Genomic DNA, 72,089 nt, shown 5'->3' with positions numbered 1-72,089 from the left:
TATTAGAACTGATGTTGAATTCTGCAATGTTGTAGGGTACAAGATCAAACTATAAATTGTATTTCTATATACTTGCAATGAACAATCAGATAATGAAATTAAGAAAATAAATGCATTTACAATAGCATCAAAAGGAATAAGATGCTTAGGAGTAAATTTAACAAAGAAAGTACAAAATGAATACTATGAAACCTAAAAACATTAGCAAAATAAAGTTATAAATAAATTGGAAAATATCCCAATTTCATGGATCAGAATACTTACTGTTGACATAGCATAGCTTCCCAACATAATCTGAAGAACCAACACAACACTTGTCATAATCCCTGCTGATTTCTTTATCAAAATTGGGGAGTTGGCTCATAAATTTATGGGATATTGCAGGGAAGCAGAATAGCCAAACCATTTTTGAAAAGAAAAACAAATTGGTTGGAATAACATTTCCTGATTTCAAAACTTTCTACTAAACAATAGTCATCAAGATAATGTGGTACTAGGGCCGGCTCCGTGGCTTAGCGGTTAGGTGCGCACGCTCTGCTGCTGGCGGCCTGGGTTCGGATCCCGGGCGCGCACCGACGCACTGCCTCTCTGGCCATGCTGAGGCCACGTCCCACATACAGCAACTAGAAGGATGTGCAGCTATGACACACAACTATCTACTGGGGCTTTGGGGGAAAAAAAATAAAATTATTAAAAAAAAAAGATAATGTGATACTGACACAAGTTTAGACGTACAAATCTGTGGAATAGAGTGACATTTGAGAAATAAACTCACACATCTCTGGTCAATTGATTTTGTAAAAAAGTGCCAGAAATGGAGAAAGGATGTTCATTTCATAAATTGATGCTGGGCCATGTGGATAGCCATATGAAAAGAAAGAGGTTGTACACTTATATCATACCACATACAGTAATTTACCAAGAAGAATCAAAGACCTAAATGTAAGAATAAAACTATAACACTCTTAATAAAATATAGGAAAAACTTCCAGACCTTGAATTTGGCAAAGAACTGTTAGATATAACACTAAGAGGAAAAATAGGACAAAATGGAAATTTAATCACTTTTGTGCCTCAAAGGACATCATCAAGAAAGTGAAAACAGAGGCTGGCCCCGTGGTGTAGTGGTTAAGTTCTGTGCACTCTGCTTCAGTGGCCCAGGTTCATGGGTTTGGACCCTGGTTGTGGACCTACACCACTCATCAGCCGTGCTGTGGCAGTGACCCACATACAAACTAAAGGATGATTGGCACAGATATTAGCTCAAGGCTAATATTCCTCAAGCAAAAAAAAAAAGGGGGAGGATTGGCAACAGATGTTAGCTCAGAGCGAGTCTTCCTCAGCAAAAACACAAAAAAAGAGAAAGAAAATGAAAACACCCTTTGGAACACTTCTGCACTATTGCTGGGAATAGAAAATCATATTCCAGTTATGAAAAATAATATGCTAATTCCTAAAATAGTACAAATTGAGTTACCATCTGATCTACCAGTTCTATTTCTGGGTAAGTACCCAAAAGATTTGAAAGCAGAGACTCAAACACATATGTCCACTCATGTTCATATTAGCATTATCTACAATAGCCGAAAAGTGGAAGTAACCCAAGTGCCCTTCTACAGTTGAGTGGATCAAAATTCGGCAATTGGCTTTGTTTATTTATTTTTTTGTGAGGAAGATCAGCCCTGAGCTAACATCCATGCCAATCCTCCCCTTTTTGCTGAGAAAGACCAGCCCTGGGCTAACATCTATTGCCAATCCTCCTCTTTTTTTTTCCCCAAAGCCCCAGAAAATAGTTTTATGTCACAGTTGCACATCCTTCTAGTTGCTGTATGTGGGACGCGGCCTCAGCATGGCCGGAGAATCTGTGCGTCGGTGCGCACCCAGGATCCGAACCCGGGCCGCCAGTAGCGGATCACGCACACTTAACTGCTAAGCCACGGGGCTGGCCCCTGCAATTGGCTTTTAATATCTCCACTGTCCAGACAGTGCCCATGATTTTCCCTAAAGACTAATGCCTAGGTATTATGGGGTCAATTTTGAAGTATAAAACAACTATTTGGAGTTACTACCTAGAAATTTGAGAGTCTGACCACCCTGCTCATACCCAAAATCTGGATGGTTAGGTAAGGACTTGTGCTTAGAATTCCTGCCATAAGTCCCCACTTTGCTTTTCCCAGGGCACCTTTTAAAATAACTACTGAGAGTTGAGCCCATGAAAAGTTAGTGACCTCTGCCCCAGCCACCTGATGAGTAATGAATGCTTGCTACTCTGCTCTCTCTCTCCTGCTGGCTCATGACCTGGGACAGAGGACTATCCATTCCCCAGCTCATTGTGCCTCCGCCCCATTTCTACAATCGGTAAGTAAAAAATCTTGTGACTTTACTTGTTTTGTGTTGGTGTATTGTGTTGGGTCTTCAATCAATATCCCCGTGGTTTTTCACTTCCACAAAATGGGAGCTCAGATGCTGAGGGACCCACCTACTGACTCCGTGTGGGGGACTGGTATCTTCTCATTCATCAGGTCATAATTTGCCTACACTGAATTTAATACACCAGCTCCAGTTTCTCAACACAGCATATTACACTGTGCACCCATTAAAGTGTACAATTCAATGGTTCAGTATATTCTCACGTAAAGTTTAGGTAAGTATTTGATGAAACACTTGGGTGAGATTAGGGAATCCTTGCACTTGTTTGGCCATCTTTTACCAATTAGTCTGAATTTGTCCAAAATTTTTAATATACATGGAGCAAGTGGTGCCCTTTATAGCATATACCCCTCCTTCCTTGGCCAATAAGTGATCTACAGCTAAACAGTTATGCAAAACCATCTGCACTATGTTTCACTAAGTACTGAATTTGGTGTAATAGCCCAATGTGTTCAGCCAGGTGGCTGACGGGCTGGTGTTTGCCTTAATAATGTGTTGTGAGCCCAGTGTGGCTGCACCTAGCCCCTTGCGGGTGAGGGATAGAAGCAGCCCTACTCCCAACATAACGGGGATGAATACCCCATGCCTTTGATATGAGGGGGCAGAAATAAAGATGAATTGGGGGGGGGGGGGCCGGCCCGCTGGCTTAGCGGTTAAGTGCACGCGCTCTGCTACTGGCGGCCCTGGTTCGGATCCCGGGCGCGCACAGATGCACCGCTTCTCCGGCCATGCTGAGGCCGCGTCCCCCATACAGCAACTAGAAGGATGTGCTACTATGAGATACAACTATCCACTGGGGCTTTGGGGAAGGAAAAAAAGGAGGAAGATTGGCAATAGATGTTAGCTCAGAGCCGGTCTTCCTCAGCAAAAAGAGGAGGATTAGCACGGATGTTAGCTCAGGGCTGATCTCCCTCACACACACACAAAAAGATGAATTGGAGGTCCTGTTTATTATTTTGTGAGAGTAGTCCTAGAGAGACTGTCAAAAGTTCGGAAATAACAGAAGTAAAACCAACGAATCACCAAAGTAGTAATTAATAAACGTTTATTGTGCACACATCAAAGACAGCTTGGAAACTGGGAGCACTCAAACTAAAACGTGGAAGAAGGCTGAGGGGTGCATTGCTATAAAGCAGCTTATAGAGAGAGACAGCAGGGACTGTTTATTCGTCATAGTGATTGGTTATATTAGAATTTTCTTGAATGGTAAAGAATTGGTCAATGATTATCTGATATCAACCTTGGGAAACAGTTTAAGTTTTCTTATGATATTCAGAGGCATGAGCAAGAAGGGACCCGGGTCAAGTTACTTTTGCAAAATGAGCTAAATTAAGCTTTCCTTGTTTGACTAAACTGGTTTTGTCTGCTCAGGGCATTTTCAAGGTTGGTCTCTGTTTTTCATTTTAACAAAACTAAAGTAAATTGGTGTGAACAAACAGGACTCCCTGGGGTCTGATGTTGGAGGTGGAGGGAGGGAGAAGTGCACACATGGAGAACCATGTATGTGTGATGGACCCAGGGCACTGGACCCCCAGTAGACACCAACTGCTTGATTGGGGAAGATGAAGTAGATGGGGGTTCCCCCAGATGGCAGGGCCTCAAGGACCAAGACCATGGGGATTGTGGTCCTGGGGTGGAGGTGTAGGTCATATTCATCCATGTGGTGCTGGTCCTGGGCAGATATGGGGGGTTATAAAGGACATGTTGGGGTTCCTGCCAGGTGCCACATACTGTTTTGCAAAGTGACCTGCCTGGTTGCACATGAGAACTGTATAGAGCAGCCAGGCAAGCCACAGGGGTGTGTGGGTGCCTTCTTATGGGCAAACGGGGCAGGGTAAATAAATCATCTGGGTGGGCCACTAACTTTGGAAAACGTCTTTGTTGAGCCTGGTAGCATGCCTAGCAATTGCAGGGGACCCCCAAATGAGCTCTGATTTCTAGCCATTGTATAAAAATATATAGACTATTGGAGGGCTTGAATGGGATGCCTGAGGAGCCCTGAGTGGTGACCGTGGGGCAGGGTCCTTTCAGGTAGTGTAGGGAGGTGACCCTGTGCCTGTGGTCCTCGAGGACATGGGGGGATGCTGTGGTGGTGGTAGCATCCGAAGCTGGGGAGGGTTCAGCAATTAATTTCACTAACTCCTGGGAAGACTCAGTATGGACCACAGTATAGTTTGTGGTGAAGGCAAGCAACTGACTGAAATGTTTCAAGGGGCCCCTGTAAAGTTGTAAGACTTGACACATATCTTGGCCTTTCAAAGCTCAAAGGTGTAGATGAGGGCAACCTGGCAGGCAGAGTACCTCCTCACCCTTGAGCAGCAAGCATTGTAGTGAGCAGGAGGGCCTTAGGGTAAACACATAGTCAATTCTGAAAATGCCACTACTTGGGTCATCAGCGAGGAATTTAGATAAACAAGCATTCAGTTCAGCAACCGAGTCCCAGGGAGTGCTCGCCATCATCAGCCGCCATGTCTTCCTTGGTGTCATCTCTGCTGTAGTGGAAAGTAGTTTATGCTGCATTCAGGATGGAGTTGTGTCCCACCATGTCATGTGCTGGGGATGGTCATCTCCAGCATTTTGCAGGTAGAGGGAGCCATCCCATGGGAGATAGCTCTCCCAAGTGGCCACCTAGGAGGGAAACTAAGGGGCCAAAGGACCTATCAGGTTTTTATAGATTTGGGATGCCCTGATTAAGGTTTGCTTTCACCATCAGGAGCATCCAATGGTATCAAAAATTGTCAGTAAATTTTGAGGGTTCTTAGTGTGTGCCTTGCAAACAATTGGGCAGTGCTCTCCTCTGAGCGTGGAGGTCTCCATCCATAAATAGTAAAGGTTGGAGGCACATGGGTAGCCTTGGTTTAAGGAAAATTTAGTCGTATGCTCCCAACTATTTAATGTTTGGCCCCCTATTACCAGAGATAGTATATATTGGTTGATCTGCATAAGCCTATCAGACATTAAGGTTAAAATTCAAGTATGTAATGCCCAGTGCCCAGAGGTCACAAATTTGGTGACCATTTGAACAGGGTTGGTGGTGTTTAAGCATTTGTGCTATTGGTTCCATTGTAGAGAGTTTGAATTCCTCAGCTAGTATACATACCTCATGGCATTTGCATACTTGTATTAAAAATATATAAACACCTGGGGCCGGCCTGGTGGCGTGGTCGTTAAGTTCACGAGCTCCACTTCGGCGGCCCAGGGTTCACAGGTTTGGATCCCGGGCACACACCCACACACTGCTTGTCAAGCCATGCTGTGGTGGCGTCCCATATAAAGTAGAGGAAGATGGGCATGGATGTTAGCTCAGGGTCAATCTTCCTCAGCAAGAAGAGGAGGATTGGCATTGGATGTTAGCTGAGGGCTAATCTTCCTCACCAAAAAAAATTATATATGTATGTATATGTATATATACATGTATATATATACATGTATATATGTATATATATATATAAACACCTGATATAATAATAAAAAGTCAAATAATTTAAAAATGTCAAAGGACGTGCACACATATTTTTCCCAGAGAGATAGATAAATTGCCAAGAGTATATGAAAAAATGCTGCACATCATTAGTCATCAAGGAAAAACAAATCGAGACCTCAATGAGATACCACTTCACAACCATTAGGATGGCTAGAATAAAAAATGAGATCATATCAAATCTTATTGAGGATATATGGATAAATTTCAACCCTCATACATGGGTAGTATGAATATAAAATGGTAAACAGTCTGGGAGTTCCTCAAAAATTAAACCTAGAATTACTGTATGATCCATCAATACCTTTCATAGGTATATGTCCAAGTAAAATGAAAATACCTGTTGGTACAAAACTTATACATGAATTTTATAGTAACATTATTTCTAATAGCCAAAAGGTGGAGACAATCCAAATGTCCATGAATGGATGACTAGATAAACACATGTTTTTTCCATCCAATGGAATATTATTTGGCCATAATAATAAGTGAAGTATTGATACATGCTCCAACATGGATGTAGCTTGAAAACATTATGCTAAGTGACTGAAATCAATCCCAAACACCATATATTTCATTATTCCATTCATAGGAAAGGCCCAAGTAGGGAGAGCCATAGAGACAGAAAGTACATTAGTGGTTGTCTAGGGCTGGGATGGGAGGAGGAAGATGAGAAGACTGGGAGTGATAGCTAAAGGGCAGAGGAGTTCCTTTTTGGGATGATTAAAATGTTCAAAAATTGATTGTGGTGATGATTTCACATTTCTACAAATACACTGAAAACCATTAAAATGTACAGTTTAATGAGGTGCACTGTACAGTACGTAAATTACATCTTAATAAATCTATTCAAAAACATTAAGAAATGCCTTAAGAGTTTTGCAATGCAAAAGCTTCTTAGGCATATGATTTCCCAGGTTAATCAACACATCCATCACCTCACAATGTTATCGTGTGTGTGTGGGTGTGTGCAGTGCGAGAATGCTTAAGATCTACTCTCTTAACAAATTACAATTATATAGTATATGTATAACAAATGATCATGTTGTAATTTTTCTTTTTGAGGAAGATTAGCCCTGTGCTAACATCCGTTGCCAATCTTCCTCTTTTTGCTGAGGAAGACCAGCCCTGGGCTAACATCCGTGGCCATCTTCCTCTACTTTATGTGGGACGCCTGCCACAGCATGGCTTGATAAGTGGTGCATTGGTCCACGCCTGGGATCTGAACCCATGAACCCCGGGCCACCAAAGCAGAGCACAGGAAGTTAACTGCTGAGCCACTGGGCCGGCCGTGATCATGTTGTAACTTTTAAATAAATTTTATTAGTCAATTCAATAAAGCTGGGGAGAAAGTTGTTGCTAACTGCATCCCATATTTACAAAATGATTTATTGTTTTTCTTATATCAGTGAAAATAGGGATTCAGTTACCTTAGGGACGTTATCCCATCACTGTAGAGTGTCTTCTGGGATGGATCCAGCAGACCCCACTCCTCCATGGTGAACTTCACAATCCCATCCTCAAAGGCCACTTTGTGTATATAGGAGGATGGGTAAGATGGACAAGCACTGGGGATTTATATTCAATTCATAAGAGGTTCACTTTTGACTCTGTGGTCTCGCAACATTTATTCTATGACTCGGTCATCAGAAGTATTACTCTGCCCATACTCACTTCCTCATAAATTTTACAGCATCGTGGAAACATGGGATGTAGTGGTATAGTTTTATTGTGATTACTTCAAGTCTTCATTGCTCTCTAATGTCAGGGTGCAGAATACCTCAGAGAAATGCTGTACCAATGAAAGAAATGCTTCTATTTTAAGCACATCATTCCTTGTGAGAAAACTCTATTTCCTTCTTAATACCACCATATGATGCAGTACCCCATGAAGCACAGCATCATGTTTGCTTGAAGTTTTAATGAAACTTCCAGTGAAGAAGTGGAAACTCTTTATTCTCTTCCCATCATGAAACGTTATGGGCAAGGAGACCTGTGGGATCTGACTTGTAACAAGATCCATCTGGCCATGTTGTCCTGAAGTACTCCAGGCCAAGTCAGATCCAGCTGGCTGAATGGAAATATTCCTGTGAGGAGTGTTATGAGAGGTTCGGGGGATTCGATCGGAGACTTTCCACTCCAAACAAATGGACTGAAGGTATATTTTGTTATATAGAGGATCGTAAAGGCGATAGTCTGCAAACAGATCTGAACAGGTCAAATATTAAGAAGGAAAAACATCAGCTCGATCGGAAAGGGAAACACCAGATGGGCTGAGATAGTGGAAGATTCGAATAGGTCATATAATAAGAGGGAAAAACATCAGATCGATCGGAAAGGGAAACACCAGATCGACTGAAGGGAAATGACACAAATCAACCGGAAAGAGAAACACCAGGTTGACCGAAAAGAGATCACATCAGATCTGTTACAACATCCACGCCCCACTGCCAGGAGAGTCCCTTCAATTGACACGGCTGGGTGCGAATCACATGTCCTGGGCAAGGTGTCCCTTCCACAGGTGGAACTCTCACCAGGCCTCGGTTTCCAGCAGTTTATATAAGCAGTTACAGAGTTGACAGAGCAAGCATTCAGTGTTCCCCTGCACAAATGGTTATCAGTGGCGTATGTGCACTGAGTCCCCTGGCTATCATCCCAGCCCAGTAGTTGTGTACGTGCATTGTTTACCCTGGTTATCATCCCAGCCCGGCACAGATGGCCAGTCTGTCCCAGGCTGCGGCACCCAAAGGGCCTTCAAATTTTTACACATTGCAACTATCTCCATGGGAGAAGGGCCAGTTCCCACCACGCAGAAAGCAGCTTTTATGTTTCTTTTTGTGCTGGTGGCTGTAGGTCAATGGAGTGGCCAAACATGGCTGCACTCATGTCAAGACAAGGAGTAGGAGTTATAATTTGTTTGTGTTATGTTTATCACAGACTCAGTTTTATCTTGTTTTCTCTGTCTCATTTCATGGAGGTAGGAAGTTATTCAGTTAGAGCTCAGGCTTGAGGAAGAAGGCATGACAACTTAGACCTCCACAAAATCAATATACTCATGAGCCTCAGGATTACTTCCCACCAATGCTTAGGACATACGGGCATGCATACTGGGATGCTAAGGTCACAGAAGAGCTTTTCCTGGCAGAATCATAAAACTGTAACCTAGCCCATGATGACCTTGAGGAACAGGTTAACACTTGGAATTTGCAAGGGCCTTCATCAAAATCCACAAGATTTCATGGTGAATTTGGATATGATTACAAAACACATAGAGTTCAATATTGCTTTCCTCCAAAAAAACATAAAATCCCCTTTCTCTAATTTCAGCAGCAAGTGATACCCTACCAACCACTCTAGAGGCTGACCCCCAACTTCTCTCATTTCTGAGTTCCCATGTGGGGCACAGCAGCATGACAGCCCATCCCAGGATAGGAATCCCTCAGTGGCATAATTCCCCTACATATTGGTTCCTGAAAGAGATCAGTAACCCATTGATGCTCATGTGCAGGGAGCTGAGAAAAGGCTCCCACCAGCAATTCTGATGGTACAATTGACCTATTCAGTAGAGCAACAGCAAAATAGGAACAGCTCTCTCATTGTGGGTCCAGGAAGTAAGATGAGCTGCCTGGGTCAGCCCTCATTTCTCTTTCTACATCAGATCTCTAGCACTTGCTCATAACAAGTCTTACTACCTGGTGTGCAGAAGAGTGAACATTAACAGGCTAGAGATTCCTTATCCTTAGAAATTCTTGCTCACAAAGTTTGTCCTTCACTGGTATCTGGGAAATGGGATTCTGGAAGTGACTCCACCAACCTTACAGGTAAGAGTGCCTCAGTGCCTAATGTATTTATGCAAACAATATGGTATATAGGAAACTCCTGTTGTGCTTTTGAGAGTCTGTAATTTTCTTACATGTTTGGCAGATGATGTCTTTATAACCAGCTCCCAGAACCACTCCGGGCTCTGAGTCTCTACTGAGCTTCCCTGGTGGACAATAATTCACACTTGTACTCATAGCTTGTTCCTTGGAGAACTGAGCCCAGCCTATGTGATTACACTGAGACAACATTTGGAAGCTTGCTCCTGGTTTCCTCCAAACAAAATTTAATTCGATACTAAACAAGACTAATAAAGGATATTTAATGATCCTCACAGAAGAATTTTAAAAGTTTTATTGAGAAATATCAAAGCAGAATGTAAAAAGTGGGAGGACTTCAAGTACTCTTAGATAAAACTCAGAGTCACCCAGATGTCCTCTCTCCCAAATGATATCTTTATAACATTCCAGAAAGCCCCAAAAGAGACTCTTTAGGAGCCAACAAAAACTCTTCCTCCAAACCTAAGATGAAAAATTGTCAAAAAGTGAACAAAGTCTTCTGAAGAACAAAGTCCTGGTCTACCTAACATCCATCAAGTATTTTTAAGCTATAGTGTTCCACATGACACAGTAGTAGCAGAGAGAAAAACAGACGAAGGGAAAGGAAAAGCGTCTTCTGTGGGTTGGGATTTAATATGGAGAGTTGGTCAAGGGCAGAGGGGGCATTGTAGAGCAGTGGCAAATGTCATGACACTAACACCCAGGGCAGGGACAAACTGCTGTCTAAGTGAGAAATGCCCTGTATTCCCCTCTATTCCATGGACAATAGCCAGTTCATTGTAGATTTAAATGTGAAAGATAAAACTGGGCCACCTTTAGAAGTCACAGGTAAATATTTTATTGGCACAAGAATAGGAGAACATTCTCATATGTGAAAAAGAGTAAGCCACAAAGCCAGAGACTGACAAATTCAAATATATTGAAATTAAGGTACGTAAAACGTAAACATCAAGGGGAAGAAAAATATCATCAATACATATAACATAAAAGAGTTACTTTCCAGAGTAAAAATGAAGAGACTTTCATTTTACTTTCCAGAGTAAAACTGGGAAAGAAGCAAAATATACTTAAGAGAAGATGGAAGATCACACACTTGGCCCTGCCTATCCATAGGTTTTGATTCACAGTTGGTTGATTCCACGGCTGCGAAAGCTGCAGATACGAAGGGCCAACTATATAGGAAATGTCTATTCACTTGGCAATGATGTAAACGGAAAATAAAATATCCAGTAGATCCCATTTCACAGTAATTAGAACAAAAATTAGTCAATTTAATAATCCCAAGTATTGAAGATCATTGTTAACAAATCAATAAATTATGCACGGATGGAGGCTCAAGTCATACACTCCATTGCTATTTCCTGTAAGTTTGAACTTGATCACTGTTTACAGCCCAGCAAGTTTTCAACAATGTCCACAGAATTTACTATGTATTTGCACTTGGAGACTCATATAAGGGTGGCATGTGCTAATAACAAATGATCTGGAAGATTTGTCAACAGAACGATAAAGCAGAATATTGCAAAATATGCAGCATGTTACCCATTCTATAAGTGTTACGTCACCTTGCAGAGGCAGGTGGACCCCCAGTCGAGACCTGGTTCAGGTGTCTACACTGATGACAACACACATGCCTAGAGGGTGTGAGAGGGTCTATTACTTCCGTAATGACACTGTCAGGGGAGGGCAGGGCAGGCCTCTCAGGCAGGTGGGAAATGCCTTGAGAGAGCAAGGAGAGGAGGCTGGCCTGGGTTCTTATTGAGGTGAGGGGGTGGGCTAGGCTGAGAGTTCAGGCACAGGGGCAGGGCCTTCTGTGGATTGAATCATTTGTGGGAACTAAAGGAACGAGCACCCAGGCTTTCTCATCACCGTGTGCAGATGTGGGCACAGGGAATGAAGGGGATGAAAGCTTAAAGCTGTCAGCAGTCAAACATCAAAAAAGGAGTCAGACTTCTGGTCTCTGGTCGGGCATGTGAGGAGCTCAGAAGCCAGCTTCCAGTCCTCAGAAGAGAACAGCCGAGAAACTTAAAATCAGTTCTTCCATCAGAAAAATGAGGTCACGGGGTAAACTGCTGTCCCCAAAATTAGACCAAAAAGTAGCTATTTTAGAATATGCCCAGAATATTCTGTTCTCAACAAGGCACGTCCTCAAAACAATCTATTTCACAAGAGCATAACTGACTAGGACTTTCCCAGAGCCTAACTGACCTGGGGGAGGGAAAGAGCCAACTTGAATCTCTTCTAGTCTTTTCTGCTCTCAAAGGTGGGGCACTTGTGAGGATGAGAGGGTACCTTTCCCTCTCCAGACATCAAGTATGTGGTGTCTGTTCCAACGCCACTTCTCCAACTCTACGTCACCAGATAGATTTGAATTGACCTATTAAGCATCCAACACCTACTACCCAGAGTTTGCATCAGACCCCACAGGTTAAGAGCTCAGTCCCACACACTGACCCTACTTCAGATGCCATCCACAAATGGGGTGTCTGGGCGACTGACATTCTACTCAGCCATCTACAAATTCACAGATTCCCTTGACACCCTGTCACTCTTGGTAATTTACTGAAATGATTCTGAGAACTTAGCAAAGCACTTTGCTTACTATTATGATAGATATAAAGGATACCACTCAGGAACAGTCAAAAGGTAGAGATGCATGGGGCAAAGTAGGGTGGTGGTATGGGTGAGGGGAGTGGAGGTGGAGGGGGCTGCAGAGATTCCACATCCTCTCTGGACACTCCATCCTCCCAGGACCTGGATGTGCTCACCAACCCAGAAGCTTTCTGAATTCTGTTTTAAGGGTTCTGATGGAGGTTTCATTACATGAGCATTCAAATCATTAGCCATTGGTGATTAACTAGTCTCCAACCCCTCTCCTTTCCACAGAGGCTGGGAGCTGGGACTGTTCCAAGTCTCTAATCAAGGCTTGGTGTTTCTGGTGTCTAACCTGAAGCCATCTAGGAGCTGGCCAAGAGTTGCCTCATTAAAACAAAAGACACTCTGTCACCCTTATCACTCAAGTAATTCCAAGGGCTTCCAGAGGTTTTTGCTAGGAACTGAGGACAAAGACCAAATATGTTTTTTATTGTATCACAGAAGGTCAAGTCCAGAGACACAGGCTCACAGAGACCCAATCAGTGGACTAGAGAACGCTTCCCCTCTGCCCACACCCACCTCTACATCAACTGGGCTCTTCTTTAATGTTAGTGGACTACACTGAAAGGACTAGATGCTTTCTGGTAACCTCAGGAGGAAGGCACGGATGTCACCTCTCCCCACTCCTAGTCAACCCTTTACTGAAATCTTAGCTAACGCAATTAGACGCACATAATAATAAGAGATATACAGATTAGGAAGCAAGAGATAAAAATATCTTTGTGGCATATGACAAGATTGTTTATGGAGAAAGTCTCAAAGAATTCCCAATAACAAAGAAAACCCCTTGAACTAATAAGAGAGTAGAGGAAGGAAGATGGGTAAAATGTTAATATACAAAAGTCAATTGTTTCCTGTAGATCCACACAAATATAGTGAACTCATCTTTGACAAAGGAGAAAGGCAATTCAGTGGGGAAACATAACTTTTTCAATAAATAATGTCAGAAAAACTGGCCATCCACATGCAAAAAAAAAAAAAAAGAATCTAGGCACAGGCTTTATACTTTTAATAAAAATTAACTCAAAATGGATCAATGATCTTAGTGTAAAATGTAAAACTGCAAGACTCCTAAAAGATAACACAGGAGAAAGAATAATATCCTGTTCTATGTGTATATCACATTTTGTTGATCCATTCATCTGTTGGTGGACACAGGTTGTTTCCACCTTTTGGCTACTGTGAATAACGCTCCTATGACCACAGGTATACAAATATCTGTTTGAGTCCATGTTTTTTATCCTTTTGGGTAAATACTCACAAATGGAATTGCTAAATCATATGGTAGGTCTATTTTAATTTTTTGATGAACCTCCATACTGTTTTCCATTGTGGCTGCCCAATTTATATTCCCACCAATGGTACACAAGGGTTCCTTTTTCTCACATCCTCGCCGACATCTGTTATTTCACACTTGTAAATCTTTATTAATTTTTAAATGATGTTTTGCAGTTTTCAGAGTATTTTCTACTTCTTTTATTAAATTTATACCTATTTTATTCTTTTTGATGCTGTCATGAATAGATTTGTTAAATTCATTATCAGATGGTTCATTGCAGTGTATAAAATACAATTTATTTTTATATTCATATCTTGTATCATACTAATTTGCTGTACTCGATGATCAGTTCTAATAGATTTTTTTAGTGGATTCCTTAGAGTTTTCTATTACAAGGTAAGTTGTATGCAAGTGGAGATAGTTTTACATCTTCCTACCCAGTCTGGATGCTTTTTATTTCCTTTTCTTGCAAAACAGTTCTGGCTAAAATCTCCAGTACATTGTCAAGTAGAAGTGGCAAGAGCGGACATTCTTGTTTTCTTCCTCATTTTTGGGAGAAAATATCCAGCCTTTCACCATTAAGTATAATATTTGCTGTAGGTGTCCCACACTTGCTCCTTATCAGGTTCAGGAAATTTCCTTCAAATCCTGGTTTGCTGAGTTTTTCTATCATGAAAGGCTGTTGGATTTTGTCAAGTATTTCCTCTGAGTCTATTGAGATGATCAGGTCATTTTTGCTTTTTATTCTATTAATATGATGTCTCACATTAATGGATTTTGAGAGGTTAACCCAACCCTGTATCCCTGGAATAAATCCCACCTGGTCATGGTATTTAATTCTTTTAAGTTTTGCTGGATTAGGTACTAGTATTAGTTGAGATGTTTTGGATCCATATTCACAAAGGAAATATGTCTGTAGGGTTTTTTTTGGTGATATTTTTTCTGATTTTGGTATAACACTGACTTCACAAATGAGTTTGAAGTGTTATGTTGATTCTGTTTTGGGAGAGACTTTAATTAAACCTTAATTGGATGTTTTGGAGGATCCTGCTGTGAAACCCTCTGGGCCTCAGCTTTTCTTTATGAGTAGTTTTTTTTTTTATTTGTTTGTTTTTTTCCCCCAAAGGCCCAGTAGATAGTTGTATGTCATACTGGCACATCCTTCTACTTGCTTTATGTGGGACGTGGCCTCGGCATGGCTGGAGAAGCGGTGCCTTGGTGCACGCCCGGGATCCGAACCCGGGCCGCCAGTAGCGGAGTGCGTGCACTTAACCGCTAAGCCACGGGGCTGGCCCTCTTTATGGGTAGTTTTTGTTTTTGTTTTTTAGGAAGATTGGCCCTGCACTAACATCTGTTGCCAATCTTCCTCTTTTTTTTTGTTTTTTCTTCCCAAAGCCCCAGTACATAGTTGTATGTTCTAGTTGCAGATCCTTCTAGTTCTTCTATGTGGGACACCCCCCGGCATGGCTTGACGAGCGGTGACTAGGTCCGTGCCCAGGACGCGAAATGGCGAACCAGGGGCCGCTGAAGCAGAACGCATGAATTCAACTGCTACACCACCGGTGGCCCCTATGGGTAGTTTTTTGTTTACTAATTCAACCACTTCACTTCTGATTATTCCATTCAGATTTTCTGCTTTTCCATAGTCACCTTTGGTAGTTTGTGTATTTCTAGAAATTTGTCCATTTCATCTAAATTATCTAATTTCTTTGCATGCAATTGTTCATTGAACTCCTTTATAATCCTCTTTGTTTCTATAATCTCAGTAGTAATATCCTCTTTCTCATTCTGCTTCTAGGAATTTGAGTTGGCTCTCTTTTTCTTCAGGTCAATCCAGCTAAATTGTCTATTCCTTCTCTGTTGTCAATCTTGCTGATCTTTTTATAAAAGCCACTTTTGGTTTCATCAATTTTCTTTACGGGTTTCCTATTCTCTCTTTTCTTCATCTCTGCTGTAATTTTTATTATTTCCTTGTCTCCTTACTTTTGGTTTGGTTTCTCATCCTTTCCAATGTATTAGATTAAATGTTAAGTTATTGATTTGAGATCTTTCTTCTTTGTTAGTTTAGGCATATATGGGTATATATTTTATCTGTATAGTGTTTTCGATGTAGCCCATAAACTTTGGTATATTGGGTCCTCATTTTTATTCATTAAAAATGGGTTGTATTTTCCCTATTGATTTCTTTGACCCATTGGTTATTTAGGAGTGTCTTGTTTAATTTCTTCCTAGTTGTGAGTTTCCTCAAATATCCCAATATACTGATTTCTGCTTTCGTTCCATTGTGGTCAGAGATCTTACTCTGTATTTTAATTTTACATTTTAAATTTCCAGGCATTTTAAATTTAATGAGGTTTTTTTTTTTTTATGGTGAGGATTTGATCTACCGTAGAAAAAGATCCATGTGTGGTTGAGAAGAATATGTATTCTGTTGTGTAAGAAGTTGCACACCACTAGCAGAAAGAGAAATTAAGAATACCATCCCATTTACAATTGCAACAAAAGGAATAAAATACCTAGGAATAAACTTAACCAAAGAGGTCAAAGATCTGTACACTGAAAACTATAAAACATTGCTGAAAGAAATTGAAGAAGACACAAAGAAATGAAAGATATTCCGTGCTCTTGGATTGGAAGAATTAACATAGTCAAGATGTCCATACTTCCTAAAGCCATCTATAGATTCAATGTAATCCCTATCAAAGTTCCAACAACATTTTTCACAGAAATAGAACAAAGAATCCTAAAATTTATATGGAACAACAAAAGACCCTGAATAGATAAAGGAATCTTGAGGAAAAAGAACAAAGCTGGAGGTATCACACTCCCTGATTTCAAAATATACTACAAAGCTATAGTAACGAAAACAGCATGGTACTGGCACAAAAACAGACACACAGATCAATGGAATAGAATTGAAAGCCAAGAAACAAACCCACACATCTATGGACAGGTAATCTTCGACAAAGGAGCCAAGAACATACAATGGAGAAAAGAAAATCTCTTCAACAAATGGTGTTGGGAAAACTGGACAGCCACATGCAAAAAAATGAAAATAGACCCTTACCTTATACCATACACAAAAAATAACTGAAAATGGATTAAAGACTTGAATGTAAGACCTGAAACTATGAAACTTCTAGAAGAAAACATAGGCAGTACACTCTTAGACATCGGTCTTAGCAACATATTTTCAAGCACCATGTCTGACCCGGCAAGAGAAACAATAGAAAAAATAAACAAATGGGACTACATCAAACTAAAAAGCTTCTGCACAGCAAAGGAAACCATCAACAAAATGAAAAGACAACCTAACAATTGGGAGAAGATATTTGCAAACCATACATCTGATAAGGGGTTAATCTCCAAAATATATAAAGAACTGATGCATCTCAACAACAAAAAAACTACCAACCCAATTAAAAAATGGGCAAAAGACCTGAACAGACATTTCTCCAAAGAAGATATACAGATGGCCAACAGACACATGAAAAGATGTTCAACACCATTAACTATCAGGGAAATGCAAATCAAAACTACAATGAGATATCACCTCACGCCCATCAGAATGGCTATAATTAACAAGACAGGAAACAACAAGTGTTGGAGAGGATGTGGAGAGAAGGGAACTCTCATACACTGCTGGTGGGAGTGCAAACTGGTGCAGCCACTGTGGAAGGCGGTATGGAGATTCCTCAAAAAATTAAGGATAGAATTACCATATGATCCAGTTATTCCACTGCTGGGTATTTATCCAAAGAACTTGAAAACACCAATGCGTAAAGATACATGCACCCCTGTGTTCGTTGCAGGTGTTATTCACAATAGCCAAGACTTAGAAGCAACCTAACTGCCCATCAAGGGACGAATGGATAAAGAAGATGTGGTATATATACACAATGGAATACTACTCAGCCATAAGAAACGATGAAATCCTGCCATTTGTGACAACATGGATGGACATTGAGGGTATTATGCAAAGTGAAATAAGTCAGAGGGAGAAGGTCAAATACTGTATGATCTCATTTAGTAGTAGATAATAACAACAACAAACAAACACATAGACACAGAGATTGGATTGGTGGTTACCAGAGGGGAAGGGGGGAGGGAGGAGGGGGAAAGGGATAATTTGGCACATGTGTGTGGTGATGGGTTGTAATTAGTATTTGGGTGGTGAACATGATGTAATCTATACAGAAATAGAAGTATAATGATGTACACCTGAAATTTATACAATGTTATAAACCAATGTTACTGCAATAAACAAAAAATTTAAAAGAAATAAAACAAAAAAAATGTTTGAAAACATAAAAAAAAAAGAACCATCTTTCAAGGTCATGGGAAAAATATCTGTCTCCGTAAATACAATAACTCCCAGTGCTTCTTGAGTGGAGCTTGTTGTTTGGCTTATAAGACTATATTGTAGGATATTCTTGAGTTTTTATGGGCTTCCCTCAGTGCAGGTGGATGCACCAAAACTCTAAGTATATTTTGGCCCTTGTTTTTGCCATGATGGAGATTAACAGGAATCACATGTTCTTACCAAAAACAACCTTAAGTTATCATGTCTATTGTGCTGACCACAGTGATTAAAGGACCTTTGAGAGCACCACGCTGTGACCTCAAGAGAGAGCCACGCTGTCCCTAATGTTACCTGTGAGAAGTAGAACAATTTATCAATTCATCAATGCAGGAAGCACATCCCCAGGTTCTGCCCAGATGGGGCCACTACTGGAACTGTACAATTCCCACAGGTGCAAATGAAAGTAGGGTGGGGAAGGGCAGTGATGAAATGTAGTTTCCTTAGCACCATGTTTCTGACAGTGTGTGAGAGTGGAGCCAGACTTATGCATCTTCCCAGGTGAGTGCACATTCTTAGGATGGTGTGTCCTTTTTTGAGGTGGAGATGAGGAGTTAGCACATAAAACAAAAAATACAGAGGCATTCCTGGTGGATTAAATCAGAGTGATTTCCAGGAAACCTGCTTCTAGACTTTTATTTTACAGATGGTTCTTAAAGGGAAGGTGAAAAACAGATAATGAAATGGAAATATCTTCTCCATCTCTCAATGCTTGATGCTGAGTATCCATGGACCTTTTCTTCCTACATTGGATGGGTGACTGATCAATGATGCTGCTGTCCAGCAGTATTCCCCTTGTATGATGAGTCCTGGTTGCAAACTGGGCCTTCCTTTTCTGTTTTCCTTGAGATCACTTGTGTTTCTTTGGCTCTCTGCCCCAGTTTCCATCCGTCAGATGGCCTTCAGGAATAGTTCTGTCCCTGGGTGTGGTGGATTTATTGCTGAAGTTCAAGGGGACTTAGGTGGGGCTGTTTGACACAGATGATATCAAAGGTAAGAATTTCCCCAGCCAATTGGGAGAGGAAATGATCAGATATGGTATGTGTGCATAGTGAATGGAGAGGTTGCCTCTCGGTGTGATTCCAACACTATCGGAATGAATGTTACTCTCTAGTATCATAGACTCACCAATCAGCAGAATGATTATTTTGATGAAACCCAGTTTTCTCATAAGTCACATTATAGGTGGATTAAATAGTATAACCACAAGAAACAGGTAGGTCATGACCATGGAGAGTGATTTAACCACGGTGAGAAAGAGTCTCTGCTTACATTTTTTATAGGATACAAAAATGTTAACATCAGAAATATTTTCTAAAGTTAACCATTCTGAAAACCCAGAAGTCAATTTTCTTCTAAAATGATGCTTTGTTTTTGCTCCCAATGCTCGTATTGTGAATCTGACTGAAGTGTTGGGAGGAGGCCCACCTAATGCATCCCTGGTGCTGTAACTGAACTCAATGGGTTCACCTCTTGGTGATTGTGAAGCCAAAAAGCACAAGTAAGTCAGAAGTAGGTGAAGAAAGGTTAATTAATTGCACAAGCGATGGAGAACACTGGAGTTCCCTCCCAAAGCATTGTTTCCCCGAACAAGGATTTGGGGAGTCCTTTTACTGTTAGGTCATAGTACAGTTCATGAATATTCGGTTAAGGAAAAGGCAGGAGATCAGGGTTTATTTCCTAACAGTCATGTTCCTTTCAGTCTCATTGGTAGAATGTACACATGCTACTACATACATCATATGATCCAGATATGGCTGCTCGGTCTCTCCCAGAGGAGGAGAATTTAATATATTAATAAAATTATTATGGCGACAGTTCACTTCACTTCACTAAGAGCAGTTTGAGGCGGCTAGAACTGGCTGCAGCTAGCTTGCTTGTGGGAACCTTCTGTGGTTGGGCTTTTCCTAAATCTTTCCCTCTGCAAACACTCAACAGATAATGTTAGCTTTTATCAGATCCTGGATACTCCTTTCTTTGCCTAGTTCCCTGGTCACAGTGTCTGTGACTGTGTACCTATTCTTCAAAACAAAGATCAAAAGGGAGAGACTAATTATTGCCTATGGTGAGGCGACTTTCTTTTTTGTGTGTTGGTAAAGAGAGATCACAGCTCCAGGAGTCGCCTCCCAACACTACCATTCAACGCAAATGTCCCTGCAGGGCACGAGTTCTGGCTGGCATTCTGCTCAGACACCTGAACTCAGGGGGCTGTCACTCAGACACAAGAGGGCGAGTCTTTTGAACTGTCCAATCAGAGGCGGCGCCGGGGCAGGTGGGTGGGACGAAGCTCCCCACCCATCCCGGAAGTTGTTGCTGGCTCCAGCCACGCTGGGGGTCGCGTCTCCCCGCCGTTAAAGGCTCTACGTGGCTCTGCCGCCTATTCTGTCGGGTTGTGACCTGTACCGATCGTGGGAGTCATAGGAAGGACGCAGGGGACCCGGGAGACTAGAAATGGTGAGTGTGCGGCCCCGGGTGAGGAGACGGGGAGGAGGGTCTGGTCGGAACCGGCCGTGGCGGGACCGGCCTCCCCGCGGTCACCTCCGAGTCTGCGGACCCGAGTCCGCGGGGGCGCCGCTCGGACCTCAGTCCCCTCCGGCCGCAGCGTGGGGGCGGGGCCGGCAGCCGGGACCCCGGGCGTCCTGTGGTCACTGCGCGCGGCGACTTGGGCCCCGGAGCCTCTCTGGGCAGCTCTGCGCCCGCAGCCCCGCGTGTCCCCAGATGGTGCGGTGACCACGGGGAGGGTCATCAGGGCCAGTCATGATTCAGTCTCTGGGGATCATGTGTCGCAGAAGCTGCGGTCTGTGGGGTCCCCAGTCCTTCTTTCTTCTCAGGTGGCACCCGTTTTCTTCTGAATTTTCCGTATATTTGGAGAGCACTGTCTCAAATCCACGACATTGTCCCCCCAGTCTAGGTCTTCCTAGGGCTGGCCACAAACGCCTAAATTTCCAAAATCTCGCCACATTCCGCAGTGCAAACTTCCTGCCTCCGACTCACAGCATTATTATCAACTGTTTGTCCTCCTGGTTGGATTGGAAACAGATTCAATATTTTAGCTGTTTATCATTTTCTCACAGTCAATGGGTGGCTGTTTGTAAAAGATTGATTTTATGGGTGTGGATACGACATGAAACACAATATAAAGTATTTCCAAAGAGGAAAGAAAGAGGTGAGTTTCAGGAAAAATGAAATATTCCAGTTTTACCTTGCATGTACGAAATTCTTCTTTCCCTTTTTTCCTCCCGTCGTGGGGAGTAAGGTCTGTTATTTTATTTTGGGTGACTTCAAATGGATTTCCTTATACTTGCAGATCTGAAGTGCTCAAGTAGGATTAATAGTTTATAAAACAATTTCCTGGGGCCGGCCCGGTGGCGGAAGCGGTTAAGTGCACGCGCTCCGCTGCAGCGGCCCAGGGTTCGCTGGTTCGGATCCCGGGCGCGCACCTACGCACCGCTTGTCAGGCCGTGCTGTGGTGGTGTCCCATATAAAGTGGAGGAAGATGGGCGTGGATGTTAGCCCAGGGCCAGTCTTCCTCAGCAAAAAGAGGAGGATTGGCATGGATGTTAGCCCAGGGCCGATCTTCCATACACAAAAAACCAAAAAAGCAGTTTCCTGTCATGGAAATAATACTATATTAACATCATTTTTTCCCCCAGAATGCAATACCTTCTTGTGGGGTTTCTTCTTGTGCCAGCAAAATGCGATACAATTGTCTTCCCTCATTTCCACATAAAGCCTGGTTTGAGTGTTTTAGCTGGATTGATCAAACACTGGGTATTTAAAATATCAGTAGTGGTCCAGAAAGTCTCCAGTGGGGACAGAGGTCTGAGAGCAGTGGATCTAAGCTAAGGCCCCCTTGGGCCTGCACAGGGAAGGACTTGAAGGCCCAGTTGTTCTTCCTGGGGAGCCTCCCCCTGCAGGTGTCCTACTGCTCACACCCCCCATGGAAGGAGCCTCTATACTGAGAGGAGCTGCAGAGCCCTGGAAAGCTCGGGGTGCACGTGCTCATGGGGGTGGGAAGTGATGCCCTTTCTGAGGTTGTAACTGTGGTTTCCTCGGGCCTGTTTCTAGACATAAGTTGGAGTTTTGCATCCACAGTGTAGATGCACTCAGAATGTAACTTGTTCACAGTGTAACTCAACTTTGAAAGTCAGAGTTCTGCGTCCCGGAGTAGGGTTCGTTAATTTGGAAGTTGATTTGTGTCAGAACTTTAATCTGAATCCAGCTGAGTTTTCCTCATTGTGAGAAGGGAAGCCTGAGAGAGGGAGCATATGCATTATTCCCTGGGGAGAGGAGGGCGTGTGGAGCTCCCAGAGTTCACTCCTGTGGCTGCTCAGGTGCCCCACCCCCCTTCACCAGGGACTGACCCACTCTAGAGGTTACATCTCAACCGGCAGTGTTTAGACCCTAAATTTTGGGAATATGGTCAACTTTCTGAGTGTGGGTTTTCCTTCTGAACTCTGGGCAAGCAGGCTGCTTCTGTGAGCTGATTCATAATATTTGTGTTTCTGTTCTTAGATTCCTTTATCAGTTGAAGATGGCAGCCCTTTGATTCTAGTTTCCATTAGCACTTGGGGTTTTCAGTTTGATTCCTAAGGCAGATGAATTCCTATTTTAATGGATGTGAGGAAAAAGCATTTGAATTTCTATTTTCAGTGCTATGAGGAAACAGGTCAAAGCTTATGCAACTCTTTGGAATTCCTAGTTTATTTAGGGCTTCATTGCAAACCCCTAATGTCTTATGATACATTACTCCTTCCTGAAAATATCCCCAGTGTGCAATATAGTGGAGGGACAAACTATCATGCCCCTTGCCCTTTTTGTTAGAAAGGGATTAGTGAATTTTGTATTGTCTGCAGTTTTATGTCCATTAGTGTTTAAAGGATTATATCTTGGCATGGTCTCCTAGTAGAAATGTTAAAATTAATTTTATAAAGCAGAAGTTAATTAAAAATAATGGCCAAGCATAAGAAAAAATAGTGTATATAAATTTCTCTCCTTATTTTAAATAAATAATGCATGGGAAGGTTTAAAAATTCCTAAGTAAGGAAACTAACTTAAGGAGACTCCCTGCCTGCACGTCCTGCCCCCCTCAAATGACCAGTTTTGATCACTGCTTCATCATCCTGTTAGTGGTTATGTAAAAACAAGCCAGTGAGAATGCCTATTTTTCTCACCCATGTTTGTTCTTGTAATGAGTGGCCAGAATCCACATATTTGGTGTTTGGCTTCTGAACACTTAAGCCTCACCCCTCCCTTTCCCCTAGGCCTTCTTGTCTGGACAGGCTGATGGGAAAGCCTGGAGGCTCCTGCACTGTGAGCTGCTGCTTGCTGGGCAGCTCCTCCTGTGAGCTGTGCTGCCCTGTGTGCATTGTTGACCCACCACGCCTGGGTTCTATGTACAGAGGACTCCAAGTTGACAGTTTTGATAATTCCTTGTCCTTTAGAAGCAGGGGTATGAGAATGGGGCCATCCTTACTGTGGTCTTGTGTCCTATGTCTTGGGCAGAATCTGTGTGTTTACAGCGAAGGTGAGACTAAGGCTGGGGTCGCCTTGACATTAGGGGATGTCTGGGGTTATGAGGATGATTATACTCTGTGAATGAGGTAAACCCATTAGATGGCCACTCCTTGAAGAGCAGTTATTTCAGAGAGAAAGAAAAACACAGGAAAATGCAGCCAGTAGGTGTTGAGATTCCAGAGAGCTCTCCAGGACCCCTGAGTAACTGCTGCTGCCCCTGTGTCTATTGCAACAAAGATCCTGACCCTCTGGGTTATAGTGGACAGAACACACAGTCTGAGTTTGGCCCAGCAAAGGGGTTAGTTCAAACCCAACTTAAGCCCGGGTTCCTTAAACTATGAAGCAACCAGTTGTCGTGGAGGAGGCCTCTAACCCTGACGGCAGTGATTTGTGGCTCTCTAGAGGAGGGCTTTATGTTGTCCATAGGCTTCTGATGCAAGAACCTGCCCTGGTCCCCACACTATATGCCATTACAGCTGCTATTATCATCTCATACTGAGATCTCTTGAAAATAGAATCTCTGAGAAGCACTGAGCATGTGACGCTCTACCAAGGCACCTGTTATGCCTTAGTGCTGGAAACAGCACCCTGCCAGCTCTGCCCACCTACTGACACTTGTGATGTGAAGGAGCCTAACCTTGGCCCTGAGCTTATGCCACCTGCAGGAGGGGTGTGACATTTCTTCCGTTCATTGAATGATGCTACAGTGATGAAGGAAGTCACCCCTCTCCCAGACTCCTTGGTTCCCTGGGGAGTTCCTTGGGATTAACTGAATGCACAGCTCTGGAGCGTGCATAGCCTTTAATGACGATACACATTCATACATGACGGAGCTCAGTGGAGAGTTGCTGCTCTTCATCCCTTAATTGGGACATCCCTGATGAAGAACCAAACCCAAGAGTCACCAGAGGTGACCAAACATCAGGCAGTCATCTTACTACTGGCCAAAAATTGGGCTCATCTGCATATGTTCAGAAACATCTGGATGATTGTTTAAGAGATGACCCTTTGTGGTAAAAGAACTCTGGGAACCTCTTGACTCAGAGATAATAAAAATAGAAACCAACATAAGGCTTGTCTCTACATCACTAGGTCTACAATACAAGGCCTCACCAGGACACTCATTATCCACCTTGGAGTTCTGACACTGCTGATAGTGACTGTGGCACCTCTCAGAATATACAGTGCCCTGCTCTCCAGCAAGGCATTCGGTGGAAGTTTCACCTCCCTTATGGGTCTCAGGCTCATAGAGCACCATACTGGCTTATTGAAATCAGTTGGATGAGAGATGTCTTGTTTCAGTCATCAGGGTGAATTGTAATGAGTCTGTATTCATCTATTTTTTGAAAGACTTCAGCTTTTTTAGAACAGTTTCGGGATTACAGAAAAATTGATCAAAATTCACATAGTTTCCACATAACCCTTCTCTCTGTATCTGCAGTTTGCACTATTTTTCACTTTTTCTATTACTGTGGTACATTTTTTACAATTTCCAACCCATATTGGTGCATGACCGTGCACAGTGTACAGTAGCATTGACTCTTTGTGCTATATAATGTATGAGTTTTGGTAAATGTATAAGATAGATCCATCATTTGTATATCATAGAGTGTGGTTTCACTTCCCTAAAAATCCTCAGTGCCTCACATATTGATTCATCCCTCCCTCCATCCCACAAGTTCTTCACAACCAAAGATCTTTCTACTGGCTCAGGCTGTTGTCTTTTCCAAAATGTCATGTACTTGGAATCATACACTGCATAGCTTTGTCACATTGGCTTCTTTACTTAGGAATATACTTTTAAGTTTCCTCCATGTGTTTTCATGGCTTGATATCTCATTTCTTTTTATCACTGAACAGTGTTTCATTGTATGGATACACCACTGATTGTTTATCTGTTCGACACTTGAAGGACATCGTGTTTAAACCTCTAAGTCTTGCCAATTATGAATAAAGCATTTATAAACATTCATATGTAGGTTTTATGTGAAGATAAGGTTTCAAGTTATTTGGAAAAATACCAAGGAACCTTATTGCTGGATCTTACTCTAAGTAGCAACAGTGTGTTTTGTTTTGAAAGAAACTTCCTGTCTTCCATTGTAAGTTACCAAATTCCATTTCCACCATCAATGAATGAGGATCACCTGTAGCTTCGCATCTTCGCGAGTATTTGGTGTTCCGAGTGTTTTGCATTTTACCCATTTAATAAGTGTTTAATGATACCTCATTGTTGTTTTATTTGCAATTTCCCAATGACATTTGATGTGAAGTATGTTTTTGTATGGCTTATTTCGCATCTGTATATCTTCTTCAATGAGCTTGTCTGTTCAGAACTTTTGCCCGTTTTCTCATTGGGTTTGTCTTCTGACTGTTGAGTTTTAAGAGTTCTTTGGATATTTCTGATACCACTTATTTATTAGACAAGTGTTTCACTAAGATTTTCTCTTACTCTCTAAGTTTTGTTTTTATTCTCTTAACACTCTCTTTCTCAGAGCAGGAGTTTTTCATTTTATATGAAGTAAAATTTTTGTGGGTTTTTTTGGTGGACCTTGGATTTTGGTTTTGTATCTAAAAATTCATCTCCAAACCTAAAGTCATCTAGATTTTCTCCTCTATTATCTTCTAGGAGTTTATTCCTTTTCATTTTACATTTAGATCTGTGATGTGTTTTGAGTTAAGTTTTTGAAAGTTGTATGGCCTGTGTCTACCTTCATTGTGTGTGTGTGTATTTGCATGTGGTTATCCATTATTTCCACCATTTGTTTAAAAAACTGTGTTTTTCATTTGCATTCCCTTTCCTTCTTTGTCAAAGGTCACTTCGGTATATTTGTATGGGTCTATAAGGAAAGAAATTGACTCGCACATCCTTCAGCCTTGCTGTACTCTCTTATTAATTCCAGGAGTGATTTTCGTTGTGAATTCTTTCAGATCTTTCACAGAGACAATCAGGCCATATGGAAAAAATGTTATGAATTTAGCTACAGGATTCATAAAGATGTTCCATCTCAAGAAGTGAAAGTTCCCCTCTATTACTAATTTATTATAAAGGAATGTTGGATTTTATCAAATCCTCTTTTATTTTCATTTCCCCTTCCTTTACTTTTTTATATTAGTAATATCTGTCTTCCCTCTTTTCTTTGTTAGGTTGACTAGATGTTTGTTAGTCTTGTCTTAGAACTAGCTCTTTTTGTTTTAATTTTCTCCATTGATTTCCCACAATGACATTGATTTCTTTGCTAATTTTTACTATTTCTTTTACTGTGCTTACTTTGGGTTTAGTTTGCTCTTCCTTTTATTCTTTCCTAAGGTAGATGCTTGCATTAATGATTATAGATCTTTGGTTGTTCTGGTGTATTTGTTCAATGGCACAAATCTCCCTCTTGGCACTGCTTTTGCTGCATCCAAGAACCTTTAGTATGTTGTATTTTAATTTCATTTAGTTCGAAATAATTTTTCATTTCTCTTGGGACTTCTTTGATCTTATGTGTTATTTAGAAATGTATTGTTGAATCTCCACATACTTGGGGTTTTCCAACTGTCTTGTTGATACTGACCTCTATGTGAATGCCTAGGTGGTGTGAAAGCATATTCTGTATGATTTCTGTTCTTTCAGGTTTGATAAGGTGTCTTTTTTTCCCCAGAGGTTGTTGAATTCTCCAACTATCGAACGGGATTCATCTATTTCTCCTTGCCTTCTATCAGCTCTTGCCTTATGTATTTTATCCCTCTGTTGTTATGCATGTACACATCAAGGATGGCTATGCCGGGCCGGCCCTGTGGCTTGGCGGTTGGGTGCATGCGCTCCGCTGCTGTCGGCCTGGGTTCGGGTCCTGGGCGTGCGCCGATGCGCCGCTTCTCCAGCCATGCTGGGGTCGCGTCCCACATACAGCAACTGGAAGGATGTGCAGCTATGACATACAACTATCTACTGGGGCTTTGGGGGAAAAAAATAAATAAAAATTAAAAAAAAAAAAAAGGATGGCTATGCCTTCTTGGAGAATAGACACCTTTATCAGTATGTAATGTCCCTCTCTATCTCTGAAATTTCCTTGGTTTGAAATCTGCCTTTTTCTATAATTCATAAACCTATGCCAGCTTTCTTTTGATCTGTGTTGGCATGGGACATTTTTCTCCATCCCTTTACATTGTATCAGTCTGTGTCTTCATATTGAAAGTGGGTTTCTTGTAGACAGTATATAACTCAGTTTGTTTTTTAAAAATCTGATATTACTATATCTTTCAATTTTACTAAGACTTTTGTTGATTAAAGTGGTTTTTGATACAGCTGGATTAATATTTAGCACCTTTTCTACTGTATTTTATCTTGCTCTTGTTGCTTCTTTCTTTTTGTCTTCCACCTTTTTTCCGTAGTCTCTGACTGAAAGAGCATTTTATCTGATTCTTTTCTTTCCCCTCTCTTAGCATATCAATTAGACATTTTTAAAAAAGCTCTTTTAGTGGTTGCCCTTGAGCTTTCAGTACACATTTATAACTAACCCACATTTTATGCCAAATAAACCTGTACCACTTCACTGTGTGCAAGTACCTCATAACACGCTATCCCCAATTTCCCCTCCCTGTGCCTTGTGACATTGCTGTCATTTATTTCACTTGTCTTAAGCTTCTCATTACCAAATACATTTTTGCTAATATTTTAAACAAAGTGTCATCTTTTATATTAATTATAAGTATATAAAAGATATTTTACCTTCATTTTCTCTTTTTCTAATCTTCTACCTTTATCATTTACATTCTTTCTGATAAATTTTTAAACACTTCATTCAAAATAGGTGAACTCATGACAAATTTCCTCAATTTTTGTCTCAGGAAGTTCTAATATTGCCTTTATGTTTGGTGGATAATTTTGCTTGGCAGAGAATGTATTCACAAATATATTCTTCTTTTGCATTTTTCTTTTTTTTGTTGTTAATTTTATTTATTTATTTATTTTCCCCCAAAGCCCCAGTAGATAGTTGTATGTCATAGCTGCACTTCCTTCTAGTTGCTGTATGTGGAACACGGCCTCAGCATGGCTGGAGAAGCGGTGCGTCGGTGCGCGCCCGGGATCCGAACCCAGGCCGCCAGCAGCGGAGCGCACACACTCAACCGCTAAGCCACGGGGCCGGCCCTGCATTTTTCAATATATGCTCTGTCTTTGATTTCTCTGTAGTTTGAATATGATATTTTTGGGTGTGCACTTTTGAGTTTACCAAGTTTAATGTTCTCTGAGCTTCCTGGATGTGCAGTTTGCTGGCTATCATTAATTTTAGGATATTTTGGTGATTATTACCTCACTTGTTTCCTCTATTACTTTCTGTCTTTCTTTTCCTTCCAGGTATTCCCATTATGTGTATTTTAAACCTTGTGTTAAAGAGTGTTGTCCTAGGCTTCGTGGATGTTGTACTTTGTCTTTTTTGTGTCATAATTATAATATTTGTTTCATTGTATGGCATTTCTGTCATTTCCCAACATGCTCTTGAACCTGCAATTAGAGAGAAATATGATGGAATATGATCACAGTAAAAATATGTAAATAATTTCCATGTGTCCCTGATACTGTTAAATTGATGAGGAGTGTGCACAGAAAAAGAGTGAGTTTTTGATGATCATATCATAGAATAAATGTTTGGAGATGACAGAATCACATGTAACCTTCCTACAAATGAAGTGTAAATCCCTAGTGCTGTCAGCCTTATGCATCCTACTCTACACATATTTGTGATGTTTTAGGACTCAGTGGCCATTGAGGATGTGGCTGTGAACTTCACCCCAGAGGAGTGGGCTTTACTGGATCCTTCACAGAAGAAACTCTACAGAGATGTGATGTGGGAAACCTTCAGGATCCTGGCCTCAATAGGTAAGAATGAGGATATTCCTTCCCTTCATCAAGTAGAGAACAAGTGTTTCTTGCCCATCAGCATTGTTCCAAGATGTAGAATGTGGAAAGGGGAGATGTTGGTAAACAAACTAGAAATGATATTAGCTCATCATGGTCCTAGAATCTAAATTTTTTTCTATAATTTCCAATCATTTGGAATCAACTTTCTGGGTCTGCATTTCAGGAAAAACATGGGAAAATTATGATATTGAAGATCAGTACAAAAACCAAGGGAGAAAACACAGGTGAGTCACACTCAGAATAGAAAGCAGTGTCTCACATGAGAATCCCGGTGTGTTATGAAATTTAAAAAGAAGCAAACAAAACAAATAACCCTTGCTTCAAATTTAGCTATTCTTAGAAAATTTTCACCAAATATACTTTCTGAAATGTGATGTACATGTTCAGCTTTTGCAAAATAATTCACTTAGAAACAGTTTTAATAAACTCTATATATGAATATCACTGAATCATAGCAAGGGTGAAGTCTTTTTGTAGAGCATTCAGAATATTCAATTTATGAGAATTCAGACAAGTCAGAAACCTGAACTTTTCATATAAATTATAATAAATATAACAAACATAAAATCATTAATGAAGAAATCATTAATAATGTGTTTCTCATTTTTTACAGAAGTCAAATGGTATTGAGACTCTGTGAAAGTGAAGAGGGTAGTCAGTGTGGAGAAAACCTCAGCCTTATTCCAAATCTCAATCTGAACATGAAAATGACTGCAGCAAAACCATGTAAATATAGGGCATGTGGAAGTCTTTATGCATCATTCATCCCTTAATGAACACAAACCATATGACTGTCAAAAGTATGGAGAGAAGCCATATAAGTATAAGGAATGTGGGAAGGCCTTCACTTTTCCCATTGCTCTTCTAAAACATGAAATAACTCGTACTGGAGAGAAACGTTATGAATGTAAAAAATGCAGTAAAGCATTCACTTCTTCCAATTCTCTTCGAGTACATGAAAGAATTCATATTGGAGAGAAACCCTATGAATGTAAGGAATATGGGAAAGCCTTTATAGCTCTCTCAAGCCTTCGAGCACACATGATCACTCACACTGGAGATGGACCTTATAAATATAAGGAATGTGGGGAAGTTTTCATTCATCCCAGTTCATTTCAAATACATGAAAGGAGTCACACTGGAGAGAAACCCTATGAATGTAAAGAATGTGGGAAAGCCTTCAGTTTGCAAGCTAACTTAAAAAAACACAAAAGAACTCACACAGGAGGGACACCCTTTGTATGTAAGGAATGTGGTAATGCTTTTATTTCTCCTCAAGTTTTCCAAATACATGAAAGAAATTGCACTAGAGAGAAATTCTATGAATGTAAAAAGTGCAATAAAGCAGTCACTTCTTCCAGTTCTCTTCAAAGACATGAAAGATATCACACTAGAGGGAAACCCTATGAATATAAAAAATGCAGTAAAACATTCTGTTATCCCAGTTCTCTTCAAGTACAAAAGACGTCATACTGGAGAGAAACCCTATGAATGTAAGGAACGTGGGAAAGCCTTTATATCTCCTTCAAGCCTTCCATCACACATGATCACTCACACTGGAGATGGACCTTATAAATGTAAGGCATGTGAGAAAGCATTTATTTCTGCATGTGCATTTCGAGTGCATGAAAGGAGTCACACTGGAGAGAAACCATATGAATGTAAAGAATGCAGTAAAACATTCAGTTGTACCAGTTGTCTTCGAGTACATGAAAGAATTCATACAGGAGACAAATCCTATAAATGTAAAAAATGCATTCAAGCCTTCACTTCTAGTTCTCTTCGAATACATGAAAGAATTCATATGGAGAGAAACCCTATGAATGTAAGGGATGTGGGAAAGCCTTTATAGATCCCTCAAGCCTTCGATCACACATGATGATTCACACTGGAGATAGACGTTATAAATGTAGGGAATGTATCCCATATTACTTCAAAGACATGAAAGAAGTCACACTGGAGTGAAAACATATGAATGTAGAGAATATGGGAAAGTCTTCAGTTCTCATCCAAATACATAAAAGAATTCATACTGGAGAGAAACCATATGAATGTACAAAATGTAGTAAAGCATTTGGTTTTCCCAGTTCTCTTTGAAGACATGAAAGAATTCCTACTGGAGAGAAACATTATGGATGGCAGGCAAGTGCGAAAGCCTTTATTGTCAAGGAAAAACTTTTGAGGATATTTGAGAATTCACACTAGAGGAAAAGCCATATAAATGTAATGAATGTGGGAAAGACTTATGTCATCCCAGTTCTTTCTGAAGGCATAAAAGGAATCACTTGATTAAAATGTCTTGAGTGTAAACAATGTGGGAAAGATTTCAAATGGCTTACATCATTATATGTGAAATTCCCACCAAAAAGAAATATAAGTCATATGAGAAAGCTTGATGGAAATTAATGTGTTTAGGCATTTCTAGTTAACTTTGAACATGAAAGAGTTTCTATGAAATTTGTAAATATATGTGTTTACCAGGCATCTTTCTCAAAGTGCAACATTGGATTGTGGATTTCTATTAAGTACTTTCAGAAATGAATATTGAAGTGAGATAATTGTGCAAGTCATCCTTCATCCATAGTACATAAGATTACTAACTAGTGGTTTTTCCGTAAATCAATTAATAATATTTTATCCCTAATTTTTGTATAATGTATTCATTGTTCTGTGTTAAGGGGCCATTGAAAAAATGACAGTTTATATTTGTTGGAATTTCCTTACTGTCCTTGTATTACAGATCCTGGATATACCTAATCCACTGTATATATTGTACCTTTCTTAGAGAAAGCTCCTTTTGGGGGTGATGGGTATAGGAGCCTGTTTTTATTGTCCATAATATTAAACAGTTGGAATAAATTAGCATGTGTGGCAAGTTGATGAAAGAGTATACTTTCCTGTGAATTATTATTTTAATTTTAGGGCCTTGGCTCTTTGTCCTTCCTTCTGACTGGTATTTGGTGAAGAGACTTTGAATTATGTAGAGTCCTGTGATAGGGCAACAAAATCTAGAGTTGGACATATCACGCCTGTACTACATTATGTCCATTAAGGTAATATTAAGAACTAGACCTTGAAGAATCCATCACGTTTTTTGGTTCCAAGTTGGAATTCACCAATAGCCTCACATGCATGAGATTTGGAAGGCAGAAGCAAACAAGGCAGATTTTGGAGCCACCATACAAGGAGAGAGACAGTTACAGAGGAGCTTTGAGGACACCATCTTCCAGCCCATTTTCTGGATTCTTTGCCCTTCTAGTCAAGACTGTCTTGAAAACCACCACCAACTCTTTGATTTCCATTTCCATAGAGATATATTTTCCACTGATATTTTCACAAGTTTCACATCAGAGATCCATTAGAGTTAGGAATTTTCTGTATGGTCTATTGTGTCCACCAGGAACCTAATTCAGACTTTTGTGCTTGGGGGTATTCTCTGATTCCCCTCTTCTCTAGGTGATATCTGTATAAGGTCTAATGTGTATAGGAAACCCCTTATGCTGTTAATAGTGCTAGAGAGCATGTTTTCTTGATTCACCATGACACCTAGAATGGGGCATAAAAAGAAGGGTGTGGGAGTTTGTTTCTCTGCTGCATTGTGCAGTGGATGCCTTGACCCAGTTCTTCCATGTGAGAATGATCACATGTCTCACGTCAGGAAAACTGTTTTCTGTTTCTTGTAGCTGAACATATAATTCCCTCAATATGTTTTCAATAGTTGTTTGTATGTCATTAATACTATGTGCATTTCTTGGTGAAGTGAGCACTCCTGCAGTTGTTTCATTGATATATTCTCTCAACTGTTTTCTGAGCCATTGTATGCTAAGTATTACTGTAGTTTTCATTTCCTCAGAGAATGTATTAAAATCCATTTTAATTATGGATTTTCAGATATAATTTGCAATTTTCTTCATTTAATCATTTTACATGGTGAGTCAATTTTATCATGTGTGTACAAAGGTATTTTTTCCTTAGGCAACCTATATTTTTTTTACCTTTAAAGATACAATCTTTGTCATGAAAGTAATTTGTCATTCGTTCTTAACCCAAAACTTAAAAATTATGGTTTTTTCAGTGCCTACTTGCCAGTGACCTGCAGGATTGCACCTGTACTCAAAGAGAGGGGTGTAATGAATTCTAGTAAGAATGACCATAGACCATAAGGGACAGTGAGATATAACAGAGACAGGGTGCTCAGAAGGACTTCTTACAAGATTTTGGCATGTGATTGTGGATTCGGTTGCTATTCAAGGAAGCAGGTCATTTTCTGTATAGAAGGCTGTGAGGAGTTAAACTCAATTCTATCTTTAGTAAACATTTTATCTTTGGTAAACCTGATCATTGTTTTCTAGAAGGCAAAAACAATGTAGTGGAGCTAAAGTTAATTTGTAAGTAGTTCAGTCAGTCATTTTAGTAAGAAGAAGGGACTATTACTCATTTTTATGATTTGGGATTTTATCTTTTACCATTTTTACTGGTATGGTTACAAAATACCCTTAGTTTTGTTTTGTCTAACTTTGATGAAGGAAGTGGGTGACATTTTTCTCTTCAGCAGGATGAGACTTGTCCTTCCAGTGACTGCAGGCCAGCTCCTGGTCCTCTGGGACAGCTTTTGCCTTTACTACTTATTATCAAGACACTGATGTATTTCCTACGGGGTATTAGACATTGTTTATAATTAAGTATCTCAGTTAAAATATATAAATTCACTTCTTAGTAGACTGTATAATCTTTTTAATATCTTCTTTATGACTCAACTGAGGCCTTTTGAGTTTAGGTAAATTGTGAGACAATACAAACCTAGGAAGGGAGAGAGACAGGGCCACTGTGCCAATCAAGCCTTTCTCTCTCAGAGACTATGCTCTTGATGCTCATGTTTCAACATCCCTCACATGCCATGCACTTCAGAGTCAGTGTACCCAATTCAGCAGAAATAAGGCACAGTAGGATTTGGATATAGCAGCATGAAACACATAAGTTCTTGCAGTCATGGTGCTTATACGTTTGTGGGAAAAGAGAGATGATTAACAAATGGGGAACCCTTGTCTTATAAGATGGAGATAAGCACTTTGAAGAAAAGTGAAAAAAATAAAATTGAGCTAATAGGGAGGCTGAGATGTGTATATATTTTTTCTATGCAGGTAGAAGTGAGTGAGGGCATCATTGTTATCTGAGACTTGAGACTTCCTTTTGATTTAAGCCACAGATATTTGTGGTGTCTTTTGTATTTAATATCATTTGAGAGTATTTTTATTTACCTTTAAATATTTTGGGCCGGCCCCGTGGCTTGGCAGTTAAGTGCGCACGCTCCGCTGCTGGTGGCCCGGGTTCGGATCCAGGGCACGCACCGAGGCACCACTTCTCCTGCCATCCTGAGGCCGAGTTCCACATACAGCAACTAGAAGGATGTGCAGCTATGACATACAACTATCTACTGGGGCTTTGGGGGGAAAAAATAAATAAATCTTTAAATATTTAAAACGTTATAGTCTTTGGCATTTTCATGTTGCTACTGTACAGACTGAATGTGCAATATATACCCCATTAAACCATGGGGTTCCTCCCATTTAGGGAAACAGTTGCATTCCTCTGCACTGTTCTAGCTCATCCTGAGTGTATTCTATGTTTAGAGTGATATCTATGTGAGTCCCCCGTGATCTCCCTGTGGAAACAACAAAAAGAATTATGGGTGTTGAGAGGCAATCATCCATGGAATAATTTGAGATGTGCTGCAGAGAGAGGGTATCATTTTGAGGAATATCCTAATTGAGTATAAAAGGAGAAATGGAGAAAAAAATCACTGTCTTTTTTAGCAGGAGTAGCTGGAAGTCTTTAGTGTCAATGATCCACGAAGTCCCATAGCCCACTTTGCTGTTCACAGTTTTCATTTCCATATGCTTAGATGTCCGGCAATGTTGTGGAAAACTCAGAAAGAACAGTAACATCTACAAGGTTTAATAAAGAGCAAAAGAAATTATTACTGTTTTCCATGTTTTTAATGTTAACGTATGTATTGGAGGGGGTGTCATTCAGATGGTCACCACAAGAGAGTTCTTTTTGATGATCGCACATTTCCCATTTTTTGATGGTAAGATTAGCATACATTTGTGAAATTTCAGAAGTATACATAAATATTATATATTTATATAATTTATAGAAAATGAATAACAGAATGACTTTCATATGTTAGGATAATGTTAAACTCCCCTGATCCTTGATATTTATACATTCAACGCTTCTTTCTAGCATTGTGGGATCCTTCTTAGGATGAACTGAAGTATTGAAAAGAAGAATTCAGTCCTCAATAGGCCTTTCTTGCAAATCTGTCTTAATGTAAAAAAAAAAAACCCCTCTAGGTTTGCACCTGCCCTCATCTCATACTCATAACTAGGAGTGAAGTGAGAGGGCTCCCAGAATCTTTGAGTTTCAATCAGATTCTGTCAACAGATTTGTAGAGATACTGTGGTTCTGAAACAAAAAGGTGTCTCCTAAGTGGGGTCTGTCTGGGGACATCCTCATTCATGTGCATCAGCATCATTTCTTTATCCATTTTATCCATACAGCATTTCCAGCTCTTTGTTTCCCAACTCAAGCCTACTCATGTCTGCTTACTTGGAAGCATCTTTAGAAATCCATGCAGATCCCACTTGGAAAATTTCCACCAGACAATGCCAGGGGCATGTGGGCTGAAAGGGTCATAGACGCAGTGGTAGAACCCATGTCATGGACATATTCTGTCAGCCACAGTGACCAGAAACATCGCATATTTATCAGATCTGCTTGCTTACTTATTCAACAATGCTTCAACTGATTGACTTTGAGCAGGGAAATAAATGGCTCTAGAATTTGTCAAAATAAGTCAATCCATTAGCATCTTCCTCCACAAACCTCTTTCCATAACAGCTTTACCAGCCTCCCATTATGTATCTAAGTCTCCAAACCTGTGGTGGAAATTGCCCAAGGCATTCTTGTACTAAAACTATTCTCATCTAGTGCTGCACACAATTAGAGAAGCCACTGATGGCAACTGACAGAGTCTTTGTAAATGGAGGGCTTCCCAGGGCCTGAGTTGATGGTCCTGCACAGCCAGCTTTGCATTTTGCTTTCATAATCAAGCTTTCATAATCAAGGTCATAAGTGCAGGACCCCTCAGTTTGCTAATCAAAGGCCTCATTGAAGAGATACAGGTTCTTACAGGATGGAGCCAGAAATGGCACCTCTGGCATATCATACCTACAGGAGGAAGCGTGTTCCCCTCTTCTCTGATTGATGTAATACATTCTGGAGGAGGTCACCACCTTTTTAGACACATTGGCCACTTTGGGAGTGACTTGGGAGCACATGAATGACCAGGGAGTTCATAGACTTTGTGAACAGTGTGTACCACCACGCCTGATGGGGTCCACTGCAGAGTAGCTGTGTCCTTTCCCTGGATCAAACAGGCCTTCCCTGAGCACAGATTGGATCAGATTGATTTGTCAAATACCAGGTGATCGTGCTAACAATAGAGAATTCCCAGGCCAAGGATCAAACTTATCTGCACATTTTTACAGATCCTTTGCCCATTGCCACTGATCTAGCTGTCTCATCCGCCAATAGCAACAACTCCTTATCCAAGGTCGCCCCCTTTGACATAGAAACTCTGGGATACCTTCCCTCACAATACCCAACTACAAATCAAAGTCACTCCTTACTCTGCACATATTAAACCTCACTCTGCAGAGGCTCACTTCATTGCTCAGGGTGATAAATTCACTCGAATTTCTGAGACACATACTGACACCTCAGACCTGTTGGTGTTAACCCTGGTCCATGGGCCCCTGTGATATGAAACCATTAAGAGGCCTCCAACCTAAAGGCCTAGGCAAAATTCAAGGGACTTTCCTCCCCTACCATGGGTAACTTAGTGACTAACCAACACACCTAATGTGAAAAAAAAACATGTCACAGGTAATATAATCCATGCACATTAAGTCCAGATGGAGGAAGGGGTCCCTGCAGCTGATGCAAATAGACTTTTAGGGCTCCGCACCCCTCTGCTGAGCTGCTTGCTGTGCTCAGACCATGATAGAACGTAATACAGAAAAATGACTCATCCTATCATACATGATCCTCCTGAAGTCAGAATCAAGGGCTCACCAAGACACTCTAGAAATTATTGATATTATCAACTAATGTCTCCAAATATAAAACATTGGGCTCTTGAAAAGTTATTCAGTGGATCTTGTACCTCTCTTATGACCCAGGCGCAATGCTCTTAGGCTGGCCTAATGGCTTACTTAGATAAACCTTGCATTCTCCTAAATAGATGTTCTGCCCTTTGAGTCACATTCAATCCCCAGTCTTGGGGGCTTAATACTTTGTTCTGGTCATCAGGCTTACTGGCATTTTATAAGTAGACCCTGTCTATACTAGACTTTTCTGTCAGAATAGTCACTCCTACAGGTCTTTGGTTTATTGTAATCATGCCCTCTAGGCACCACTCGTATATCCCACTCCTGGGTCTTCTCCCTAACATTTCCTGTAGTCTGCGTGCCCCACATGCCAATATTTCATTTTGGGCACCTTCCATCAAACCCCCTTGAGTCCATCCAACACAAATATGCTGTTCTCCTACCATTTGCACTCACATGCTCATTGTTGTGGGAGTCACTGGTCCTGACCTGGACACACATGATGTCATTCAACAAACGCATCCTTAATACCAATCAAGAAATATCCAAAACATTCAAAATACTTGTAGCAGACAGCTAGTGTTTGAGATGCTTTCCATGAAGGAAACCTCCTTGGCAGCCATGGTAGCTGGTGACTACTTGGGTTTGGACTATTTAGTAACCAGCCAGGGAGAGTTCTGTTCCCCTAAAAGGGCTGCTTTCTGCATGTGGGTAGGCTACACTGGAAAGGTGCCACCAATACTGCAACAAATGAGACAACAAATTAAAGTAAACAATAACATTACTAGAATATTTGAACAGAGTTCTGGAACCATTCTGACACTTTCCTGGATCTCTCCAACACCCTGGAATAACTGGATTCAAAGATTTTGGGAGGTTTTGTGATCCTAATTATAATTTCTTGTGCTACTCACATGGCTTTTCAATTAATATTCAAATCCAAATTCATTTAATGAGATTTGTCATAATTCCATCAGTAAGCCTCAGGAGTGAACTTTAATAAAGACACTGACCTCATTTTTAATATTTGAGTCTTCATCAGCTTTAGATACCTTCTCATCCTGTCTGCCCACAGTGGGTAAATAAGTCAGGAAGGTTGACCCATGCTCCTTTCGTTTTTATGCCAATGGATAGGAGGGTCAAACCTTGAAAACCTGCAGCCTCTACCCCTACACATCTTAAAAGGTCAAGCCATTCTGCCTTTTACAAGCCACCCTAAATCGCTTACACTTGCCCTACTCTCCTTAGAAAGTACCTTTGAGTGATAAACATATTTCTATTAACTTGAAGCATGTGGTGACATAGTCTTGGCATCCAATCCCATTTTAGGTAGGGTGTTAATCCTGTCCCCAAAAAGGCGTGATAAAACAAGGTAAGCAATGGAAAGTGTCTTTTGGTTGACAAACAGATATTCAGGTTAGGGAATTTTTATAAGATAAAAAATAAATCTGAATATAGAGATTCCAGTATGATAATGTTTTTAGATGCATTAGTTACAAAGAAAAACTTTGAAACCACCCACATGGCTTTAGCAGGAGACTTAATAAGGGAATATGGTACAATCTCACAAGGGAAAATGCAGCAACAGAAATGAATGGATGGTTTCTGTTCTGATATGTACAGAGCTCTTAGTGATCATCTCATCTTCACAAGAAAAAAAAAAAAAACTGAACCACCTGAAAAGCAACACCTCTTCTTAGATCTGAGAGAGATTCCAGATTACACAGCAAACCAATGTCCCCCCAGTGAGAGACCGGCAAGTATAGAGAATTACCCCCTACCTGGAGGAGAAACAACTGGAGGCAGCAGCCTCTAGGAACACATAAACTGTTAGTGATGAATTTGCTGAGGACACAGATGGGACTAGCTTGCAAGTTAAAAGCTTTAGGAATTCCAGTCTTAGTGAACCCCCAAAATTTATGTATTTTTCCACCAGGAACCCAAGGAGATTCTTGTTGTGGAGACTGAAAAAATTGTCTCATACTTCATGCAGGAAATGGGGGGTGGGGGACTTTTTGAGATAACAACGAAGCATTCTGTGCTCTGTAACATAACCCATCTTTCAAAAAAGATTAATTTGCCAAAATCTTATCTGATTGGGGAAGGAGCAGTCAGACAACTCCCAGACTCGTCAGGATTTCTCTTTGACAAGAGGGGAGGAATAAATGCTAAGAACCTGTTCTGAAGTTAATAGTTCAGGGATTCTGTCCCATCAAAACATTACAGGTTTAGTCATAATGTATGAGAAGACTTTCCCACCCTAACACCTTCCCACGTATCAACAGGGCTCCAGTATAAAAACAATGGGTGAAAACAAAGAATTGCAAGACATAGACTACCTAAGATTAACTTTCCAGGGATGCCCAGACACACCAGGGGAGAAAACACAAGGACACTTGTATGCAGCATAAGGGGTAGTAGGAGAGTTTATAGCAATTAACACCTATATTAAAAAAGAAAGATATCAAGTTAACAAGGGAACCAGAAAAAGAACAACAAACTAAACCCAAAGTACAAAATGAATACTCTGAAAACTACAAAACATGGTCAAAAGAAATAAAGAAATGTATAAATAAATGGGAAAATATCCCAGTTTCATGGTTTTTAGGACTTCACAGTGTTGAAATGGCACCACTCCACAAAATGATCTAGACATTCAATGCAATACCTATCATACTCCCAGCTGTGCCCTTTATAGAAATTGGCAAGCTGTTTCATAAATTATATGTAACTGTAAGGGAACCAACATAGCCAAACCAATCTGGAAAAAGAAAACAATGTAGTAGGACTAATGTTTTTGGATTTCAAAACTTTATACTAAGCAAAGGTAACCAAGATAGTGTGGTACCGACACAAGGATAGGCATAGAGATGTGTGGAAGACTGAGCTTAGAGGAATAACCCCCACATTTATGGTTAAGTGATCTTTGACAAAGCTACCAAAAGTGAGGAACGAATATTCTTTTCATAAATTTGTGCTGGGCCAACTGGATAGCCATACGCAAAAGGAAGAGATTGTACCCTAAGAACACACAACATACGATGACTTACCAAAAAGGATCAGAGACCTAAAGATGAGAGTAATAGTATAACAGAAGTATATAAAACACTGGAAAAAATTCCTGACCTTGGATTTGGCAAAAATGTTAGATATGACACAAAGGGCAATAATGGGGAAAAATAGGAAATTTAGGCTTACGGCCTATGGATTAGTACTGTGGCACTAATCTTATGGGACCACTGTGGTATATGCGGTCAGTCATTGACCCAAACTTCGTTATGCTGTATACACAATCTGTATACAGATTGTGTCTCAATAAAGCTGTTCATATATGTAAATAAATGCATTAAGAGCTTTGCAATGCAAGAGTTTTGCAATCCATTCTCTTAGGCTTTTTAGAATTTCCAGGTTAATTAACACATCCATCATCTCACATAGTTACTTTGTGTGTGTGTGATGAGAATGCTTAATCCACTGTCTACAGTACACATATATCAAACCATCAGGTTGTAATCTTTAAATATTGGCAATATTATTAATCAATTATAATTCAGTAAAGCTGGGGGAAAATTTTCCAGGTGCATCCCACATTTACATAAGGATTTATTGTGTCCTTAAGAACATATCCATATGTTCTTAAGGACACATATCCTTATGTCCATAAGAAATGTAAGTTTTCTTATGTCAGTGAAATTAGGAATCAATTGCCTTAGGAATATTATAATCATTGACATCTCAAACTTCTCTAGGGATAAAGGCAAAAATTGATCTAAAATAAATTTCCCTCCAGTGTACAATGTAAACTTGAGAACTTAGTGAACACATCTCTTAGCTTGTGGTTGGTCTGAGAAGAGTCCCTGTGCCCTGTTAGGGTGGTGGGGTCTCTGTTTCCCACCAGAACCTAGTGCCCCAGGATTCTTTATCTAAAGACCAAATGAGTAGGGGTGGGGCAGGGATGGGTGGAAGGCTGAATGCTGGCAAGGATTAAAGATGAAAATGGAGCCAGACTCTTATTGGAGATGGTGAGGTCACATTTAAGTGTGTGTGTTGCTAAGCAAGGGTCAGGGTTCCATGAGTGGCACTGCAGTCTTACGCCAAGCCCTTGACCCCTAGAGGACATACGACCCTCTTGTTCCAGCGTGGCCTGGCCTGGCCTCTTGTCTGTACTTGCTCCTCCGTGAAACTGACTCAGGAATTCCCTGTGCACACCTGTCACCACGCGTTCATAAAGAGGTGAGGAAACAACAGTGTCAGTCCCGGGCCTGGAAGACATTCTGTTTAAATGCAAATGACCCAGGCGGGGACAGGTCAGGGCCCACATGCAGAAGTTGTGTCAGCTGAGCCAGGCGTCTTCCTGCTCCACTGACACGCCGGTTTGAGGGGGAGTGGCCTTTGGGAACTGTCCAATCCTGGGCTCCGCTGGGGCAGGTGGGTGGGGCCACGCACTGCACCTGCATAGACGTCTGTTGTTACTCCTGCCAGGCTTGGGTTTGGGTGTTGCCTGCCCTACAGGGTCGCTGGTGGCTCTGCCGCAGCCTCTGTCACGCTGTGATCTGCACTGGCCATGGGAGTCATAGGAAGGACTCAGGGGACCCGGGAGACTAGACATGGTGAAAGTGTAGCCCCTGGGTGAGGAGACGGGGAGGAGGGGCTGGTCAGAACCAGCTGTGGTGGGACCTGGCCTCCCCGCGGTCACCTCCGGAGTCTGTGGACCCAAATCCACTGGTGGCACCGCTCGGACCTCAGTCCCCTCTGGCACACAGCGTGGGGGCTGGGCCAGCAGCCAGGACCCTGGGCGTCCTGTCCGTCACTGCACACAGCAGCAACTTCATCCCTGGAGCCTCTGTGCAGCTCTGCATCTGTAGCCCTGCGTCTCCCCAGATTGTGCAGTGAACCACAGGGAGGGTCAACAAGGACAATCGTGACTCAGTATCCAAGGTTCACGCATGGGAGGAGCTGTGGTTTGTGGGGTCCTCAGTCCCTCCTTTCTCCCAAGGGGCACCTGTCTTTTCCCGAGTTTTCCAAAAGTTTGGGGAGCAAAATCCTAAATCCACGACATTGTCCCCCCACTCTAGCTCTTCCTACGACTGAGAATAAATGTCTAAATTTCCAGATCCCTCCTGGCATTCCCAAAGTCAACTTCCCCTCTCAGGTTCACAGCATCATTATCAACTATTCATCCTATGTGGTGCATCAAACAGACCCAATGTTTTAACTGTTTGTTATTATTCCTGAGAGCCATGGATGACTTTTTTTCAAGAATACATTTGTCTGGATGTTTTACATTAGAAGACAGCAAAAAATAACCACCTGGAACCTAAAATCTTGGTGCCTCTCCCCCCAAGATCTTTCTGGGCACACACAGGCTATGGGAAGTCATTTGACTGGAGATTCCTCTTAAAAACTTTCCTAAGTGATCTGTCCTGTCAATCTTGCCCTTTCCTGGGTTTGCGACCTTGAAAAGATTTACTCACTTATTTAAGTCTCTGTTTTTCAATAGGGGTAAAATGTATTTAATCAATTGAATTTGAAAGACAGTATAAAATAGGTCCAAACTAACAAGAAAGAGGTAAATTTCAAAAAAAAAAAAATTCCTGCATTGCATTCCATTTGTTAAGAAATCTGATTTCACTCTTTCTTCCCCTGAGTGTGTCTAGTAAGTTTCTCAGGTCCGTATTTACTTTTGGATGTTTTCAAATGAACTTCCAGGTCTTAGACACGCAGACCCAGATGTTCAAGTGTGATTAATTATTTACAAATCAATTTCTTGCCATAGAAATAATAATTGACTGACATCTGTTTTCCTGAAAGGAATAGATATTTGGGGTTTTCTGGTTGAACTCATAAAAGTGCCTTACAATTTTCTTCTCTCCTTTCCACATAAAGGGTGAGTTTGTGTGATTTTGCCAGATTTTTCAAACACTGAGTTTGTGTCATTTAAAATATCAATGGTGATTCTCAGTGAGAAGTCAAGATGGTGGCATAGGCAGACTCTGAACTCACCTCCTCCCATGGACACAGTAGACTTACAAGTACTCTTGGAAAAATTACCCCTGAGAGAGATCTGAAAACTGGATAAGAGGATTCCCTGAAACAAATGACAGTCCTAATTGAGGTAGAAGAGGCAGAAATTCCCTTATGGAGAAAAAAAAACACCACCTTCACAAGCTTCATGGGTGCCTGGGAGCAATCCAAAGGTACGCAACCTTCCCTGGAGGAGTGGGGGACCTGAGCTGGGGAGCGTTCCCCCATAGGCATTTTTTTGGACCCAGCACAACTGAGACGAGTGTCATAATATCTGGCTCTGTTGGCTACTAACAACAATGGGGAACACCCCCAGAAAATCTCAGACACAAAGAAATTAAAGCTGGCTCTTAAATGGCCCACACACAAATTCACCCATTTCATAAAGCAACCCAAAATCACAAGAAAGGTGCACAGTCCTTTGGTGAAAAGAGACTCACCTGATAGGCTCTGGGTGCATCTCAGTGAGAGGTGACACCTCTCAAAGGACTGGGACATTGGTGGCAACCATTGTTGTGGCCTGGTGTGGGCATGCTGACACAGAGGCTGTAAGACACCACTGGAGTTCTCCCTATGGCCTGCTAGCCCAGGGTCTGCCCCACCCACTAGAGCAACCATTTCATCCAGCCCAGCCAAGGAAAGCAGCCCACCCTAGGGACTGGCCCCCACCCAACAACAAGCCCTAGGGCAACTTGTGGGCCTGCTCAGTGAGCTGCCTCAATTCTCTGCAGCCTGGTGAGCGGGTCAACCTCTGTGGGGCAGGGCATGCATGAGGAGTGGGTGGAGATTGCAGGGTGTTGGTGGAGAGTGTTGGGCTCCTGCCTTGGAGTGACTGGGTCCACTTCAGGGGGTCAGCATGTGCACATGGAGCAGGACTGTGTTGACTGTGTGTGTGAACCTGTGGGTGGCAGGGCTTGTCGGCTGCAGTCACTTGTGCTTCTTAAATAGCCACATAGGGGATCGGCCCCACCTTCCAAAGCCTGAAACAATTGGGTGCCCCTATGCCTGGGGCCAGCCCCACCCAGCTGCAATCTTCAGAGAACTGAAAAGAGCCTTATAGGCTGGAGGCTTATAGCAATTGTAAGCCCCTGAGCCTAACAACCAGCCATGCTGGGGGCCTACTCACTTAATAGAAAAACTGCAACAGGAATGTGCTGTTAGACCTTGCAGCCAACTGTGCTGGGGCTGATAAATGGACTGATAAAGGGACTGAAGAGCCCACAACAACTGCATGCAGCTGAGCATTACAACCAGCCAGCCAGGGCGACAGCTCAGGCTCCCTGGGTGCCTACAGCAAAAGGAACCCTGCCACAACGGCAGGACACATGTAGCCCACACGGGGGTCACTCCTGGAACATTTGGAACTAATGACAAGAGGGAAGCACACTGCTGGGCCTCATAAGGCATCACTTATATAAGGTCACCTCTCCAAGAGCAGGAGATGTAGCTGACCTACCTAATATACAGATACAAGCACAGGGAAAGAGGCAAAATGAGGAGGCAGAGGAATATGTTCCAAGAAAGGGAACAGGACAAAACCCCAGAAAAGGAACGAAATGAAACAGAAATGAACAACCTACCTGACAGAGAGTTCAAACAAAGAGTGTTAAGGATGTTCACTGATCTTGGGAGAAGAATGGATGAACTCAGTGAGAACGTCAACAAAGAAATGGAAGATATAAAAAAGAACCAATGAAGAATACGATACTGGAAATGAAAAATTCACTAGAGGGACTCAAAAGCAGAGTAGAGGATACAGAAGAACGGATCTGCGAGCTGGACAAAAGACTAGAAGAAATTACCCAAGCTGAACAGGCAAAAGAGAAAAGAATTAAAAAGAGTGAGAACAGTCGAAGGGACCTCTGGGACACATCAAGTGCACTAACATCCGTGTTATAGGTGTCCCAGAAGGAGAAGAGAGAGACAAAGGGGCAGAGAATTTATTTCAAGAAATAATAGCTGAAAACTTCCCTAACCTAAGGAAGGAAACAGACATCCAGGTACAGGAAGCACAGAGAGCCCCAAACAAGATAAACCCAAAGAGGCCCACACCAAGACACATCATAATTAAAGTGTCCAAAATTAAAGATAAAGAGAGAATCCTAAAAGCTACCAGAGAAAGGCAACAAGTTACATACAAAGGAAACCCAATAAGGCTATCAGCTGACTTCTCAGCAGAAACCTTACAGGCTAGAAGGGAGTTGCATGATATATTTAAAGTGCTGAAAAATCTACAGCCAAGAATACTCTACCTGGAAGAAAGAGACATTAAGAATACAATACCATTTACAACTGCAATAAAATGAATAAAATAAACTTAACCAAAGAGGTGAAAGATCTGTACACTGAAAACTATAAAACATTGCTGAAAGAAATTGAAGACGACACAAAGAAATGGAAAGATATTCCGTGCTCTTGGATTGGAAGAATTAACATAGTTAAGATGTCCATACTTCCTAAAGCAATCTATAGATTCAATGCAATCCCTATCAAAGTTCCAACAACATTTTTCACAGAAATAGAACAAAGAATCCTAAAATTTATATGGAACAACAAAAGACCCTAAATAGCTAAAGGAATCCTGAGAAAAAAGAACAAAGCTGGAGGTATCATACTCCCTGATTTCAAAATATACTACAAAGCTATAGTAACCAAAACAGCATGGTACTTGCACAAAAACAGACACACAGATCAATGGAATAGAATCAGGATCCCAGAAATAAATCCGCACATCTATGGACAGCTAATTTTCAACAAAGGAGCCAAGAACATACAATGGAGAAAAGAAAGTCTCTTTGACAAATGGTGTTGGGAAAACTGGACAGCAACATGCAAAAAAATGAAAGTAGACCATCAACTTACACCATACACAAAAATTAACTGAAAATGGATCAAAGACTTGAATGTAAGACCTGAAACCATGAAACTTCTAGAAGAAAACATAGGAAGTATGCTCTTTGACATCGGTCTTAGCAACATATTTTCAAGTACCATGTCTGACCAGGCAAGGGAAACAATAGAAAAAATAAGCAAATGGGATTGCATCAAACTAAAAACCTTCTGCACAGCGAAGGAAACCATCAACAAAATGAAAAGACAACCTAACCATTGAGAAGATATTTGCAAACTATATATCTGACAATATATATATTAATATATATATATTAATCTCCAAAATATATTAAGTCATACATCTCAACAACAAAAAACTAACAACCCAATTAAAAATGGGCAAAAGATCTGAACAGACATTTCTCCAAAGAAGATATACAGATGGCCAACAGACACATGAAAAGATGTTCAACATCATTAACTATCAGGGAAATGCAAATCAAAACTACAATGAGCTATCACCTCACGCCCGTCAGAATGGCTATAATTAACAACACAGGAAACAACATGTGTTGGAGAGGATGTGGAGAGAAGGGAACTCTCATACACTGCTGGTGGGGGTGCAAACTGGTGCAGCCACTATGGAAAACAGTATGGAGAGTCCTCAAAAAATCAAGGATAGAACTACCATACGATCCAGCTAATCCACTGTTGGGTATTTATCCAAAGAACTTTAAAACACCAATGTGTAAAGATACGTGCACCCCTCGCAGTGGATTACTGCAACCTGGAGGCTGTGGTCACAGCAAATAGAGCCCTATACCCTGTCCCCAACATTATGGAAATTACTGACTCCACCCAGTCAGCACCTGGTAAACATTCTGCTCTCACAGATTCAGCTCAGTCTGTTCTGTTCAGTGCTGTGTCCACGGCCTCTCGGCTGCAGTTGGCCTTCGCCTCTGAAGGGACATGACACACCTTTACAGGTGACCTTGTCGTATTGCACTTCACTTCATTGTGCTTTGCAGACATTTCATTTTTTACAAGACCCTCCATAGCAAAATGATTATGACTTACTGAAGGCTCAGATGGTGGTTAGCATTTTTTAGTAATAATGCATTTTTTAATTAAGGAATGTGCATTGTTTTCTACAGATAATGTTATTGCACACATAATAGACTACAGGATAGTGTAAACATAACTTCTTTATATATAAAAGAATATTTTAATTCTTGTCCTTAGAAACTATAAAAACTACACATGATTTGTATACGAGACTGTACTAAACAAAGGCCAAAGAAGAATCGTCCACTCCATGCCTTCTCTTCTGTCTGGTCTCTCAGAAATAGAATGTTATCACCTCTGATTGTTGTTGCTTGTCGCCTCACATTATTTTTACCCTTGTATTCTCCACAGTCTCCTTTCCCTCCACATCAGTCTGAGACCCCTTTCTCACATATGCCACATCTCCGAGGCCTGGCTGGAATACTGAAATTCTCAGCCATGTTGTCTTTTGACTGACATCACCCGTTAGGTGAGCTTCACTTTCCCCTGATCGCCACATCTCATTTGTTGCTGGAGAAAATACTGTCACTGGGTTTTTTCCTTCCGCCTGTCCCATGACAGGGTCCTGACCCACTCGTCCAAGCAACTGCACACGATTCAGAGATTCTGTGAGAATCAAGCTGCTAGCTACTTCAGACTCATCTTACGAACGGAGGAAGTCCCTGCAATGCAGGTCTTTGAAACTGACTTCTATTTTCTCTTCTTATAATCTAGTCTTTAGTCTTTCCTGACACTCTAGGCCCTAAACATAACTTTTATTTACACTGGGAAATGAAAAAATTTGTGTGACTTGCTTTTTTGCAATATTTCCTGTATTGTGATGGTCTGGAACACAACCCACAATATCTCCGAGGAATGCCTGTATCTGTTTACCCTCAAGGAACCTCAACACCATTGCCACCGTACACAGTGTCTGTGGGCAAAACCTGAACTGCATCTACCTTGCACCAGGGGCCCAGGTGTGATGTTACATTAACTACATTCTCCTTTCTGGACAATCATTTGACATACAGGACACACATATATTGAATAAAGGGGCTCGCAAACAGTGGATGGGCCATTGCCCTACACATAGTATGAGGTCCTGACACCTTGGTTACATTTTTTTTAAATTATTTCATAAACAGGAGGCCACTACCTTCCTGACATCATTGTTTATTTCAATTATTCCTAAGCTTTTAATTGCCAAATACATTGTTGCTAATATTTTTTGTGTCATATTATGATAAGATATTTTACCTTCATTTATTCCTTTTCTAATACTAAACTTTTATTATTTACATTCTTTCCGATTAATTTTTGAACATTCTATTCACAGTAGAGGTACTAGAGACAAATTCTCTCCATTTTTGTCTCAGAAAGTTATTATTTCTCCTTTACTTTTTTTTTTTTAAAGATTTTATTTATTTATTTTTTTCCCCCCAAAGCCCCAGTAGATTGTTGTACGTCATAGTTGCACATCCTTCTAGTTGCTGTATGTGGGACGCGGCCTCAGCATGGCCAGAGAAGTGGTGCGTCGGTGTGCGCCTGGGATCCGAACCCAGGCCGCCAGCAGCGGAGCGCGCGCACTTAACCGCTAAGCCACGGGGCCGGCCCCTCTCCTTTACTTTTGAAGGATAATTTTGCTTGACATATTCTAGGTGAGTAGTTCTTTAATTTCAAAACTTTAAATATTTTATTCTTGGCCGGCCCCGTGGCTTAGCGGTTAAGTGCCTGCGCTCCGCTGCTGGCGGCCCAGGTTCAGATCCCGGGCGCGCACCGACGCACCGCTTCTCCGGCCCTGAGGCCGTGTCCCACATACAGCAGCTAGAAGGATGTGCATCTATGACATACAACTATCTACTGGGGCTTTGGGGAAAAATAAATAAAATTAAAAAAAATAATAATAATAAAATAAATAAATAAATATTTTATTCTTGATTCCATGGGTTCTGAAAAGAAGTCCTATTTAATTCTAATCTTTGTTTTTTTCTTCTTCTTTTTTTTTTTTTGGTGAGGAAGATTAGCTCTGAGCTAACATCCGATGCCAATCCTCCTCTTGTTGCTGAGGAAGATTGGCCCTGGGCCAACATCCATGCCCATCTTCCTCTACTTTATATGAGACGCGGCCACAGCATGGCTTGACAAGTGGTGTGTCATTCAGCGCTCGGGACCTGAACCTGCGAACCCTGTGCCACCAAAGAAGAGTGCACGCACTTAACCACTATGCCACCTGGCCGGCCCATAATCTTGGTTTTTCTATACCTGAGGTCTGTTTTCCCCTCTGACTTCTTTCAATATATTCGTTTTGTCTTTTATTTTTGTCTAATTTGAATATGATGTACTTGGGTTTGCATTTTTAGTGTTTTTATGTTTGGTATTTTCTAGCTTCCTAGATCTATAGTTGTTGTCTGTTATAAATTTTAGAAAATTTCAGTGACTATTACCTACTTCTGTTTCTTTCTATCTTTCTTTTCCTTTAGGTATTCCCATTATGTGGATTTTAAACCTTCTATCAAAGAAGGTTGTTCTAGGCTTCATGGATATTGTGCTATCTTTTTTGTTCTTTTTGTCTATGCATTAGCCTCTGGTGAAATAGATTTTTTTGAGTACAGACCTTGTTAAGAACAGAATATTTGGGGCGTATTTCAAAATGCTGTGTTTCTTTTCTCTTTCCAAATTTTGGAGACACTGGTTTGCCCTATGACCTCAAGGCTCTCATGCACCTAAGAAGAGTTGTTTATTTCAAGTTTGTTCATTTTCTTCACGTGAGACCAAGGATGACAGCTTCTAAGTTCCTTGAGTGCTGGATCAGAAGTTGGCAGGGCATCATCTAGAGTTGCTGGTCAGGAAAAACTTCCTGTTGAAGTTGGAGAATGGAGATTTTATATTCTTTTGGAGGAAATACTTTTGAATCCTATAGGTATTCTGTAATCAAGGCCAAATTGACCATTAAACCATTGTGGACTTCAATGAATTCCCTTGAGATCTGCAGCTCTTAACCTGTTCCTCAATGGCAGCAAGTCCCAAGATACACTGTTAGGTTTTGACCACAAAGAGCTCTTATGGAACATTGTTATCTCACTGTGTGTTCTAAAATTTGGCTGGAAGCAGTCTTTTTTTTGTGTGTGTGAGGAGATCAGCACTATGCTAACATCTGCCAATCCTCCCTTTTTTTTTTTTTTCCTGAGGAAGACTGGCCCTGGGCTAACATACATGCCCATCTTCCTCCACTTTATATGGGACGCCACCACAGCATAGCTTGCCAGGCAGTGCGTCAGTGCACGCCCGGGATCCAAACCAGCGAACCCCGGGCCGCCGCAGTGGAACGCGCATACTTAACTGCTTGCACCACCAGGCTGGCCCTGGCTGGAAGCAGTCTTGAAGCACATGAGTATAGTGATTTTTTAGTCTTAAATTGTCATGCTTTCTTCCTCAGGTGTGAGCTCTAAGTTCCAAATAATTTTCTAGCCCCAACAAATCATATAGAGACAGAAAGGAAGAACTGAGTCTATGGTATAAATACTTCACATGTTTAAAGCAATGCTTCTTAACAAAAATATTTACATTCAGCCAGTGGCTTTTGATACTTGTAATGGCCTGGAGTACTTTAGGATGATATGGTCAGCTGCCTTTGCTGGAAGTTTGATTTCCAAAGGCCTCATGGACTTTCATCTTTGGTGATGGGAATAGAAGAAAATTATTCCAGTTCTTCACTATGTTTGTATTTATTAAAATCTCATGCAGATTTGACCCACTGCCTCATGGAGTGTTGTAAATGGTGGGTAATGAAGAAGAAGATGAAATAATTTTTGTCACAAAGTATTGATGGTCTTACAATGATTTTTTTTTTAATTTGTAGAGCATTTCTGTCATTTCCCAACATGCTCTGGACCCTGACATTAGAGAAAAATAAGATGTAATGTGATCACAGTAAAAACATGTAAATAATTTTTACGCTTTAAGGATGGTGTTAAATTTATGGGAAAGTAAGTGTGGACAGAGAGTAAGTTTCTGATAATCAAGTCATAGAATAAATGCTTGGAGATGACAGAATCATCACAACCTTTCTATAAATGGAGCATAGATGTCTAGTGCTGTCAGTTTCATGCATCCTACTCTACACATATTTGGGATTTTTTAGGACTCAGTGGCCATTGAGGATTTGGTTGTTAACTTGACCCTGGAGTGGGCTTTACTGGATTCTTCACAGGGGAAACGTTATGGAGATGTGATGTGGGAAACTTTCAGGAACCTCGCCTCAATAGGTGAGGATGACAAGTTTTCTTCACTTGGTCAATTAGAGAACAAGTGTTTCTTTCTTATTAATATTGTTCCAAGATGTGGAATGTGGAAAGGGAGGATGTTGGTAAATAAACTTGGCATGGTCACAGCTCATCACGGACCTAGAATCTAATTATTTTTCTATAATTTCTAATACTTTGGAATCTTTTTTTGGGTCTGCATTTTATGAAAAAAGGGATGATCAGGGCATTAAATATCAGTACAAAAACCAGGGGAAAAAACTAAGGTGAGTCACACTCACAATAGAAAATAGCATCTCCTGTGAGAATCCTTGTATATTATAAACTTTTGAAAAGCACCAAACAGAATAAATAACCCTTGCTTAAAATGTATTTGTTTGTAGAAAATTTTCACCATAAATTCTTTTTTAAATGTGACATAGACTCTCGATGTTTGCAAAATAGTTCACTAGGAAACAGTGAACCTTTATATGAATATCACTGTTTGGATAATAGCAAGGGTGAAGTCCTCTTGCAGAGCATTCAGTATGTTCCAACTTCAGAGAATTCAGACAAGGCAGAAAACCTACACTTTTCCTATAAATTGTAATAAATATAATAAATATAAAATTATTAATAAAGAAATCATCAATAATGTGCTTCTCAGTTTTTATAGAAGTCATATGCCAGAGGGAATCTGTGAAAGTAAAGAAGTAGTCAATATGAAGAAAATATCAGCCGTACTCCAAATCTGTCTGAACAAGAAAATTACTGAGGTTAAACCGCATGAATGCAGTGCATGTGGAAAAGGCTTCATGCGTCATTCATCCCTTTACAGGCACATCAGATGTCACACTGGACACAAACCATATGAGTTTCAAAAATATGCAAAGAAGCCATATAAATGCAAGGTATATAGGAAAGCCTTCTGTTATCTCCAATTTTGTGAAAAACATGAAGGAAATCAGAAAAGAAAACCTATAAATGTAAGGAACCTGGGAAAGCCTTCATGTGGCTCAAACCCTTTGACGACACATGATAATGCACACTGGAAATGCTCCTTATACAGGTAAGGAATGTAGGAAAGGCTTTACTTGTTCCAGTTCACTTCAAATACATGAAAGAGCTCAATCTGAAGAGAAACCCTATCAATGTAAACAATGTTGAAAAGCCATTATATATTATTATTCTTTTAAAAAATATGAAAGGACTCACACAGCAGAGAAACTCTATAAATATAAAAAATGCTGTAAAGCCTTCAGTTCTTCCAATTCTCTTCAAAACCACGGAAGCACTCATACTAGGGAGAAACCTTATGAATGTAAGGAATGTGGGAAAGCCTATGGATATTATAGTTCTTTACAGAGACAAGAAAGGACTCAGGAGAGAAACCCTATGAATGTAAACAATGTGGTAAATCATTCAGATCTCATCTAGGTTTCCAAATACATGAAAGAACTCACACTGAAGAGAAACCCTGTGAATGTAAAATATGTGGTAAAGCCTTCACTTGTTCTAGTTATTTCCAAGTACACAAAAGAACTAATACTGGAGACAAACCCTGTGAATGTCATAAATGTGGGAAAGCCTTCGTTTGTCACACATTCTTTTGAAGACACATGAGAGTGCACACTGGAGAGAAACCATATAAATTTGAAGAATGTGGGAAAGCCCTCTGTCATCCCAGTTTTTTCCAAAAGCATGCAAGAACTCACTGGATAAAACCTCTTGAATGTAAATAATGTGGGAAAGACTTTAATTGGCTCACATCCTAAAATATGAAAAATCCTACCAATAAGAAATATCAATGTAAGTAACATGAGAAAGATTGCTGGGAATTAATGTATGTATAATGTTCCAGAAAACTTTCAATATGAAAAGGTTTTACTAAGCTTCCTTCTTAAAGTATATCATTGGACTGTGGATTTCTACTAATTACATTCACAAATGAATATTGAGGTGAGGTAGTTCTTCAAGTCATCTTTGAACAGTAGTATATAAAATTAATAGGTAGTGATTTTTCCTTAAACCAGTTAATGATATTTCTCTTTCCATTTAGAAGCCAGTTGGATCCATGGGTGAATTGAAGTGTATACATAATTCACGGTTAGGTTTAATATTTTTATAATGTTTTATTTGTTCTATGTTAAGGAGCCACTGAAAATTGACAGTTTGGTATTTGTTAAGATTTTCCTACTGGTCGTGTGACAATTCCTGGATATCCCTAGTCTATTAGATAGCTTCTACTTTTCTTATTGAGAAAGCTCCTTTTTTTTGGTGTGGGTGGACATAGGATCTTTTTGCCATTTTCTATAGTATTAAACAAGTTGAAATAATTTTTTCTGTATGGCAAGTTTGTCAAAGAGTATAGTTTCATGTGAATTATTTTTTTCGTATTTGGGCTTTTGCTTGTTGTCTTTCCTTCTGACTAGGTTTGGTGAATAGACCTTGAATTAAGAAGACAGCCCTAAGATAGGACAAGAAATCTAGAGTTGGAGATATCCTCCCTGTGTGGAATGTTAGGAACTAGATTTTTCATTATCCATCCCCTATATGGCTCCATGTTGGAATTCACCAATAGCCTAACTTGCAAGACATTTTGAAGTCAGAAGTGAAGAAGGCATTTTTCAAATTTTGGAACCGCCATACAGGGAGAGAGACAGATACATAGGAGCTTAGAGGAAATCATGTTCCAGCCCATTTTACAGATTCCATGCCCTTCCAGTCAAGAGTATCTTCAAACAAAACCCAACTGTTTGATTTCCATTTTCTTAGAGGTGTAGGTTTCCACTGATGTCTTTATAAGTTCCACATCAAAGAGACACGATAGTTGGATTTTTCTGTAAGCCTTCTTGTGTTGACCAGGAAACTAATTCAGACTTTCATGATTGGGATTATTCTCATTCCCTTCTTCTCTAGATTATATCTGCATAAGATTTAATTTGGATAGGAAATATCTTATGTTGTTAATAATGTTAGAGACTATTTCTTATTGACTGCGACATCCACAATGGTGTCATCAAAAAGAACAACATTGGAGTTCGTTTCCCTGCCTCATTGTGCCTTGACCTAATCCTTCCATATAAGAATAAGCACCTTCCTCATGTCAGGAAGACTGTGGGTGTTTCCTGTTACTTGTAGCTGAATGTAATCCCTCAATATGTTTTCAATTATGTTTGATTTTATTTGATGAAAAGTATGTGCATTTTTTTGTGAAACAAACATTTCTGTAGTTCATTCAAAGAAATATTTTATCGTCTGTTTTCTAAGCTCTCATGCTAAAAAATATTATTTTTTATTTCTTCAGAAGATATGTTAAAATATCCCATTATAATTGTTGATTTTCAGAAAAACTGCAGTTTTCTTCATTTAATTATCGTACATTATGAGTCAGTATTATCATGTGCATACAAGTTCAGGTTTTTCCTCAGGCAAATTTTATTTTTAACTCTTTTATCATTATAATTTTTGTCATGAAATGAATGTCTCATCCATTCTTAATACCAAAAACTTAACTTATGGTTTTTAAGGTTCCCTTTTGCAAGTGATCTGCAGAATTACATCTGTAGTCAAAGAGAGGGGTGTAATGTTATGAAGGCTGACATATGACCCTTTTCTTTTTGTGTCATTAGTAGGAGGGTCAAACCTTGAAAACCTTCTCCATCTACATCTACACACCTTAAAGATCCAACCCATTCTTTTTTGCACAAACCACCTGAACCAGCCTACGCTACCCCTACTCTCACTAAAAAGTACCTTTGAGTAATGAATATTTTTCTATTCACATGATGCATGTGGTGACATAAGTCTTGTCATGCAACCCCATTTTGGGTAGGGTGTTAATCTTTCCCCCAAAAGGGCTATGAGAAAGCAGAAGGTAACCCATCAAAAATGTCTTTTGGGTCACGAACACATTTTCATGGTGTGGAATTTTTAGAAGACGAGGATAAGGTAAACAAAGGCAGAGATCCCAGTATGGGGCCGGCCCCGTGGCTTAGCAGTTAAGTGCTCGCGCTCTGCTGCTGGCGGCCTGGGTTCGGATCCCGGGCGCACACGGACGCACTGCTTCTCCGGCCATGCCGAGGCCACGTCCCACATACAGCACCTGGAAGGATGTGCAGCTATGACATACAACTATCTACTGGGGCTTTGGGGGGAAAAAAAGGAGGAGGATTGGCAATAGATGTTAGCTCAGAGCCGGTCTTCCTCAGCAAAAAGAGGAGGATTAGCATGGATGTTAGCTCAGGGCTGATCTTCCTCACACACACACAAAAAAAATCAAAGAGCGACCTCAGAAATTATTTCTAAAAAGGAGAAATTTTCACTGGGTTAATCAGTAGAGTAAGTTATGCTCCCAGGACATTGGTGATGTCAATTAAAAAAGGTCATGAAGTGCAAGAGAAGTAAGAGGTTTATTTGGGGTCCTGGGAATTGCAATTCAGGAGACACTGATTTGAGTAGAAACTCAAATGTGCTCCGAAGTGGACAAAGGAGGCAGCAGGGGTTTACAAAGGCAAAACCACAAGCTTACATAAGTTCTCTTCAACAATCAATGATCTCTTTCGCTCTCCTCCCTCCCCCCTTCCCCTCTGGTAACCACCAATCCAATCTCTGTCTCTATGTGTTTGTTTGTTGTTGTTATTATCTACTACTTAATGAGTGAGATCATATGGTGTTTGACCTTCTCCCTCTGACTTATTTCACTTTGCATAATACCCTCAGTGTCCATGCATGTTGTCAGAAAATGGCTGGATTTCATCGTTTCTTATGGCTGAGTAGTATTCCATTGTGTATATATACCACATCTTCTTTATCCATTCGTCCCTTGATGGGCACTTAGGTTGCTTCCAAGTCTTGGCTATTGTGAATAAGGCTGCAATGAACACAGGGGTGCATGTATCTTTAAGCATTGCTGTTTTCAAGTTCTTTGGATAAATACCCAGCAGTGGGATGGCTGGATCATATGGTAGCTCTATCCTTAATTTTTTGAGAAATCTCCATACTGTTTTCCCTAGTGGCTGCTCCACCAGTTTGCACTCCCACCAGCAGTGTATGAGAGTTCCCTTCTCTCCACATCCTCTCCACCACATGTTGTTTCCTGTCTTGTTAATTATAGCCATTCTGACGGGCGTGAGGTGATAGCTCATTGTAGTTTTGATTTGCATTTCTCTGATCGTTAATGATGTTGAACATCTTTTCATGTGTCTGTTGGCCATCTGTATATCTTCTTTGGAGAAATGTCTGTTCAGATCTTTTGCCCATTTTTTAATTGGGTTGTTAGTGTTTTTGCTGTTGAGACACACGAGTTCTTTATATATTTTGGAGATTAACCCCTTATCAGATGTATGGTTTGCAAACATCTTCTCCCTATTGTTAGGTTGTCTTTTCGTTTTATTGATGGTTTCCTTTGCTGTGCAGAGCTTTTTAGTTTGATGTAGTCTCATTTGTTTATTTTTTCTATTGTTTCTCTTGCCCGGTCAGACATGGTACTTGAAAATATGTTCTAAGACCGATGTCGAAGAGTGTACTGCCTATGTTTTCTTCTAGAAGTTTCATAGTTTCAGGTCTTACATTCAAGTCTTTAATCCAGTTTGAGTTAATTTTTGTGTATGGTGTAAGATAATGGTCTACTTTCATTGTCTTGCATGTGGCTGTCCAGTTTTCCCAACACCATTTGTCAAAGAGACTTTCTTTTCTCCATTGTATGTTCTTGGCTCCTTTGTGGAAGATTAGCTGTCCATAGATGTGTGGGTTTATTTCTGGGCTTTTGATTCTATTCCATTGATCTGTGGGTCTGTTTTTGTGCCAGTACCATGCTGTTTTGGTTACTATAGCTTTGTAGTATATTTTGAAATCAGGGAGCGTGATACCTCCAGCTTTGTTCTTTTTTCTCAGGATTCCTTTAGCTATTCGGGGTCTTTTGTTGTTCCATGTAAATTTTAGGATTCTTTGTTCTATTTTTGTGAAAAATGTTGTTGGAACTTTGATAGGGATTACATTGAATCTATAGATTGCTTTAGGAAGTATGGACATCTTAACTATGTTAATTCTTCCAATCCAAGAGCATGGAATATCTTTCCATTTCTTTGCGTCTTCTTCAATTTCTTTCAGCGATGTTTTATAGTTTTTGGTGTACAGATCTTTCACCTCTTTGGTTAAGTATATTCCTAGGTATTTTATTCTTTTTGTTGCAATTGTAAATGGGATTGTATTCTTAATTTCTCTTTCTGCTACTTCGTTGTTAGTGTACAGAAATGCAACTGATTTTTGTATGTTGATTTTGTATCCTGCAACTTTACCGTATTTGTTTATTACTTCTAAAAGTTTTCTGGTGGATTCTTTAGGGTTTTCTATATATAAAATCATGTCATCTGCAAATAGTGAGAGTTTCACTTCTTCCTTTCCAGTTTGGATCCCTTTTATTTCTTTTTCTTGCCTGATTACTCTGGCTAGAACTTCCAGTACTATGTTAAATAGGAGTGGTTGAGAGTGGGCATCCTTGTCTGGTTCCTGTTCTTAGAGGGATGGCTTTCAGTTTTTCACCATTGAGGATGACGTTAGCTGTCGGTTTCTCATATATGGCCTTTATTATGTTGAGATACTTTCCTTCTATACCCATTTTATTCAGAGTTTTTATCATAAATGGATGCTGTATCTTGTCAAATGCTTTCTCTGCATCTATTGAGATGACCACGTGATTTTTATTCTTCATTTTATTAACGTGGTGTATTACGTTGATTGATTTGCGAATGTTGAACCATCCCTGCATACCTGGAATAAATCCCACTTGATCATGGTGTATAATCTTTTTAATGTATTGTTGTATGTGATTTGCTAGTATTTTGTTGAGGATTTTTGCATCGATGTTCATCAGTGATATTGGCCTGTAATTTTCTTTTTTTGTGCTGTCCTTGTCTGGTTTTGGTATCAGGGTAATGTCAGCTTCGTAGAATGAGTTAGGGAGCTTCCCCCCCTCCTCAATTTTTTGGAAGAGTTTGAGAAGGATAGGTATTAAGTTTTCTTTGAATGTTTGGTAGAATTCACCAGGGAAGCCGTCTGGTCCTGGACTTTTATTTTTGGGGAGGTTTTTGATCACTGTTTCGATCTTACTGGTGATTGGTCTATTCAAATTCTCTATTTCTTCTTGATCCAGTTTTGGAAGCTTGTATGATTCTAGGAATTTATCCATTTCTGCCAGATTGTCCAATTTGTTGGCATATAGCTTTTCATATTATTCTTTTATAATCTTTTGTATTTCTGAGGTGTCTGTTGTAATTTCTCCTCTTTCATTTCTGATTTTACTTATTTGAGCCTTCTTTCTTTTTTTCTTGGTGAGTCTAGCTAAAGATTTGTCAATTTTGTTTATCTTTTCAAAGAAACAGCTCTTAGTTTTATTAATTTTTTCTATTTTTTTTTAGTCTCTATTTCATTTATTTCTGCTCTGATTTTTATTATTTCCCTTTTTCTACTGATTTTGGGCTTTGTTCTTCTTTTTCCACTTCCTTTAGGTGCATGGTTAGATTGTTTATTTGAGATTTTCTTGTTTGTTGAGATAGGCCTGTATTGCTATAAACTGCCCTCTTAGAACCACTTTTGCCATATCCCATAAATTCTGGCATGTCGTATTTTCATTTTCATTTGTCTCCAGGTATTTTTTGATTTCTCCTTTGACTTCTTCGTTGACCCAATCGTTGTTCACTAGCATTTTGTTGACTCTCCACATATTTGTGGCTTTTCTGATTTTCTTCCTATAGTTGATTTCTAGTTTCATACTGTTGTGGTCAGAAAAGATGCTTGGTATTATTTTCAGTCTTCTTAAATTTATGTAGACTTGTTTTATGGCCCAATATGTGATCAATCCTGGAGAATGTTCCATGTGCATTTGGAAAGAACGTGTATTCTTCAGTTTTTGGATGGAATGTTCTGTATATATCTACTAGGTCCATCTGTTCTAGTGTGTCACTTAAGGCCAATGTTTCCTTATTGATCTTCTGTTTGGATGATCTATCCCTTGGTGTAAGTGGAGTGTTAAAGTCCCCTACTATTATTGTGTTACTGTCTATTTCTCTTTTTTATGTCTGTTAATAACTGCTTTATATATTTAGGTGCTCCTACGTTAGGTGCGTAGATATTTACAAGTGTTATATCCTCTTGTTGGATTGTTCCCTTGATCATTATGTAATGCCCTTCTTTGTCTCTTTTTACAGTTTTTGTTCTGAAGTCTATTTTGTTTGATGAGGCTCATTCCTGGGAAGTCAGGTCCCATGTAGGGGGGAAGTGAGCTGTTTCATGGGACTAAGTCAAAGGCTTAGGCCACATTTGAGCAAAAAGAAGGTAGTCATGAAATGAGTCTTAGGGATTATTTACAGTCCTCGGATGTTGATAATGGTCTTGTTCTCAATGGTCATCAATGAATAGGTCTTTTGAATAGTTTCAAATCTCTAGGCAACAATGGTCTTCATGTTTTGGGAAGCCATGCAACAGTGAGAAGTACACACCGTGAACAGTTTAAAAATGACAGAAAAAGAGCAAATTAGGTTATAATAAGTAAAATAATTTGTAACCGAGACCTGAGGATAGCCCCCAGGCCAGAAAGAAGACAACTAAATATATCACAAAAGTTGAAATTCAACCAGCTTGGAGTAAAAGCCTAGTGGCCCTTAAGAGATTGAGCTAGTTTGAAAAGCTTCATAGTCTCTAATTCAACTTGTTGAGACGTATTAATCCAGGTGCAACAGGAGGTGTCGGCAATAGCGCAGACTCCTCCTTGGGCAGCAAGGATATAGTCCAGGGCTATTCTGTTGTCAAGGGTTACTCAATCTAGAGAATCTAAGAAACGTTCTTGTGTTATTATTGCTTTTGCAGTAGAGAGAGCAATTGTATTGACTGTTCTAATAATATTCCTCATCATGAGGTCCAGGTGGAATGTGTTAACTCCTAACCAAGAAAAGAGTTCCCTAAGGAAATAAGGGCCAATATGTCCTAAATAACCAGCAGGAAGGTCACGGCCTTGACTGAGACCACAACTATCATCCTCATATTCAGAGGGATTGTCACCAAGATCGTCTTCTATGGTACAGTGGGCCCTTTTCTTTTGAGTTTTCTGGATAGAATCAGTTTGTCCAGAGATCGGTTTAAGTATATAAAAGAAGTGGTTAATTGGCCTAGGAGACAAGTACCACCTACCTATTTGCTAGCTATTTAGGCAGTCAAATACCCATGGTTTTTGATCACATCCACACATAAAAATATATCCTGAAGGGGCAAAGAACACCAGCCAAGGTTTCATTGTTCAAAGACTCATTCACAGACAAAGAAGGTAGCACAGGAGTGAACCAAGGATCTGTCTAGTTTTTGCATATGGGAAGAGTCATTCTCTAGATGGTCTACAACATCATCAGTCTTCTGGAAGAAGGCCTTGCAGAGAGGAGTTGCACATCATGATTCATTAATTGGGAAGCAGTTATGGCCCCTCTAATGAAATTTTTGGTAGAACCACATGTATGAATGTGGGAGTTCATGGATAGGCATGGATGGAGCATTTTCAGAGGCATTAGAGTATTCCTTGAAAGGAGTCAGAGAAAAGCAGGGGGATCTTCCTGTTTAAGGGAAAGAGTTGAACTCTGCAGGTAAAAATAGAAGGCTGGGTTGTCAGATTTATGATAAAATTAGGAACGAGTGAAATTGTAAATAGATATAGCAATAGGATCATTTATTCTCCTAAAGCTAGTGGTAGGTTGGTGATGGTGGCTCCAACACTCTGATAGGTTGCCAGAGGAGGCTAGGGATTGAGGAACTATGGACTGCAAAATGAAGGGGGAGAAGAGCATAGGGATCAGTAATAAGGAAACATGTTACCACCAACACAGAATTCCCAAAGTAGGTAGGAGGGCAAAGAGCATTAGAATTCCAGCAAAGAGAAAGAGATTATCAGAAAATTCAGATAGGTTAGGCATGAGTACTGGCCTGGTCTGGATTCTTGGGACATCTGTCTACCTCAGCTGTCATTAGTTTCTCACCTGGGTGAAGAGAAGCAGGAGATATTTTTAATTTGAGGTGTCCAGTGGGTTGAGAGGTCCAGTTTAGTGAGGGTACCTTTATAAGATGAGAAACATGAATCCATGCGGCAATGCCCTGAAGTTTGGCTGCATAAGGATTGCTCAACAATCCCTAGTATGGCCCTTTCCATCGTGGCTGTAGGGTGTCTTTGTGAAGGTGTCTTTGTTGAAGATTATGGTGATGTACATCTTTGTCTCTCTGAAGCACCCTGTGAGAAGATTGTTCTACTAGAGCAGTATTATCCTTAAGAGCCTTGTGAGATCTTGCAGTAGGTCAGAATATCTCCTTTAAGCGGGACAGGCTCATATAGTCCTTTATTTAATCTCATAGGTCACCCTGTGATGATTTCAAACAGGGAGAGCTTGTGCTTCCCCAAAGGTACAGACCTGAGGTTAAGTAATAGCAAAGGCAGGGCTTTCATCCATGGGAGATTAAAAGACTCTATGAGTTTGGCCAACTGAGTTTTATAATCTCATTAATTCTTTCATTGAGACCAGAGGATTGAGGATGATAGGCACAAGGAAAATGTTGTAGAATGCACCAGATTTTACATACAGATTTTATGATTTGACCTGTAAAATGCATTCCTCATTGCTGTGAAGCTTCGAAGGGGCACCGCAGGTAGGTATAATCTTTTCCAGGAGATTTTTATGTAGTGTGAGCTGTTGCCCTGCAGCGTGGGAATGCTTCAGACCTGTGGGAAAATAGGCAAACCATCACTAAAGCATATTTATATCCTGGAGATGGTGGTAGTGGATGCAGTCCAACTGCCATGTCTCGAAGGGCCCAGAAGGTAAAAGAAATGGCCCATGGAAATGTGAATGGGCTTTCCACAGTTATGTTTATGACATATATGGCATCTTTGATAAACCCTCGAAGCCATTTTAGGTGACAGTTTTCAATAATATTGTTTTCCCCAAAGCACTATCTTATCAGTATTCCAGTGAGTTAAATCATGAACATATCTTTAAATATGTTCCTGGAGGTGAGCAGGGAGGACAGGATCACCATTAGGACCATATCATAAATTTTTCTTCCCTTCAAATATGGATCTTTGTTTTGTCCATTTTCTCTTTTTCTGTTTTGCAGGCAAATGTTGAGTTTCCATTAATTTTTTTTTTAATCTCTGACAGGATTAAGGGTAATTTTGTTTTCTTTTTAAATTTTAATCATGCATGATAGACTGTTTTTTGTTTTTTTTTGTTTTTTTTTTGCTGGTAAAGATTCACCCTGAGGTAACATCTGTTGCCAATCTTCTTTTTTCTTTTTTTCTTCCCCAAATCCCCAGTGTATAGTTGTGCATTCTAGTTGTAAGTTCTTCCACTTCTTCTCCGTAAGCAACCACCATAGCATGGGTAATGACAGATGAGCAGTGTGGTTCCACACCTGGGAACCAAACCCAGGCCACCAAAGTGGAGCGCACTGAACTTTAAACACTAGGCCATCAGTGCTGGCTCAGTTTTAGGCAAATTCAAAAAGAGGTTTGTTAATCTCAAAGAGCTGCATTTCTTCCCACATTTTTTGCAGCTGAATCAGCAAAACGATTACCTTTACTTTCCTCTGTGTTCACCTAGGATGTCCAGGAATCTTTATTATTGCTAAGGATCTCAGTTTCTGAACGGCATCTAAAAACCTAACACATAGGAGCTATTTTTTATCTTTTGACCTGAAGAGGTTAAGAATCCTTTCTTTCCAAAGCATGCCACAATCATGAGTTACTCCAAAGGCATATCTGCTGTCTGCATAGATACTGGCAGTTTTCCCTTTGGCTAGATAACAGGCCCAGATTAGGGATATACATTCAGCCTGTTGTGCAGAGGCAGCCATCAGTAAAGGACCAGCTTCTATTGTTTCTATTAAACACACAATTGCATGTCCTATACCTTGTATTTGTCATTTTCATCTTTCAGATAAGACCCATCAGTAAACCAAACTACATAAGCATTTTCAAGTGGGATTTCTTGTAAGTCCAGCCTGGGGACCAATAATTGCTCCATCCAAGTAGGAAAATCATGTTGTGTGTCATCTAAAGGCGATGGGAGGAGAGTGGTAGGATTGAGGGAATGGCAGTGAGTAAGAGTGACATTTGGTGAAGATTTAAGTAAAAGCTCATAGGAGGTTATTCTGCTGGCAGAGAGGTGGTGAGTATGATGAGAGTTAAGGAGGGCTTCCATTGAGTAGGGTACATAAAAGAAAGAGGAGCAGCCATAACAGTTTCTTCAGCCACTTTAAAGAGAACTGCTGGGCCCGGCCCGGTGGCGCAGCGGTTAAGTGTGCACGCTCCACTTTGGCAGCCCAGGGTTTGCAGGTTCGGATCCTGGGCACACACTGATGCAACGCGTGTCAAGCCATGCTGTGGCAGCATCCCATATAAAGTAGAGGAAGATGGGCACAGATATTAGCCCAGGGCCAGTCTTCCTCAGCAAAAAGAGGAGCATTGGCATCAGATGTTAGCTCTGTGCTGATCTTCCTCAAAATAAATTAATTAATTAAAGAGAAGTGCTGTTGCAGCAATGGCCCTCATGCAGGGAGGGGGTCCTTTAGATACAGGGTCTAGTAGTTGGCTGTAACAGCCTATTGGCCTATGTTGTCCTCCATGCTGTTGAGAAAGGATGCTAATGCATTTCCTCCTTTCTCAGGGACAAAAAAGAAGACGGGCAATTTATAGTTAGGATGCCCTAAGGCCGGGGAGTCAAGGAGACTCTGCTTAATGGTCTCAAAGGTGTCTTTATTTTCTTCAGTCCAGTTGAGGGGTTCTGGTTGGCTAACTATAAGCAGAGAGTATAAGGGTTGAGCCATTATTGCAAATTTGGGAATCCAGTTTCTACTATTACCAGATAATCCCAAAAATCCCCTCAATTGTCTTTTAGCCTGGAGAATGGGGAAAGAAAGGATTCCTTTTATCCTGTGTGGGTCAAAGACCAACCCTTGGTTGGATATTAAATGTCCTAAATATTTAATTTGGAGCTTACTAAGTTGTAGCTTCTCCTTAGAGATTTTGTGTCCCTTGGAAGCAAATTCCCTTAAGAGGTGTAATCCATCTATTTTAGATATCTCCTTTGATATTGAGCAAAGAATGAGATTATCCACATATGGTAATAAATTGGATTTTTCTGAAAGGTTACATCTGCTATAGCAGCCTTTAAAATCTCAGAGGAGTAGACTGGGCCTTCAGTATAACCTTGGGGGCATGATTCTCCATGTATATTGTTGTCCATCCCAAGTAAAGGCAAATAAAAACTGGCTATCAGGATCTGAAAATGCTGCAGAAGGCACTACAAAGGTGTATGACTATAAAGCATTTGCTGTCTGCAGGAACAGGAGATAGTAAGGGATGAGGGTTAGGGGTGGCAGAGTGTGTAGGTATTACAATGTTACTGATGGCTCTCAAATCCTGTAGTAATCTCCATGCTTTTCCATGAATCTTATGTACAAGAAGGATGGGAGTATTGCAAGGACTCACACAGGGAATAATGAGCCCCTGTTTTAGATATTCTTCAATTATAAGCTTAATGCCTTTAGTTGCTTCAGCATGTAATATTAGGTAAAGGCTTATTTGGATCCACTTCAATATTATTGGAAAGGCAGAATGAATACTGTCAATGTCTGTGGAACTTTTTGACCAGAAACAGTCAGGAACATCATTTAAGAACTGGTTTTGTTGTCTATTGACTTGAGCGGGTAAGTTAAGGATGGAACCCATTCTGGGCTCAGAATCATCTGTTGGAGAATGATTAGGGTCTCTAAGGTTTCTCAATTCAAGAAATATTTACCCCTGTGAAGAGAAAGAGATACTGGCTTTATAAATTTCATGGAAGTCTCTCCCAAGAAAATGTATAGGGGCAGAAGGAACTAATAGGAATGGGTGAGATCCTGATATTGGGCCTAACTGAAAAGGAATTGGGAGTGACTTAAAGACAGTCATGGGGTAATTTGAAACCCTCATCATTGGTATAGTTTCTGAAATCTGAGGAAGGAGACAAGAAAGGCTGGTGGGATTGAGGACCAATAAGGTGGCCCTGGTGTTGATGAGGGCTTTAGTGACCTCATCTCCAATAATCAGATAAATTTCCCCCAAAGAACTGCTTAGGAGGAAAAAGGGAATGTCCCTTTCAAATCCTCGGAGCAGCCCTACTGTTGAAAAGACTGTAAGGTTCCCCTCTTGGGAAAGCGTGGTCAAGATCCAGATTCTTGCCGGGGGGCCTGATTTTTCTTCTTTAGCTTATAACAATCTTTCCTCCAATGACCAGGTTCGTTACAGAAATTATAGACACCATTTGTAGTGGTATTGTTGGTTTGAGGAGGTTTATAAGTTAGTTGCTGCATCTGAACTTGCATAATTTGTACCACCTGAATTTGAACAGCCTGCTCTAGATCTGGAGCAACTTTCTTTTTGGCCGCTTTCTGCATTTAGAAAATGGTTCAGCCAGGTTGACTAAATCCTGTGTTTCTATAGTGGCCCAGTTAAGTGCATGTCTTTTTACAAGAGTAGCAAGTTCATCCTCCAACCCATTGACAAAAGTCAAATTAAAGAGTAAGAAAGTTTCATAATTAATGTGATCAATTCCAGAGTACTGTTTAAAGACCTTTTCAAATTTGTCAAAATCATCAAACATGGATTCATCAGATTTTTGTTCACATTGTTGAATCCTTTTCCAATCAATAATTTTTGGGAAAGCAGCAGGAATTTTGTCATGAAGCCTCTTGGCTGATTTATGGACATCCCATAGAGCCCCCTTACCTTGTTTAGAAAAATCTTCCATGGGACTGTTCCATCCTGCCTCACAGGACCATTCTTTGGCTCTCCCTTCTCCCACAAGCATGTGGATAAGCTGATACAGGTCTGAATAGCCACGTTGATAAGTTTCAATATTTAACTGGAATTCTTTGGCAAATTTAATGGGGTCTTCCTTGTGGTTGAGGAATCCCTTAGTTAGAACTAATAATTCCGATTTTGTCCAAGGACTATAGAAGACTGACTAAGAAGTTATTTCTGTCTCCTGTCTTAAACGTAAAAAGGGCTGGAAATGTGAGGTAATCAAGAGGTGCCTCAGGGTCATAATTATAAAAAGGAAGTTCAGATAAGAAGAGGAGGTGGATGAGAAGCAGAAGCAGTTATACTAGCAGAGGAAACATCGACTGACTTTTTCAGCATGGCAAGTCTTTCAGAGAGAACTGAATTGGCTTCAGTAAGTTTAGAATTAACAGCTTGTAGGGAAGCCACTTGTTTTCTGTTTCATTTAGAAGCCTTGATATACCAATTAAAATAAGCTTTCCATTCAATTTGTTGGTTTGATAGCATTTTTCCAATTGAGTGTGCAAGTAAACCAATTTAGGAATGTCAAATGAGCCCCATTTAGGCCAATGAAGCCTTAAATCATCCCAAATGATGGGGGTCCAGTAAGACAAGAATCTACAAGTAGAAGGACCATAATCTTTAAATATAAATCCAGCAGTTCCCACAGGGAACCCATCAGCAGCTCCCTTAGAGAATGGACTTCCCATTTGTACATACTTATCAAAATCATAAGAACAAAAAGGAACAGATTTCCCTACAAAGCCTGCCCAAAACACACCCAAATAAAGACAATTCTTGACCAATGGACAGGTGGTTGGGGTCCCGGGGGACTTACTAGAGAGAGCTGGGGCTGCTGGGAGGAGATGAAAGGGTTCAAAGGACTCTTGAAAGCCCCTCGCTCATATCCACTCAGCAGTGCCAGAGTCAGGGGTCGGTCACTCTGGATCCCACTTCTGACATGATAAAATGTCAATTAATAAATGAGATGAACTGCAAGAGAAGCAAGAGGTTTATTTGGGGTCCTGGGAATTGCAATTCAGGAGGCACATATTTGGGTAGAAATTCAAATGTGCTCTGAAGTGGACAAAGGAGGCAGCAGGGGTTTACACAGGCAAAACCACAAGCTTACATGAGTTGTCTTGAACAATTAATGATTAGTTCTGGCAAGGAAAGAGCTGACATGCCACTAGGTGATTGATACTTGAGTTGTTCCTAAGCACTTTGTTCATTTCTGGAAGAGGAAATATTCCAGGATATGGTTTCCGTGGTCAGGCAAAGTTCAAAAGCTCAGTCCACACCTGGCCGTGGACGTGCGTGAGCCTCACTTCCTTAACTGCCTCCCAGCTCCATTTTAGGAGTCTTGACATATGTCACTCCATTTTGGTATCCTCATCTACAGTGAAAACAATAGAGCAATCGGCCAGCAATTAATGGAGTTGAACCACTGGGTGTGGTTCATAAAAGAGGAAGAGAGCCAATACCAGTGTCTCATGACAGTGGCCTTACCCAAATCTGTGCCCCACCTTAGGAGCTGATATAGAGGTTTCACTCTGTGGGGGAAATGGACCTCACTAAAACAATCCAGGAAGTCACTGAACAAATAAGTAAGCAAATTACAATAAAACTCCATGAAGAAAGGGGACCAGTACCTAGAGTTACTACAATATATTATCTGTAAGTCTGATTTGTAACAAAATTAGGAGACATGCAAAGATACAGGAAAGTAAAAACTATACACCTGGGAAAAACAGCAATTGAGAAAATAACCAACTCTTCCAGGAAACCCCAGTAAAATTAACAGCTGACGTCTCAGCAGAAAAAAAGAGAGGTCAGAAGGTAGAGGGATAAAATATTCAAAGTGCTCAAAGAAAAAACTGTCAACTAACAATCCTATATTCACCAAAACTATGATGTAAAAAATGAAGGTGAAATAAAGAGCCCCAGATGAACAAAACTGAGAGCATATATTGACAGCCAACTACCGTGTAAGAATGACTGAAGGAGATCTTCAGGCTGAAAGCAAGTGACCCTGGGTGGTAATTCATATCAATATAGAGAAACAAAATGTCAGTATAAGTAATTATGTAATTATAAAAGACAGAATTAACACACATTTTCTCTTTTCTTCTCTTAACTGATATCAAAAGAATTGTATAAAATATTATGTATGTAAAGTGCTGTTGTGACTCTAATATATAGAAATGTAATACATGTGTAATATGTTTGTCATTAAATGCACAAAAGTCATAATGGGAGGAAAGCTGTACAGGCTAAGGAAATGACTTCAAATGGTAAAGAAATCAGGGTAACAAGATATTATCAGTTACATTGTAAACAGATATAATATACATAACTATACCACAAAAATGGCAAAAAGGAATAGAGCTATACATGAGTAACATTTCCATGTATCACTGGAATCAAGGTAGTATAAATCTGAAGCTTATTCTTATAAATTAAGAAATATATGTTACACAGTAGACTAACCCCCCCCAAAAAAACTTTGAAAATGTAGTGAAAATTCATTTAAAAATTACAAGACTACATTAAAAAATATTCAATTAATGCAGTAGAAGCTTATAAAGGAAGAGTAGAGAAACTAAAAAGAATGTGAGAATTGTAGAAAACAAAAAGCAAAATGGCAGGTGTAATTGTAACTATGGCAATAGTATTAAATGTGAATGGATTACATTATCCAAACAGGAGGAAGAGATTGTCACGTCAGACTGAAAATATAAACCATGATCTAAATAGATGCTTTGTACAAAAAGCACACTTTAGATTCAAAGATACAAACAGAATGAAAGTAAAAGCACAGGAAAGACACATCTGTAAACAGCCCCCACAAGATACCTGGAGAGAGAATACAAATATCCAGACACATAGACTTGAAAACAAAAAATATCGCTAGAGATATTGAAGGACATTATATCATGCTGAGTCAAAGTTCATGGGCTGCATCTCAAAGAGAACATAGAAAAGATTTATAGCCATCAGTGCTTCTACTAGCAAAGAAGAGAGATCTCAAATCAATCACCTAACCTTTCACCTTAACAGCCTTGAAAAGACGAAGTACCAAACCCAAAGCAAGGAGAAAAGGAAATAATAAAAATTAGAGCAGAAATTAATGAAATGAGGAATAGAAAAACCACAGAGAAAATCAGTGAAACCAAATGTTGATTCTCTGTAACAAACTGATAAATCTTGAGCTGGACTGAGCTAGAGAAAAAGGGGGAAGATTCAAAAAACTTAAAAAATAAATAAAAAAGGAGGAAGTTTCAAATTAATGCAATCAGGAAGAAAGAGGGCTATTACTACTGACATTGCAGAAATAAAAAGGATTATAAAGGAATTTAATGAAAAATTATATGGCAACTGATGAAATGGATAAATTCTTTGAAAGGGAAAAACGACTGAAACTAACTCAAGAATAAATGGGAAATCTGAATAAAACTATAATAAGTGAAGTGGTTGAACTAGTAAACAAAAAAAAACACTCTTTAAGTAAGCCTAGGCCCACATAGCTTCAAATCAGAATTCTCCAAAATACTCAAAGAAGGTTTATTATAGATTCTTTACAAACTCTTTTAAAGAATAGATTGGACACAACACTCCATATTTTTGTGAGGCCAGTACTACTCTGGTACCAAAACCAACAAGCGTATTGCAGAAAAAGACTACAGTTCTGTTTCTTTTGTGCACATGGATGCAAAAAAAACCTCAACAGATACTAGGAAGCCCAATCCAGCAACATATAGAAAGAATTATACACCATGACCAAGTGGGTTTATTCCAGGAGTGAAAGGTTGGGTTAACGTCTCAAAATCCATTGTGCAATAAAGGATATCAATAGAGTAAAAAGCCAAAATGGGAAGATCATTTCAGTAGACTCAGGGACAATAACTGACAAAATCCAGTACACTTTCATGATTAAAACACTCTGCATACCAGGAACAGAAGGAAATTTCCTTACTTCATAATGAGCATCTAGGGAAAACCCAGAGCTAATATTATATTTAATGGTGAAAGACTGGATGCTTTCCCTTGAAGGTAAGGAACCAAAGAAGGATGTCGGCTCTTGCCACCTCTATTCAGAATGTACTGGAGATTTTAGCCAGAATGATTAGGCAAGAAAAGGAAATAAAATGCATGCAGATTGGTTAGGAAGATGTAAAACTCTCCTTACTTCAAGATGAGGTATCTTGTGTAGAGGTTCAGAATATGTCACCCCAAGACATGGCGCATCGGCCTATTGATTATATTGAATTAAAAGTACTTGAGAAACAGCCATCACAAGAAGGACGCTCTGACCCTCCTTTGTCCCGCTTGAAAGCAGGAGGTGAATCTCTCATGTGAAGGTTACCCTCTTTGAACCAGAAGGGTAGAAGACAACCTTATCACGAGAGACAGGGAATTTAGGGCTGAGAAGGCTGGATAAACAAACCTTGTTGTTTCTTCACCATTTACTACCCCTAGCACAAACCTCTCTGCCTTGTCAATTCTTCCCAAATATATTGTTTCTGTGTCTAAAACATATAAAATCTCCCTGCTCTGGTCACTTCTTTGAGTCCCACTTTTTCTATGTCTCTTGCATGCAGGAAATTAAATTTGTTTTTTTCCTGTTAATATATCTGACATCAATTTAATTATTAGACCATCCAAATAACTTAGAAAGGAAGAAGGTAATATTTTTCCATCCCTACACTTGCTTATAGAAAACTATAATCAGTCCACCAAAAAAACAAAACAAAACAAAAAAAACTATTAGAACTTTGGATTGAGTTCTGCAAAGCTGTAGGATACAAGATTAAAATACAAAAACAATTGTATTTCTATACACTTGCAATGAACAATGTGATAATGAAATTAAGAAAACAAATGCATTTACAATGGGATCAACAGGAATAAGATACTTAGGAATAAATTTAACAAAAAAAGTACAAAACACGGGCTGGCCCCGTGGCTTAGCCGTTAAGTGCGCATGCTCCGCTGCTGGCGGCCCAGGTTCAGATACCGGAAGCGCACCGATGCACCACTTCTCCGGCCATGCTGAGGCCGCGTCCCACATACAGCGACTAGAAGGATGTGCAGCTATGACATACAACTATCCACTGGGGCTTTGGGGGAACAAAAGGGAGGATGATTGGCAATAGATGTTAGCTCAGAGCCAGTCTTCCTCAGCAAAAAGAGGAGGATTAGCACGGATGTTAGCTCAGGGCTGATCTTCCTCACACACACACACAAAAAAGTACAAAACAAATACTATGAAAACTGAATCATCATTGACAGAAATTAATAAAGGCATCAATAAGTTGGAAAGCAGCCCAATTTCGTGGATCAGAAGACTTAACAGTGTTTAAACAGCACTGCTCCCCAAAATGGTCTGGAGTCAACACAATACTTATCATAATCCCA

General features: G+C 40.3%; 2 long non-coding RNA genes and 1 pseudogene across 3 annotated transcripts; 2 read left to right on the top strand and 1 right to left on the bottom strand.

The window, feature by feature from the left end:
- The first annotated feature begins 20,416 nt into the window (after nucleotides 1-20,416).
- On the top strand, nucleotides 20,417-30,135 carry LOC131394570 (uncharacterized). Of its 2 annotated transcripts, none has more exons than XR_009216192.1 (3): nucleotides 20,417-20,537; nucleotides 29,331-29,457; nucleotides 30,113-30,135. It is a non-coding gene; the product is annotated as an uncharacterized LOC131394570 (long non-coding RNA). The 2 variants fall into 2 exon arrangements; XR_009216191.1 differs by lacking the exon at nucleotides 30,113-30,135 and adding an exon at nucleotides 29,663-29,686.
- Nucleotides 30,136-47,767: 17,632 nt separating this feature from the next.
- On the bottom strand, nucleotides 47,768-48,789 carry LOC131394182 (single-stranded DNA-binding protein, mitochondrial-like; annotated as a pseudogene).
- Nucleotides 48,790-49,196: 407 nt separating this feature from the next.
- Nucleotides 49,197-56,026, top strand: LOC131394572 (uncharacterized). Its single transcript, XR_009216194.1, has 3 exons — nucleotides 49,197-49,234; nucleotides 51,718-51,841; nucleotides 52,656-56,026. It is a non-coding gene; the product is annotated as an uncharacterized LOC131394572 (long non-coding RNA).
- Nucleotides 56,027-72,089: the final 16,063 nt, after the last annotated feature.

This window comes from Diceros bicornis, chromosome 30 (genome assembly GCF_020826845.1).
Source record: "Diceros bicornis minor isolate mBicDic1 chromosome 30, mDicBic1.mat.cur, whole genome shotgun sequence".
NCBI lineage: Eukaryota > Metazoa > Chordata > Mammalia > Perissodactyla > Rhinocerotidae > Diceros > Diceros bicornis.
Note: the sequence above shows the minus strand (reverse complement) of the source record. Positions and strands in the feature narration are given on the sequence as shown.